Source organism: Sinohyriopsis cumingii, chromosome 7 (assembly GCF_028554795.1).
Source record: "Sinohyriopsis cumingii isolate HCF-2022 chromosome 7, ASM2855479v2, whole genome shotgun sequence".
Taxonomy (NCBI): Eukaryota; Metazoa; Mollusca; class Bivalvia; order Unionida; family Unionidae; genus Sinohyriopsis; species Sinohyriopsis cumingii.
The window spans coordinates 135,759,295-135,829,549 of NC_142967.1; the positions used below are offsets into that span (position 1 = coordinate 135,759,295).

Here is a 70,255-nt window from a genome sequence, read left to right on the forward strand (position 1 = left end):
CAGTAAGACGTTGCAGTTAATTTCTTATCAGCTGCTTCCAGAATAAATATTTCTTCATCTCCTTTATTTAATATGACAGACACAACTCCAGAAAAATTATCGGTTGAATGCCGCCATGGATACGTACTAAATATCTTAAATTTTGCAGCGCTGAACACAGACAGCCTAAACATGCCAGTGACTTCTGCAGCATGTTTGATGGTGTTATTTTGCTGTGACCATGTTGAGAATCCTGATGATACTATGTTGTTAATCTGCCTGTGGGGGATTTTAATTAGAATAATTTTTTTTAACGATATCAGGAATCACACTAATGAGATCTTCTAGTTTTTTTCTAATCTTTTCAATTTCTGATATAGCTGTTTTAATATCAACGAGTTTCACGTCAGCAGTCAACGGGGTACAAAAGAAATCATCTGCGATTTTATTGAGTTTTTGAAAATTTCTTCGAGTATTTAAAAATATATTTACGTGAACGTAATACTCAGCTCGTAGCATGGATAATTTAGTATCTACTGTAGCTACATATATTTTTGTTGCAGCATCTTCATCAGATGTTGGATCTCGTAAAACAGCTATCTTATTTCCGTTCATGCTGAGTTCGCCTGTCATTGTATCACCTGTGTTTTGCAAACGATTAGCAACTCTTCTTACAATTTCATTTCTAATAGTTGCGAATGATATATTTGAGTCTCTGATTTTTCCAGCATAAGTAAATACTGGAATGTTATCCGTAGTAGCACCGAGAACTCTACCAACTATATCGTTCCATTTGATGTTGCTCGTCTTTTAAATACCATATTTATCCTGAGAAATAACAACTTTATCTCTGTCAACTCCAGAGAGGTTCATAATATCAGCGAGGTAATCTTTAGTCGCGTAATTTGACAAATCAATGTCATCTTTTTTTGGCCCTTTACAGAAGAGGGTCTTCCGTATAATTGTTATCGTCTAACACGAAGACCACTTCCTGCTATTAAATTTGCCGTTATACTTCTTTCTTGCTTCACCAGCCAACTCTGATAGTTTTTTATTTGCGGCTTGATTTATTATTTTACTGACATTTGCAGGCACTTTATTAACAGCCAATTTTGCTAGTTTTTGATTTGCATATTGATTTATTGCTTTAGCGACATTTACAGGCATAACTTCACTACTAGATAATTTTACTTGTGGTTGTGGATTTTTCGTACTAATTGAGATAGTGTATCCTTGACTGTCGAGAACGCTTTACCGGCAAGATTACCAATAAAATCGATGCCTTTATCACGAACAGCATCAATAGCCTTCATTCCTAATTGTTTTACAATCGATATTGCTTTTGGGGCCATCCCTTTGAGAAGAAAAAAACACAACAATAACAGTATCACCGAGTCCTTCTCCGTAAATGGCTTTGCAAGTTGGTAATCGTGATTTTACTACCCTAACCATTACAGGTCCACGTTGAGCAGTGTGTATAATCATTTTTTAAATTACATACTGATTAATTAGTTATTTGTTTAGTCGCTGTGATAATCATCAACAATTTCATCGATGAGAGAACTATAAACATTGATAACCATAATACCGCCAGTAAATAATCTTCGACAAATATCAGATATTTCTATAATAATATCAGGCGAATTATTTCCAGCATGTTTTCCTCCTATCAGAACTTCTAATCTATCTACGTCAGAAAGAACACTGTCAGGACAAGTAATAAGACCACTTCTTTGAGTAGAAAAGCCACTTCCAGTAGCGCCGGGAGGATCTTCTGGATCATAAAATTCTTCTTCGTCATCGGGTTTTTCAGCTGGTAGTAGTGATTCAAATTCATCTTTTTTTGTATTTTTACTATACGTTTAAAATCAAGACAAAGCGAGTCATCCTCTTTGACAGGTTTGTTAGTAGATATGGAATATACATCTTTAACCCAATCATCTTTACTTTTCCAATATCAATATATCTAAGTTTTGCATATTTTTCCGTTTGACGGTACCCCCGTGCGGCAACTTTTACTAATTCATCGTATCTTGAATTACTGATATCATTAAAACCTTTAGTTGCAAATTTATTTTTAGTGTCAATTATTTCTGACTCTTTTGTTTAGGAAGTTGTAGTTTTGATTGTGACCGAATAATAGTTCGTGAAGGAGATTTTGGTTTTTATTGTTCTCGCTCTATTTGTTGCTGCGGTGGAGGAAGTTGATAGGAAGGTTCTTGCTGGGGAGGTTGTGGTTCTGATTGTCTTGGTAGCCTTGGCTGTTTTTGTTTCTCATCTTCTAACTGCCGTGAAAAATTATTTATTCTCCTAGCATAATTAATGTAGTTTATATCGTCACTATCTATCCGATCAAATCATTGATCAACAAAATACACCCAATTATACCATGTATTACGACATACACCTTTAACATGACTAGTTTTTAAAAAATGTTTTCTTCGAGCATAACCTAACACAGCAAACGCAAATAATTCAACTATATTTGTATGAGGTTTGATCTCATTAATACCTTTATCAGTCAATTTTACAATAAATTTAACACCTTTTCTTCCCTTTAGTTTTTCTCCCTTTTTTCTATAGATTGTTTTAAATCAGCTGATTCATCAATTTCTTCACCTATAGGAGGAGGCTGAACAGCAGCCATATCAGTTGGAAGTGTATTTAAAATGTTTTTTTTTTTTTGTTTTCTTAGTATCTTTAACAGTTTGTTCTAACGTTGGACTAAGACCTTCAGTAGCTTCTGCAACTCTTTCAGTAACCTTTGGAATAGGTTTAAATAATTTTTCTGTACCTCTGCAAATTCTACTTGTGCTTCCTGACGTTTTTGAGGTTTTTGTCTCAGAGAATCACGAACAGGCAAAAACGTTTTGATTTCTTCTAATCTTTCTCGAGCTAATCTGTATTAAGATTCAGCAATAGGTGCCATTATTGATATAATAATGATCTAATTATAGCAGCAGAGGAGGCGCGACCTCAACTAAGTGTCACGACAGGTAAACAAATGAGTTTGACGTTTTTGACTTTCGTTTTGGTAGGAAACGTTAGTTTTCAAAAATAAACTTTCCAGCAGTGATATCTTCACCCTTGTTCATTTTTTCGGACGCCTTAGTTTTCAAAAATGGACCTTCCAGCAAGTGGTCTGTTCGCCTCCTCTGCTGCTCATAAGGACAAACCTATGCATACCAGTCTATAGCTTTTGTTAAGTGCACACATATTTACTGATAAGGAAATGCTAAAAGAATGGCGAGCTGCAGAAAGTTAAATTGTACAATTAACTGATATTTATTCCCAAAGAAAGCAAGCTACAATGGAGCTGGCATTTTTTTAAACTACATCCTGCTGACAATGTTTTATTAAATTTGAAATAATTGAAATATATACTAATGGCAGTTATCATATTGTACCATACACTAATCATTATTATGCATACAAATACGCAAATACACAAATCAGTTATTTCTCTCTCTCTCTCTCTCTCTCAGAGATTGCTCTCCGCAATCATCCTTTCTATAGCTCTCTCCAAGATTCTCCTCCTCTGCAAGATATAGCAACATTCAAGAACCAACCACAGTAGCATCAACCCTAAAGTAAGGGTCCCGGAGAAAAACAGAAATGACACGCATATGGAGAAGACTATATGCGCCTTGTTTACGTCTTCTTTTGAGTTCCAGGGATTCGATGTGATATCCTTAAAATCCCTGTCGGCCCCTACAGTAAGAACTGCAGTAACGGCGGTCACTAGAAGCAAGAAAATTACAATCGCAGCAAAGGCTGCGCGTTTTCGTCTGTTGAGAGGGTGGAATCGCTCCAACTGCCACGCCAACGTTGTCAGGGTCTGTAAAAGAAGCAACAATAAAATTAGCGGTATCACTTACGTCAAATACCCTTGACCATGATATAATAATTTTTTATGCTTATTTAATTTTTTAATTTGTATTTGTTATTTTTCCCATGGTTATGTTATGTATATGTGTATTTTGGACCTGATCGTGTCCAAAATTGAGTTCTTTGTATACCTGAATAAGGGACACTGATCTTGTCCAAAACTGAGTTCTTTGTATACCTGAATAAGGGACACTGATCGTGTCCAAAATTGAGTTCTTTGTATACCTGAATAAGGGACGCCGATCTTGTCCAAAACTGAGTTCTTTGTATACCTGAATAAGGGACACTGATCGTGTTCAAAACTGAGTTCTTTGTATACCTGAATAAGGGACACTGATCTTGTCCAAAATTGAGTTTTTTGTATACCTGAATAAGGGACACTGATCTTGTCCAAAATTGAGTTTTTGTATACCCGAATAAGGGACACTGATCTTGTCCAAAATTGAGTTCTTTGTATACTTGAAGAAGGGACACTGATCTTGTCCAAAACTGAGTTCTTTGTATACCTGAATAAGGGACACTGATCTTGTTTTGATTCTGGTAAACAAATAATACATAGCTACTATTTTTACTATGACTGTGGATTAAGTATTCAGATTATTATTAATATAAACAGATTTTATCTTAGTCTGAGTCTGGAACATTGTAATTTCCCCATATAATATTATGTTGTACCTGATGTTTACCTCATTCTTTATTATAATTTTAGTACCACGTTTTATCTTGTTAACCATTTACAATACTTTAAAATGGAAAATTCCATTAAGTGACAAATATTTCCTCAAAACGGTAATTGCGACCTATGTCGGGTAAAGGGGTTTATGATGTTGTTTATGGAGGGGGATTGCCGCCATAATTATATGCATGTATTTTCTAATCTTCCTTGATGATCCATTGTAAATGGCTGCTTGCAAGTGCTACTTTTATATTTCTGTCAATGCATATTGTATTCTTCATTGATGCAGATTATACGTGGCAGTTTGCAAGTGCTATTTTCCTTCTGCATTATTGTCAATGGCCGCTTGCAAGTGCTACATTCATAATTCTATTCATTAATGTTTTATTCTTCAGTGATGCAAGCTGTGAATGGCTGCTTGAAAGTGCCTAGATCTACGTTCCTTCTGCGTCCTTGTATCTTGCAATTTGCAAACTACTGAACTGATTCTGTTTTTTGTCGTATGGTAAATGCTATGTCAGTTATTACAAGTTTTAACATTCCATTTATAAACTTGCTATATCACAAGTTTCACAAATTGCACCTTCCAAAATCATGACTATAATGTAGCATCAAGCACGTTGCAAGTTAGAATCAAGGAAGTTAGCATAAAATAATGTCTCATTATGACAACATATGCTGCTGTGTCACGTCAATTTCTTACAAAACGACTACTCCTCCCCTGACCCTAGCAACAACAGGTTATACCATTACGGCATGTTTGGGCGTCTTATTTAAAATATCATTCGAATTAAATTACAGCAGCTGATTTCTCAGAGTATTAACATTCAGAAAAGAGGTGACCTGCAAGTAGCACAAAACAAATTAATTGTATCAAATTGTAATACAATTAGATGTATTTACACAACGTTATATTTCTGTTAATCCTTCCCACCCCATTTTATTTGAACATTTTTTTCTGTTTAATTTACCGCTGCCTTACGGTGGCAGAATAGGGTAGCCGCTTACATGTAGGATTCAAGGCCCTAATTTGTTTATGTATTCTCATTCAAAATGACATCAGTTTAGAGCATATGCAGTTTACAGTGGCAGTTTAATTATATATATATATATATATATATATATATATATATATATATATATATATATATATAACACAAGAAGTAAGGTAAATAGTCAAATTAGACAAATTAGACATAATTCTTATATATGTATGGCATGGATGATTATGCAATAGCCAGCGAGTATTGTCACTAATTGTTTGTGACAAGTATGTCATATCTCCAATTTCATTTTAAATCTCCAATTCCAATACAACAGCAAGAGGCAAATGACTCGAAAGAAGGACATCACATACAAAGCATGTATGCTACAAAAATATGAACTTATTTCATTATATAAGAAAAGAAATTCTAAGAGTATGAAATATATTTTCTACATGTAAACATAAAGAACACTTCCATACAATTATGAAATACTTTATTTCGACTGATATCAAACAGGAAACTACAAACGTTTTTATTATTTAAAACCGTATTCATCCATATATGAAGCGATATTTATAGTACAGATAAGATGACTGATTGTATGGTACCTCACTCATAAAACATCAGACTCCTTTGGTAGCAATTATAACAATATAATATATTGAATATAAATAACATTGCTACCGTTGTATTATTACTGCAACAGTACGGTACTAAAAGTGCTTGCTACATTTGGATATGAAATTAACGTAGTAGTTAAAAAGATTAATATTTTTTTTACATGTATCTTCTACAGATGTGATTGTTTTCTGTTAGAAGAATACAACACACACACACACACACACACACACACACACACACCACATACTTTTCTAAAAAACTTGTAAAGTTTTTAAGGCTAGTCACAGTTCAGGCTGTTGTAGCATCCACTACCCCCACCACCCCATATAAACATCTTCATTTGTCTGTGATTTTATCATTATTTTATCCTGTTTAAAATGTTAGCTAATATTGTCATGACACAAAAAATATCAGCAAAATACAACTATGCAATAAAGCAAAATAAATGAATAAAAACAATATACAGTCCTATGTTTAACTTTTCATAGGAAATATAAGAAGAAAAAAAGTTTCATTTAAACCGGCATTCATAAAAACAATATTGTTAGATGAATTAGTCTGAAACAAAAATTATCATACAGGTAGGCAATTATAAGGAACAAATACCTGGATTCTCTTGTTACATTGTTCTAAGAACATATTTACGAATCCCTTTTGTTTTTTTTACTTTCACATAAATAAAACATGAATGAAGATATACTTCTCACACAATCTGGCTTTTGGATAGGACATACATTCATCATTGCTCATTCTGAGGAATTAAAACTGTAAATTCTGGATTGGCCAAGACACATTACCTTTTGTGTACCACATACATTTGTAAATTATGACTCAAGAACAGTCAGGTTATATTCCCTAGTGTCTGTGTCCAGAATTAATCCCCAAACTCATTCCATTGCTGGATCTGTTTTCAATATATATACTGTACAAAAATGCACACTCTTTGATGAATTTATTTTGTGGGCAATAAAAACAAGATGTTTGCACTTGCTATGAGCAAACGACCGTGAAAAGGATTATATTTTATTTGCTAATTTGTTTTTCCGATACTTTGACCTTCACAAAACTATTATATTTATGAACCTGAGATGAAATTGTAAATTTGGCCTCTTATCCCTACTGAAATTCCATAATTTTAATGTCTTAATCACTAAGCACAGAGAGAGAGAGAGAGATTCATAAATAAGTTAGTTTATTCACGGAATAATAGAAACCACTATCCAATTTCTGACTGCAGTTGTAAAATATCTGAGCAGAAAGTAACAGCTACTTTATAAGCATGCAAGTCATTTTAATGTGAGTTATATGCCCCCAGGAACTATTATTCCTCAGAGAAGACACAAGACTGGGTTTTATAAATTAAAGCCACATAAGTACCAGTTTGTTACTTTGTGAAAAATGGGGCTATTATGAGAAAATGGAGACGCCTGGTGTACCTGCTGGTGATGAGTGGTCAGTGAGCAAACAAATTGTTGTTCCTAAGTCATATAGACAGGAAATGCATAGTCAAGCCCATAAATCTCCTTAAGCTGATCATTTTGGTGTCAGTAAGACTTATCACAAGATTTTGAATCATTTTTATTTGCAGAACATTAAAAATGATGTTTATAAGTACCAAAGATTTAGTCACACCTGTCAAATGGTAGGAAATCCCAATCAGAAGATATATAAGGCACATCTGCAACCTATTCCTGCATTTGACCATTTGAAAAGCCATTTAGTAGAAATATGGTAGACTGTCGGTTCCTTACCTAATACCAAGTCAAGCAGCCAATACTTGTTGACCATAATGTGTGCGTCCTCAAGATTTCCACAGTCTATTCCTTTGACGAATATTAAAGCGAAAACTGTTCTAAAATTTTAGGCAATGTTTTTAACACTTGTTTGCCTCCCCAAATATGTCCATAAAATTTTATGTTTGATTATTTCCAACAACTTATGCATGAATTAGACATCCAACAGTTTAATTTTTCTATCTGTCACCCTGAAAGTAATGGGGCTAGCTCAAGACTGTCCGAAAACACTCTCACCTACCCTGGATACATGTATACCATTATACTGAATCAAACTTTAAAAAGGAATTGATCAGTAAAATCCTGCATTGTATAATTATAGAGTAAGATCAAGAGAGTCCCCCCCACCACCATATTGGTATTTATCACCAAATTAAAGACCCCGTGACTACCCTAAAACAACAAAATACTGTCCCAAAACACCATCAACTACCCAGGATACATGTAGGCAATTAAATAGAATAAGACCAAATAAAAGGAAAGCGATCTGTAAACTTCTACCCTGTATAATTATCGAGTAAGATTAGTAGAGTTAATTCTTTTGTTGATACGTGCATGCTGAAGGATATACCCTTAGACTGTCCCAAAACACGCTCATCTACCCAGGATACATGTATACAATTAAAAACTTAATGAAATATGCAGTTTTGGTGCGCTTTCTCTCTCTCTCGTTCATCATAGATAATTCACTACACTACTTTTATATTGCAAAGAGCACTTAATAAGTCGGAATCATTTGTCACTACATTCACATTTCAAAAATTCTTTTAAAGTTTTTGTTTTTAAACCTTAATGTGATAAAGAGCAGCTGAATAATTAGAACCCAAAGGTGCTATATTGCACTGGCAACATTGGAAACTTCTCCCGTTGCAGTGAAAACAACCGTTGTTGAAGTGTGTCTCTGACTATCTTTCTATTTGAAAGTAATGGGGCTAGCACAAGACTGTCTGAAAACACTCACCTACCCAGGATACATGTATACCATTATAGTGAATCAAACCTTAAAAAAGACAATGATCAGTACAATTCTGCATTGTTTAATTATCGAGTAAGATCAGGAGTTTTATTTTATCTTCCCATATTGGTATTTATCACCAAATGAAAGACCCCATGTCTACCCTAAAAAAAGACTCTCCCAAAACACCCTCAACTACCCAGGATACCTGTAAGAAATTAAACAGAATAAAACCAAATAAAACGACAGTGATCGGTAAAATTCTACCCTGTATAATTATCGAGTAAGATGAGTAGAGTTAATTCTTTTGTTGATACGTGCTGAAGACTGTCCCAAAACACACTCATTGACCCAGGATACATGTATACAATTACAATGACTTAATTAAATATGCAGTTTTGGTGCATTATCTCTCTCTTTCTTTCTTTGATCATAGATAATTCACTAAACTACTTTCATATTGCAAAGAGCAACACAATTAAAGTTAGAATCATGCGTCACTACATCCATATTTCAAAAATTCTTTAAAGCTGAATAATTAGAACCCAAGGGTGCTATATTTATATTTTAAATATTCTTGAACCAAATTATTAATTTTAATTGGTTTGATGATGGTAAGAATTACAATAGATAAAAGTAAAAACTCCTGTAACATCTTTTGTCTCTGATTATTTCCACTTTTAGAGACAAAAGTTTTAAAGGATGCAAACCAGTTTTAAAGCAGGTTTTTTGTGGTTTTTTTTATATACATAAATACATTCAAATGTTGCATTTCTGTACATTAACAATGCAAATTAAGTATTGGAAAATAATTGTACACTACATCTAATCTTTCTAATCGCAAGTAAACATTTTTATCATGATACGATCATGATTTTCCTCGGTTTGATTATTTCGGTTTTTGTGGCAATATATGTTCCAAACTGAAGATCGTGATACGAATAAGAACACCTTTAAGGAATGCTCAATTTTTTAATGTCATTTTACCTATAAACCTTTTTTTTAATGTGCTACTGATGTTGCTCTGAAATATTTTATTTTCGCGGGAGCTTATGTACAAGAGTATCACAGGAAAAGATACACGTCTGTGAGGTGCGTCAAAATGGGTGACGTACAATATAATCCTTACAACCAGGGTTCGTCTGATGAAAGCTCGTTAAGAAACGTACAAGGGAATATATAATTTCTGATCCTTACTAAATTAACTAATGTTTCCAAAGTAATGAGAGATATCACTATGAAGTAAATTTCTTAAACGGTGAAGGTAAATACTTAAGTGCGTGAAAACTGGGGTTGAAAAAGATGGACCACCCTGCTGTACTGTATGCGTTTTTGTTTCTGTAAGGTGCTATAAATCACTTAGACCTTCGAGAAAGCATATGGTTTTATAGACGAATAAAACTTTGTTGCTAACGTACATCTTAAAAAAGGGACTGAAAGAGTTATCGACACAAAATGAATGTCATAAAGCTCCGTGGGGAGCATTCATTATTCATAGTAAAGGAAAACTTTAGAAATTTAGAGCGCCGTCTGTTGTCATAACGCCATGCTAATCTCTAGTATGCCATTATGACAACAGATGGAGACACGAGTTGGACAACAAAGACGATACTAATAAAACTTAGTATTTACATCGTTGCAAGGCCAAATCTGTATGAAAACAGTAGTTGGAATGATGCAATTGTAAAGTTTATAAACATAATATACAAAATTTGTAATAACTGACATAGCGTTTGTGATACGACAAACTACTGAATCAATTCACTAGTTGGCAAATTGCAAGATACAATGACGCAGGAGGAAAGTAGATCAAAAAACTTGCAAGCAACAATTTTTAGCTTGGATCAATGAAAAAAAATCATGACTAGAATTATTAATATAGTACTTGCAAGTAGTCATTTAAAATAATGCAGAAGGAAAGGAGCACTTGCGAACTGCCACGTCCAATTTGCATCAATGAAAATAAATATACATTGGTAGAATTATAAAAGTAGCACTTGCACGCAGCCATTTACAATAATGCATCAAGGAATACTGGGAAATACACGCACATAATTATGGCGGTAATCCCCCTCCATAGTTGTTTACTAGAGAAATTACTCCTTGCATTTAACATATTTAGCTGAATCATTTGTACTGTTGTGTTGAGAATTTGATTTGGGTGGAATTATTTATTCAAATTAGTATTTAGTATTCACAAGAAATACAAGGTGCTCTTCAATAATATTCTTGAACAGAAACATTTTCTTGGAATTGAAGTGAATTTAGACAAGGATATTATGGATCATTTTATTGTGATTCATCAAAAGACTGTTGGTACATTTCCAAGTGGAGGGATACTAAAGGTACATGAACACATTCTGTGTTGGAACTAATTTCGAACACCACTGGAATTTAATCAGAACTTTATTCATAAAGACTGGTGATAGAACTTTTTGAACTGTTTGAGATTTAATTCGCAATACTGTAAGTTCTTTTTAAATGTGCACTTATTATTTTCGGAAAAAAATTATTTTTTAACTTCTTTTAATGTGTTGGTTTTCGCTCTTTTCTATTTCTTCATTTAAGTCCATAGAGTGGTTATATATATATATATATATATATATATATATATATATATATATATATATATATATATATATATATATATATATATATATATATATACACATCGACAACTAACGTCATAAACGATATTCATAATCGTAACAATATCATGTAAATGATGGGATCATCACAAAGAGAGAGAGAGAGAGAGAGAGAGAACTCATTTCTCACCTCTCTCTGGTTCACCCCCAGAGGGGAAGAAGGTGGGGTGGCCTCAGCAAATACTCCATGGCATATCTCACAACGATTGGAACCTCGATGTCGGACCCACTGACCCAAACACGACCGGTGAACCTGGCCCAGATTCCCTTTGCAGTCACAGTGACTGACGCTGAGTCTCTCACCTGAGAAAAAAGGTTGGACATTACAAATAGTAATCATCTAAAGACATTACATTACTTTGTGTAATCTGTCCGTCCGTTTATCGTCCACTTCATTGATTTGGTCTTGGTTCCATTGAAAATTAATCCAACAATCCATTCATCAATTAATCATCATTCAATGAAATTATGAATCATTTCATCAATCAACCAATCCATCCATCCATCCGTTTGTGTAGTTATCCATCTTTTTATGTATGTATGTATGTATGTATGTATGTATGTATGTATGTATGCGTGCATGTGTATGTATGTATGTGTGCATGTGTATGTATGTATGTATGTATGTATGTATGACTGACTGACTGACTGACTTTCTTTATTTCCTCTACAGAAGAGATTTCATTCAGTTAATTTTTCGTTAATACAGAAAAGATAGGAACATAGCTTGACATTAATGGACTTACAGTACGCTATACATATGTATTTATGTATGTATGTATGTTTGCGTGCGTATGTATCTATGTGCATGTTTGCGTGCATGTGTATGTATGTATGTATGTATGTATAGCACCATCTGGGTATTCATAGTTAAGTAATACATTAGAATCTCAAAGAAAGAAACAGAGAGAGACATAGACAGACAGACAGACAGACGGACAGAGAGATGCTATGACTACTAATATTAATATTACAACTACTACCACTGCTAATAGCAATAATGTAACGTATACGTTGAAACTGTTTAATGCTTTAATTGTTCGTTGATTTCTTATGTCTTACCAGAATTCAGCGAGTCATCCTGGCAAATTCTACACACGCTGACGGATGATGACGACGACGATGAATAAAATACTTTGGTCCAAGAATCAGTTGGTGGGTCAGATACTCCTACTATGTCGCTTCTTGAGTTCTCACTTAGAGACTGAGTTGGTGTGTCTGGAAGAAGTTCTTGAGAGACCTGGGTACTCGTAGGGGTACACTGTAAATTAAACTGACAAAGTTATCACCTCATCATGATTCAGTCTTCCAAACAGTTTCTGGAAAATTTAGCAATCGTTTAAAAAAAAATCATTACCTACCAACCTGAAACAAATTCTTTTTGCGCATAACAGTGTCTTATTAACGATTTGATCGTTTAGAAGACGTTGCATAGTCTTATTCAACCAGACGCCTGCTTGAGGTCTCTCCAGACGAATGTATGATGAATGTGTGCACAAACGCACAAAACAAGGATTACCTGAAATTTGCTAAAGTCGATGATCGGTTGACATGTTACTCACCATATTATGAATAAAAATGCTTAAATTGCGTCAGTGATCTATTTTTCACACTATTTTAGGCTTTAGGCTGACAACATAAAATACTAAGGTAAAAAAGACTGACGCATCTGTACAAACATAATATAGGGGCCCCGAGTGGCCGAGAGGTCTAAAGCGCTCTCCGTTACGGATCACTGCCATCTCACCTCTGTCTGCGTGGGTTCAAGTCTCGGATTCGGCTAATGTGGGTATGTGAGAAAGCTCGCCAGTAGCTTCTCGAGGGTCGGTGGTTCTTTCCGGAGCTTTTCTGGGTTCTTCCTCCACAATAATACTGGCAGCCATGTATAGCCTATCGTGTGCTGAAAAATGGCGTTAAACCCTACAACAACAACAACAACAAACATAAAAGAGGCAGGCGCTACTAGCTTTCCTAAAGGTTACCATAAGAGAACTTTGATGTAGAACATCAAAATTAAAGTCATGCAACGAGACATCTCGCGTGTTCTGTGAAATCTACGTCATACGAAGGTCTGGTCAATGTCGATTCCAACTTTTTCAAAGCTCAATACGAGGCTAACCAAATGATTGGTAATGTCTATCATTATTAAAAAAAAGTTAGACCACATCAATGCACATCGTAACCGCCTTACATACAAAAAATCTCCAATTTTGTTAAGTATAGGTTGTTTATGGCGTTTAAGATATTGAGTTGTTGGGATTTTCACGCATTTGTGTGAGTGGAGCAGCAAGGAGGGTGAACATACCCATTTTAGAAGGGTCTGTTCGCGAAAGAAAGCTTCCTACAAAAATGAAAAATACAAGGTCAATAACGTCAACCCGATGCCTCTGACTGACCGAGATTTTATCTTATTGGGTTAGCTCATTTTGTTATTTTGTCTTTCACGCTCGTGTTTTCAAATTTGGACATTCATTGTTGGTCGTCGCCCTCCCTGCTGCTGCAGTGTGTGCGTAATAAAATCATTATTATATCAATGAAGGAATCTCACACAGCTAAACTGATTATCAGTATTATTCTTATGAAGCACGACATCCTGATCAGCGTGATCGAATTGACCTGCCCGCTGAGGCATTTATTGAAGTAGAAAGAGAACTTGTAACAGACGTCATCGCTATTACACCATACTAAACTAATGTCATGGTTGATTTTCTTAATAATGGCATCATGACGTTATTCAGAAGTGCTATATTCGTGATTGATGGAAAAGAGATTGAATAAATTCAAGATAATGTTGACGTTGCCACAACGATATTGGGTCTAGAATGATATTCAGATGATTAAACAAAATCAGCTGGTCCGTCAGTGATGTTTGCCAAGGATAATTTTGACCAACCTGATGGCAGACCGCATCTTTCGATACAAATAACGGGCTATTGCAACTGATTCACAACCAGATGGAATGATGGACTTTCCGATATTATCTGGAGCCAACCCTAATTTCAACTTAAGGCTCAGAACACTTGAATTAATGTTACTGGGTGAATGTAAAAGATTTTCGCGTGTAATTCCAATGTCATATATCTTTGCATTTTGCAGAAATGTCAGAAAGGTGATTTTCGGAGCCAAGCTTACAATTGCACTTGTGAGAAAGGGTAATGACAATGATGCTATCTGGCGCGATGTTGGCGTTGTTGGTAAAGTAATATCAAAACTTACATTGTGGATGTCGGTAATGACTTTGTCGATTAATGAAAAACACCGGTTGCTCTCTTTTATGGACCAAGGTGGTAAATCAACATTCTCATGATTGACAATTATCACAGAGTGTACTAAAAGCGTAGTTAATGGTTTATTCACATGGCAAATAGCATAATAGCAAGGTGTTTCTGCACCAAGACATTTATTGCTTTCCAAAATACTGCACGATTAAACGCTCAAGAACACAGTCTAATAGTATTTGACAGACTTGGAGTTTGTTAAAATTTCCTTAAGGATAAACGGACATCAAGAGATATCTGAAGAAGTGTTGTTAATTTTTGAAAATAATCATGTTGCGCGCGCATATCATCGTTTAATGTCATTTATGGTGCGTGATCAAAATGTTGATTCTATTTTGCAGATATCTCAGTTGGATATTACAACACTGTATCCTATCTATTATTATGCTCTGGAACACTTGGATTTTTTGAGACAATCTGTTGTTGATACACATTTTCGAGCTCGTGTGACAAGAGGAACTATTGCTGAGTAAAGAGCAATAGCTGTTATTCAACGTTGCTTGAAGCTATTGGTGGAAGAATAAGAGTTTTTGATGCCCCAGTAGAAAATATGTAATTGGATAGCGAGCGATCAGTAATTAAATCACTCATGATATTGTAACGTAATATCATCATGCTAATGTTACTCTGACTCCTGGTCAGATTATAAAATTACAATCATTATCAAAAGAGAACCGTGGAATAAAAATATCACTCAAAAAGGAATAGATCGCAGGTGGTCCTAATAAACTATCATTGTCAGAACGTCACCTCAGGCACTTCAATAAAACCAAACAGTCAAAGACTGGCATTAGACTTAATATGTCTGCGGGTACCATTAAAGACGCAGTAAAGACTGGTGGTATATTTCCACTTCTTGCAGCTATATCAGTGGTTATAGCCACTGCAGCTGAAGCTGTTACCAAAGCAGCTGCCTTGGTGTTGTTGGAACTGCTGTTGGGATGGCACTAAAGTAAGCAACAGGTCACGGAATAACAACTTAAGGGTCTAAGACTGCCAGGAACTCCCCATTCGTGGTACAAAAAGGATCTAAGACTTACTGGAACACTTCGTAAGACGCAAAACGTCTCCTTCTTATGTCTAATATTGATTTAGTTGGACCAAAATGAAGTCGTTGTTTTTCAGGACAAACAAGGACGATTAAACACGAGCGCTATCCTGTTAACATATATTATTCTGCGGGTTCCAGAGACGACCGAAGATAACTTAGTGGTGTTTGCTGGAAATGGTAAAATTAAAAAAAAAAACCTAGGAAGAATCAATTTTAACACTCATGTGAGAATATGCCGGACATATCAGATGAATTAGGGATATTATGTATGGCGATCTCATTATGAGTAAAAATACAATTATTAATGTGACAGAACCAAAATCAGATGACAATGTTTACTAACCGCAGGCGATACAGTGACTGGTTCTCTCAATATGTTGTGTTGTTGTTGCTGTTGTTGTAGGTTTTGACGCCACTTTTCAGCACACGATAGGCTATACATGGCGGCCAGTATTAATGGTGGACAAAAAAACCGGGAATACCCCAAAAACAACCACCGACCCACGAGAAACTACTGGCAAGCTTTCTCACATACCCACATTGGTCGAATCCGAGACTCGGTCCCATGCAGACAGAGGGGTTCTCTCAATATGACTAACAATACAATTACTAGTCTTGGAGAACCAGAATCGAACGATGACGCTGCAACGAAGAAATACATCGATGATAGGAACATTACGTTAATGGCAATCAGTGATGGAATGACCACATTTAGATCTGACTGTTCTAATCATGTAACCGTGTTTAACATTTTTCGTAGAAATTCAGATAGAACCATTCAGGAAGTTTTTGGAAATCCATCAGTCATCAACATTAATCTCTCTGACATCAAAAAGATCACTGACAGTGAAGTATATACAGTAACATCTGAATCAGCATCATGGACACCACATAATAAATCCATCAAACATACCGCTAACGTTACCGGCATTTACAGGTTCTCAGTACTCAGTGTTACAACATTTACGATTTCCACAACAGTTCCACGGCTTTATCCAGTTAACGAGTTTACTGGCTGTGTGTTAATGATGCTGGATCAAAACGACGAGAGAACATTTGAGGTGGAACCCGAAGAAAAAAACTCGGCTTGATTTATTGTTGGTGTCTTGAATTAGTCGCTAAACTGCCACCTACTTAAAATATAATAAGCTACCCAATCAACATTCAACATTACATATACAATCAAGTATGTGAGCGGCAAACAAAACTGAAAAATATCGTTGACGAGTATACAGTAAAAATAAAAATGATATCGCAGAATTGTAGTTGTCGTTGAAATAATTGTGTATTCGGCGCTCGCTGTTATCGCTGGAACCGGCGTATTGCTATCCGCAATAACAATGACATCGACAGCAATTGTAACAATTAGTGTTTCAGCTGCAACAAAAATTGCTGATACTCTTAATATCATCGCAAAAATTATCTACGTGCACAAATGCAAAATTACATGCATATACAATAAAAATGCATACGGCGAGGATAGAATTATCCATATTATCTTAGTTGATATCAGCAGGCCTTAGTGATGGAGTAATATCAGATAGCAAGTTCACATAAATGATTAAGACTTACCATAAGGCAATGACAATGTCAGAAGCTACCAATGATTTAGAATCAGGATTTAACAAATAATAAATAATAGGGTCATCGCAAGAATTACTGCAACATATCGTCGCCGTCAAAACCACGATGATATCAACTAGCTCAACCAAACCTGTGTTCAGTGTTAACTTTCCAACTGCAACTCCACAATTACGATTGTATCATAGTTGGCCACATATTAGATCAAATTCATTCGGTGGGTTGCAAGCAAATAATTCACTGGTATGTTCGGATAAAAAGAAACCCGATGGAACATCAGACTGGCAAGTTGTTGATATTCCCACAGGTAATTATCAAATCGAACAAACCAACGATGAATTCCAGTGCAGAATAAAATCTAAAATATCTATCACTGTTAACGAACCAACATTATTAGGCACCAGAACCGTATTAGGATAGCCAGAGATAGCACCTGTTTATCCAGGACCACCAGAACCTCAACGTGTCGATGTCTACAAGGACAAGAAAATATTTCTGAAACTTCCAGAATATGGAAAAAAATATCCTTGGAATCTTGTGAAATCTACTTTCATCGCGTCTGATTGTACAAAGTTTCATGTAATAAAATTCAAGTTTCATTATAAGTATGGTGAAATAAAATTAAATAAAGAATATTTTCCGGTTACATCATCTCAGATTACAAACACGTGTTCGATCAACTGAAAAATTTGTTTTCAAGCGTCACACAATATTGAAAATGTAATTAATAATGCTGATGAAATAAATAACAGTGTTGATGAAGTAGTAGTTAATGTCTCAACAATTAAACAATTATTCTTGGACGCATAAGCAATTACAGAGGAGCAATTATCAAACATTGAAACACCATGAGTTAACGACTACGAGCTAAAAACATCAGTCAATGATGTAATCGATAAATTCTTCCCACAAATATTAGCCACATGGAGAAGAAAAAAAAACACTGGCAGGTATTCTCAAGTACAACAATAATAAATGCGGCAGTGGCAGGCGTATTTCGCCAGGAATTGTCAATATAACATTACCAATTGCAGTTGATCTTTATGTGTTATAATTGATGGCAGCTATCAAGTACATTCTGAAAATTCCAGTCAGGCTCAACAGGGATATATTTTATTTACATTTTCATCTCAAGCTCCAACTGGAATTTTCATTGTATTAGAACCATTAATCCGGTTTATCTGCGATGTCATAATCCACTATTATCAAGGATACATTCCAAGCTTACTGATCAAACTGGACACTTGTTTGATTTAAGAAATGCAGTTTAAATATAAATAAGTATGTGCATTGGTAAAGGATTTTCTGAGTCTACGAACTCAAAATTATTCCTTGATTTAATCAACGGGTATTATATATGTACCAACAGGCGAGAGTTTTTGTAAACACCAAGGAAGTACTCAAAAGTCCGGTAAATACAATATTGACACTATCCACCCTTGACTTTGTCAAGGCAGAAAAAAATTGTTTTAATGGAATTATTGATGAATACAGCGACGAAGAATTTATGCTAATGCTTGACCAGTTAAATGAGTTGCAGCGAGAACATATTGTTACGCTTATGTGCGATAGAGATCAAATTCTGAATTATCCATATTCTTGTATTGAATTTGATCAGCTTAAAATATAATCTGATTCTGATGAAAAGAAATAATATTATTAGAATCAAAATAAATATTATAATCTGAATAAAAATAAAAATATTTTTATCGGAATAAAAATATATATATTATAATCTAAATAAATATTATTATCAGACTAAAAATAAAAATCTTCACTGATTATGAACCACATTTTATAATTTGCTGGGGTAAACAATACTCAAAATATTAATTATAGGACCGCTTTCATAATTTGCTGGGGTAAATGATACTAAAAATGATGAAAATCGCATCGAAAACAAAATATTTTAATAATAATTTCATAAACAAATCTTTTATATTTGTTACAGAATTTTCGTTAATTTGATGGGGTAAATGGAACTCAGAATTATGAAAGCAGACAGATTTCATAATTTGATGGGGAAAATGGTACTCAAAACAATGAAAATCTCAACCCTTGACAAAGTCAAGGAGAAAGTCAATTCGCAAGAAATAAATATTGCATACAAAAATTTTCTCACAAATAACAATTATATATTATAACAACGTTTGATTTTACTGACTCTCGTCCAGATTTTCTAAATTGCTGGGGAAAATGGTATTCATAATAATAAAAATCTCATCCCCTTGATAAAGTCAAGTCAGAAATGAATTATATCCCTCGTTGTATACTTTAATTTTGTTTAGTTGTTACCAGTGACGTTATCACTACATTTAAGTTCACAATTCGTTACCCCAGACAAGGCTGAAACGCTAGCAGTTGCCATAACTTACATTTTCATCAGTGACGTTGTCACCATTCTAACTTTCTCACCCATGCGACATAGAAATCTAGCTGTTTTGCTAACATTACTTCTCTTATCTCAGTCTAGTCATCTCAGATCAGTCGTCTCAGTCAAGATGTTCACGCGCTCAAAACTACTTTAGAAAAAAAAGAAACCCTTGTTGTCTTCTGCTGTGCCCGACATAGTTGTACTAAAATCAAACAACAACAACAGCAACAAATATATAACAAAAACATAATAACTTAAGGTAAATCCATCTTTGAGAACACACCATGCAAAAACATTTCGAGAGAGACAAAGACACAAACGCATACGATGTCGAGCTTTTCAGTATTACGCTAGTACGTTCCACACAGCATGGTCAATTTTATATTATGTACAGGCCTAGCTCAGTACATTTTCAGGTCAGCGTCATTATTGAGGCTAAAGCTACATAACTAGTTTTAAATACTTCGTGTGAAACAAATTATAAACTGTTAGCTACATTTAATGACGCTGACCTGAAAAGTGACTGCTACAGTTAGGATAAAATTCTCAATGCTGTTTGAAATGAACTAGGACAGAAAACACTGATCCATGCACATTGACTATAGACCTATAAACTTCATAGCCTCCCAACTCTCTTAACAGCTATATAAAACATGCTTTATTCTAATTTTGTTAAGCATCTCCATTGTGCCCCGGCTGAATCAAAAATATACTACAATATTTAATGACAAAAATACAATTACCAGCCAGAATGAATCATTTATCCGCCAGCACATTAATACATAAGCAAATTTCACTGTAGCACTTGCCATATTTCCAGGACAGAAATAAATAATCAAAGAACCTGTGAACTTGAAAGTTTAGGACATGGTTATCCGGTAGAGTCCGATTTTGGAGGGTCTATTATACACGGGGGTAATTTTACAATCAATATTAAGGACAACACAAGTATGTCACAAACAGTTTCACCTACTCCAAAGAAAATAATAGTAATACACGATAGTGACACAGATCTCTAATTATCCATGAATAATAAAGCAAGATGTTACTCTTCGTTACAGCTTGTACTACGTATGTTTACAGTAGAGATGAGTAACCAATATCGTTTCATTATTCACACTATAACTTTTCAAATTTGGAACTATTGAAAATAAACAGTTTTTGTAATAAATATTAATTATTTATTGTCATTTTCATATAACATCCATATATTAAATGTGATAATACCTCATGACTCTGCGACGTTTTATGTTGTTATTTTTCTTTGCTCACGCGTATAAACTATGTACTTCGGACATAACGGTCACACCACAGCCCTCATTAACATATTAATATTCATGCGGACAAGCCTCGTGGGGAGACAAATAATATAACCCCTTGACTGGGATTGCCTTATCTCGGTCGAAACCCCAACATAGATTCTGTATTTCACAATCCCGTTTATTGACGTTGTTACATCTTTCACTTTCACACTTGACTTCGTCTCCGTGGATCATTTCACGGTTGACTTCGTCAAGGACGGATATAATCTTTCACAACTGTCTCAGGCGTGTATTCACAATCTTGTTTGTTTCGTATTCGTGAGACTATTCTGATCTATTTTTTTAAATCGCGCGTAAGAAATTTTCAATTTGTGTATCTTTGACTTTCTCCAACGATTGAAACATAGATAACTGAATCAGCTTAATTATTCGATAATCAGCTGATATTATATATCGATGTTCGAATTTTCGTTGTTGTAATGATTCAAAATCATAAATAATTTTGTCAGGATTAAGTTGATCAGAAACATTTATACCGCCATGTTGTAATTTTTGAATTGCAGAACTAATAGCTATAATATTTTCAAAATTTAAATAAAAAGATATTTCTAAATATGAATAATTTATTTCTGAATCAGAATCAGAACTGTGAAATATCGTGTAATCGAACCTAAATGTAAAAAATTGATGGGGTAAATGGTAGTCAATCCAAAATATTACTATGAAATAATAAAAATATAAAATAAACAGTAGCAATGATGAGAGGTTATTATTGCATGGGGTATCCTTCATTTGACAGCATATGCCGTTCCATAAGGGTCTCTCCATACAAGGCCTTTCTTATGTTTTACATTATGTTACATGTCACATCGGAATTCTTTGTTATTTTTCTTGAATGTTGTATGGGGCACCCTTCATGAGGCTTTTCGTCCTGGCGTCATTCTTTCTGAATGCCCTTGCGTGGGCATACCTTTCAATGAGATTGAGAGATGATCATTGCTATTGTTTATTTAAGGACGGCACAACATTAACTTAATTCTACAGACGACACAACACATACAAACTGGCGCCTTCTATACGTTTAACAAAATGCACACCCTCCCAAATAATCAAACACAGGGAGTGCAAAAGATGCCCACGACGTTGTGACATAATGGGAGTGTGCATTTTCGGTTAAAATATCGAGCAGTTAAGGTGGATCCTCAATGATAATACTGGTCCTATACTATATAACCTAACAAATACTTATTCGCTGTTCATATTTTTAGTTTTTTTTTAAAATTATTATCGTTGAAAAATCTAGAATAAGAAAGACACCTGACAAATTAATTTTTTTTACAGATGTTTCTTAAAATTCCAAGGAAAAAACATTATTCATTAGTAAAAAGAATTGGTTAATGTTTACGTTTACCTGAAAAGACACTGACGTTGAATTTAACAGACAGAGTTATGCCCCTTCCTCTAAAGTATTTTTACAAGACAACAACAACACAATTCAAAAGTAATTTTTGGCTGAATATTTTCTTGTCCTATTCAGAAGTGGCAGCGTACTTAAATTTTTTTCATTATTTTTGTTTATATTTTTTTGAATACGCCGATTTGGTAATATTATCTGCGACGTGTTGCAAGAATGTATGCAAATATCAAAATATTTGCAAGCTGCCTTCATTGATTGAAATTTTATTTCTTCGTCAGTCTCCACGTCCACAGATATAATCGCCCTGTGAAATTTAATATATTTACCAGTACCAACACGTGTAGAATTCTGACTTTGTGTAATAACCTATAATTTACACAAATAATTATTTTTATATCTGAGTCAATATGATCGATCACAAGTTCGTCTTCGATTAGTCCATGAAAACTGATTTTTTTTTAGTAGACAGTTCCTGATGATACCTTCACGAGATGCGTCATAATTGTTATTAATGGGATGTTTCATACATTCATTTTGTTCCATTTATATAATAATATGATTTGTCTAAAAAATTATTTTGAAAATCTGGCGAGACAGTCTTCGGCGTTTTTATGACCTTGTCATTACCGGCGTTATTTGTTTAAACATAATATCGTTTAACTCTCTATATCGTTTACCACCACATTGCACACATAACGGCGTTTGTCATCTAACTCCAACAACATATCGTAAACACGGTGTTGGTCCTAAACTCCCTCTTTGCACGCTTTGTAGGTGATTTGCACATAATTCATTTTCGCAGGCATTGTTACAAGGAGTTCTATTGACAAACCATATTAAGAATGAGCGTATCCTGTGACTTCAGTTATTTATGAAATATATCCACTAAATGATAAACCTAGCGTTGATGATCTCAAATCGATGAAACTGTCAAGGCTAAATTGTGAAGCTGAGCGAATTACTGAACACTTCACAAACATGATACGTTGAAATGGTTCTAGATCCGATCATTAGCCATTTACAGTTATTCTTGTTTCAATCATTATATATATATATATATATATATATATATATATATATATATATATATATATATATATATATATATATATATATATATATATACAAAAGATTCGATTTTGACAGAAGAACCCCTGATTTGCCGAGGCGAGCTCTGGTTGATCCGACAATTAAACTCTAATTAAAAGTACTTACGACGCCAAGGAAGAATTTCGAAGCGATGGTGCATCTCATGTGTGGTCAAAATTCCGAATTATACGCGACACGGAAGGTGTTGTCAATGCTACAACGAATGACCAACGAGCGGTGACGATTCTTCATTTCAGCGTAAAATTTATTGTGGGAGTAAACGATAATTGGATTATCCGTGACAAACGTGACCCTGTTAAATTACTTCACACTGGGAATATTGCAAAGTTAAATAAAAATTCCGAAACAGGAATGTTGATTCGTATTGACAAACCATATTAAGAATGAGCGTATCCTGTGACTTCAGTTATTTATGATATATCCGCTAAATGATAAACCTAGCGTGAATGATCTCAAACCGATCAAACTGTCAAGGCTAAATTGTGAAGCTGAGCGAATTACTGAACAATTCACAAACATGATACTTTGAAATGGTTTAACTGATCTAAGACGTAAAAAATAAATGAGAGGGCAGAAACAGTTAAAGATACCGGAGCGTCTATCAAAGACGTCGCTGAACTGGGAAAGAAATTAAAATTTCCAATAATGTTTAAAACAATAACCAGAGATTGATAATAATGTGCATGCGTGGACTTCGGCTATAACAATATTTCCACGAAATCGAACTGTTAAGTTCTATAAAAGTGATATGTTTTATTTTATCAGACAATATTAGTAAAAACGGTCCTGTTTTTCCTGTGGCTGTTTCAAAGTTCCGAAACTATGATCAGTTTGTAAGACCTAATGAATATATTTATCGTAAAGAATTTCTCTACGAAGAAATCAAAATCTGGCGTCGAAATATACCCCTGATGATGCTGAACAATTACTGAGTAATTGTTTTATCGTGCCGTCAGTTGCTGCTCATTTTTCTCAGTAGGAAAATTCGTGGAAACCAACACGGTTGGAATTTCTTCAAGAAATGCAACCCAGTTGTGTGGAATAAGGAATACGATTATCAGGACATTATCTCGGTTGATATGGTTGCATGTTATCCCGGAGGTTTTCTTGGAATGGGAGAGTGTTCTGAATATTTTAAGAGATTTTGACATCCAATACACGAGATGGCCAGAGTTGCGATAAACGGACCCTTACCAGATTTTGACTTCACTGGATTTGATCGTATCGAGTCATTCAAATTTAGACCGAGAAACCTTTATCCGATCGTCGCTGTTTGGTTTGGAAAACATTTTAGCGAACGCTGTTGTGTTCCAGTAATTTTATTATGTTATTTCCTTGATGAAAAATTATTAATTCCGTGGGTTCTGAGTGCAGCAATTATATCATCTGGTCCGCAGAAACAGGTTCGATTACCACAACAAAAGAAATATTCTGACGATGAAAATCCTGATATAAATGATTTTGGGAATAAATTCTCAAAAGATCTTGGCAGAAAAATAATTGATAAATTTACGCAACGAGGATCATATGATCATAAACGACATTGTACAATATTAATTATAGACGATGCTGAACTCCAATTTATCATTGCTGATACATCGGAGAGAAACACATTTATAAGTCTAAGTAATGTCAATGTATCGGATGGAACTAAATTAGGTACAATTGTGAGTTACAATGATGGTGAATCAGCGCAGATTACTCATTTAAGATCTTCAGTGCTCGCGTACGTTTCCATAAATTTATTATCCATGATAAACATTTTTTCTGATGCTGCTATTAGAGTCACCACACATTCATTTTATACCAATAAAAAATACAGGATTGCTAAAACAATCACATATCAGTGCTGATGCATCATCTGGCGAATGGAGAATACAACAAGAATATATACTTATTTATTCTGAATCTGCCGACATTGAAATCAAGGATATTTGTTAAAAAAATAATCAGATATCACAACTGTCATCTGCACCATCGGTATATGGTCCCGTGACTAGACAAAAGACTGTTTATCTCAATGGACAGGGAGGTTCTTGTAAAAATCCACGTGCGATAGAATTATTCATGAACAGTTGCTCAGAAATGGTTTATTTGACACTCACATATTGTCTCGCCAGATAAATGAACGAACGAGGAGTTAAATCTCATACTTACCACAGCTTCTTCCAATGGAAGGGAGATACATGGACTCTTGAACGAATCGGTGAAAAATATGTTCCAAAGATTATTCTCAAGGATGAAATATGTACGGTTTCACTGGAGACATTAAAAATATTTCTTGATTGGTTATTGACAAAAATTACTGCTGTGATAATGTGTAGCGATCATGGTCAACCACCGCCTTTTGTTGGATTGTCTCCGCATGAATGGCTGTAACAATTCGTAGATTACTATGAGATAACTGATGATCATAGAGCGCTTGATCCAGAATTAAGAGAACTTAAGAAATTATTCAGACTACAACCAAATAAAGTTCAGTATGAAATAATTCGTAAGATAATTTCAGAAACTCTCATTAATGATTTTAGGAATATGTGAAGACCAGATGATTTGACAGTTGCAAGTAGAAAGATAGTTTGTGAGACACTTGAACAACAATTATTTCTGTTACATAAAGCAAAGTTTTCTAATCAACTTGTAACATTGTGTTATCGCCAAGCAGATACTCGACGGCAAAATATCGACGCTGAAATTCCAGATTGCGGTAATAAACAAAATCTTGTGTTAAATAATATTGTTTTAGTTCCTGTCAGTGTTGTTGAGAGCGCGTTATCGATGGATAAAACTCCATGGACGCTAAAATATGCAATAACAATTTTTTCTTCACAAGGATTAATTATATCGGATACTAATATCTGGATTATTGATTATCGAATCTAGTGGTCAAACTTAGTTTATCTCGCAGTGTCGCGAGTCAGAAGAATATCTCAGTTGCGGAGGATTATCATAAACTTCTTAGAAAATAATGATCAAAACCAGGAATTAACGGGGAAAAAACGCGACTTTGATCTAGATGCTGAATATATCATGACAGAATAATCATTGTGCGAGCTGAAACACAGTAATGTTGTGGCAATATTCAACTAATAATTCAAGACAATTTACAGTAGACAGACTAAATAGTAGTCTTGGTCACACGCAAAAATGTGATGCTGATCTGTCTTGAATGTAATCGACGTCGAGGCGCTAGTTCACAAACGTGAAGGCAGTGGTAATTGTGTGTCTTCAGGAATTACTTGTAGTTTTTCACGTACAAATCCACGCTGAAGAGCAGTTAAATCTAGTCTGTAGATTGAAGGTTTACCCGTGGATCTTATCACGCTGCACATTTTATATGTCGTCACACTCCACATAGGATCAGTTACTCTTATTTTTACCCCTTTCAAGTTCACCAGGTTCATATAAATATCTTACAGTCACATTAGTTAGTACTGGTTGTTTTGAGGAGTCACGTCGTTGTATTGGTATATGTTTTATTTTTGTGATCGCATTAAAGGATTCATCGAAATTGCACTAGTAATTTCATTATTAAACGCATCTATCACACTTGGTAGTCTTGCAACCCGTTTGAGTGATCTCATGCCTTTTTGAGCTTTGTTCAGGGATATTTCCTGTACATACTGATATCCAAATAACCGCTAGGCAAGTGTTCGATTAAATAGCTCAACGATTGGCTGACCGAGATGAATTGCGTTATGTCCTCGTCTGACTTTGACGTTATGTTTTTTGGTCAGAGATGATACTACACCAAGAAATGAATTGCCAGGATCAACCTGTAGCAACTGCAGCCATCATTGACCTCCACGTTGATAAATTCGTTCAAACACAGATGCAACTTCAGTTACTATTTTAGTTGATAGTGGTTCTACTTCTTTATACCTGCTTGCAACGTCAAGGACACTTAACACGTATTTGTATGTGCGTGATTGACGTCTACATGTTTTAATAGTTTCGTGTGGTAAAATTTTTTTATCTGCTTGATGATCTTCACTGGGAGCGCTGACATTAAAATGTGCGTACCAAATTTGTTTAGGTGGTGGTAGATACATTTGCCATTTTGCAGCAACAGAAAGTGTGACATTTGCTGCATCAGAGAGTTTACTAATAGCTGCTCTACCCCTCCAATATCTTCTTGGGCTATAATAAATCGATTCCATGATATTAATAATAATCGGTGGATTAATTACTGGCCCGTAAAACTAGTTAGCCTTTCATCGCTGATTTTACTAGGAAGCTAGCAATTCTTTCTCTGGGAGATTTATTTTTGATGGAATTTGACGAGTGAATCAACTTGATGTCTGCAATATGTCGTTGTTGTAAATCCGTAGTTTTATACGCGACATCATGAACGTGACATACTTGATTAATATCATTGATTGGATACTCTCCAGGCCTCGGTTGATCTCGCTCGTCAAGTCGGATATCAAGTCGAGTTCCAGAATCACAATAATCATATCCAAGAAGATGTTTTTCTCCTGGATACTTAGCCCATGGAGCTCCTGGCAATTTTCCTAATGAAGTAGCGATATCACCACCTGTTTTCCTTGACTTGTCAAGAGAGATAAATTTGAAAATTTTTTTTATGACATTTCACACGCTTGTAAGCGCACGTTTTTTTTTTGTTTTTGTTTATTGTTAATATTGTTGTTAATCCACTTGTGGGCGTAGATGCTCTGCAACATATATATCATTACTCAGCATAAATTCATATTATTTATTATATTTGTACAACATATATATCATTACTTTCACAGCGACACGAAAGCAAGACGCAGACAAACACCATCCACCAAATTCTCTCGGAACAATTATCATAGGCCATTTGGATCTGGTAAGACTCAATTGTTGCTTAATCTGATAATGAGATGGCTCTAGTGGGATAAGTTATATATAGTGGCATCATCTGTAGATATGTGTGGGATTGGGATTTCTAACGTAGCTTTAACAATTTTTCAGTCATATCGCTACGATGTCTGCATTGTGGCAGTTTAGAGTGATGTCTAGCACTGGCATGTAGCATGATGTCCTACCTAGTCATATTATCCTGACGACAGGCCGACCAGCTAAACCTCTTAATGCTGAGCGCCTAGCTAGGCAGCTGTTAGTACCATTTTTGTAAGTCTTTGATATGACTCGGCCGGGGTTCGAACCCACGACCTCCCGGTTCAGAGGCGGATGCTCCAACCATTTAGCCACCGGAGCGGTCCATCTGTAGATGATCAGCGATGCTATGATGTGCTTAAAGATTTTAATGAAAATGCAAATTTGTTAGACGAGGATGGTTATGATATTATTGATTTTTATCACTGATGTTGATGAAGCCCCATTTGTAGAAGACCTCGATGGATTTATTAATAATCTCGTAGTATACGATAATCTGATGCTGGATATTTTCTCGAGGCAGACACAAAATCACAGACGTGACTTATGTTACTCAGCGATATACACAAATACATAAAATGAGCAGTTAAAAACTTTCACGTGCGCAAGCGCTACCCCATACGGATTTTTCACAATAAATTTGCGTGATCCTCGGTCGCGATATCGCATAGGTCTTGATAAAATTTTAGGTTAAGAGACAGCAGCAGGGAGGGTGACGACCAAGATTGAGCGTCCGGGTGGTTAAATAAACACACAAAATCACGAGCGTCAAAGATAAAGTAACAAAATGAACTGACCCAATTAGAAAAATCTCGGTCGGTTAGAGGCTTTGGTTGGAGGTTATTAACCTTGTATTTTTCATTTTTGTAGGAAGCTTTTTTCGCGAACGGACTCTTCTAAAAATGGTATGTTCACCCTCCTTGCTGATAGTGGTGTAGGGCTGGAGAGGAATAGTTGAAGGATCAGTTTTGTATTAACAACCACTTTTCTGATTTTGTTTCTCTGCTGTACGACACGTGTAAAAATGTTTTCATCTCGATGGTTATGGAGTTTCATTTTGATAGCGGGTGGCTACAGAAAGATGTAAGATGCACCCTTAAACACAGAATTTCTTTTTACTGTTTGCTACTACTCTAATGAGCAAATGCACACGGTTCAGGCTTGCATCTTTGGGTTTTATTTCCATGCTTGAAATTGGTTGATATTACTCTGATTTATACGTTCCCAGAATTAAGGTATAATTATAAACATTAAACGTCATAAATTATAAACACACACACACACACACACACACACACACACTAAATAGGAATTTGAAACTTGCATCAGTTTATCTCTCCGATGTCTACGAATTCCATTACTTTTACCACTAGAAATTAATCTCAAGATTACAAGGACAGAATGTAGTAAAATGCACATACATGATAATTCATTTGTTTGGAGAGGGGTTGGGGTGTGTGTGTGTGTGTCAAAATATGATGTATACCAGCAAATAAATGGCTATTCCTCTCCACTGTATACAAGTTTGTCTTTTCGTTTTGATGACGAAATAAGACACTTTCTATCCAATGAGCTACTTCGATGGTCTCTCTCGCCATGTTTGGAAAATTTGGGTCACATACTTTCGTTGTAATTTGTTACTAAGGGTTCATATGGGTGGGTTATACAATTTAACAATGAATGCTAAAATGGTATTGCAGAGAGATCAATAGGTGACTAAGATTTGCTTACAGCAAGAACAAAAAAATATGTACAGCATTATTCATAATCAATAATATTATGATGAAATGTGGAAAATGAGGATTTGACAAACTTTTGAGTTGTCCTTAAGGTAGAACAAAACAGTTTCGTATGGTTATCGGGGTAATTGCTTCACCAAAGAGACACCCATACTTCATCTCCATGTTTCTCTCCTGCTATTTAGACTATTGTCAAAAATGCACGATTTGAATTTGTATGTGCAAGGGTACGTTCTAGCGCAAACGTTTATACAAGCTGGGTTCCGGGTTAAGTTTTCGTCCACACTATGCATAACGGCTGCCAATTTTCTTCTAGCTCTATTTTTTTGTGTTTACTATAATTTTCGTTGTTAGTTTTGTGTGCAGGAAATAGGTCTGGTGATGGTTCATTTTTCTCTTCATCAAAAAAATATCTGGGACGGAATTATCACCACCTTAAATATGAAATATCTCCGATTAATTTATTATGGGTTCTTAATGGGTTGTTAAGTTGTTTTGTTCGATTTTCACGTGTTGCGAGGAGGGTGGATGGTGTGATTATAATAGATGTATCGGCTTTGTCCTGCCAATATACATTTTAAAAAGTCATTTTGTTCAATATAGGTAATGATTATTTGGTCAATAGACTGGCAAGTTTTCTACAAAACGCCAGCAAGACTGAATCATGGACCAAAACTTTATGTAATTAAGTGTGATGGTTATCTTTATAAACGATGTTTGATAAATCCAGTAATTATCAAACAACCTATGTCTGAACCTACATTAATAGCGAAGTTATCCTCAACTAAATAAACGAACAAGATTTATCAAAATCTATGAAGAAATGTAACAACACCGATATTTAAGGAAGAGTGATAATAGATATTACAATATTTAAAAATATATTGAATATATACGTAACAAGAAGATTTTATTTTGTTTTCAGGTACCTCCACTTTGCACCGAAAGGGGTGAAGTGACAAAATATAGTATGCCCCTAGTCCCAGTATAAAACTAAAACAAGTCGTTTGCCATACCAGGCGCACTCAATAAATGGATTTAAAAAAATAATGTTTAGTTTTTCTTAATGTTTGGATTATAGGGGAAATACGGTATGGAAAGTGTAACAAAAACAAGGTCAGCCACTCGTTGACGGAATAGTCAACTCCTTTGAATGAAATAGCAGTAATTGTCTCCCGTGACAGTTATTTATTTTGTACGCAGTGAAGGATCAATTATGGCAAAAATCGTTACAGTGTACATTCTTTATAATTTTTTTGTGTATAAGATTGATTGCAGATTAAAAATACTTTATTTGTTAAATTTGCACCAAATTAATTCCAGTATTTTACCGCAAAAATAATTGGATATTTACAATGTACATAATTACCGACTACATAATCTCCATCGATTATGTTTGAGTTTTGCTGATATGGGTTTCACGCCATTTTTCAGCACATGATAGGCTGCTATACGGGATGGCCAGTATATGTTTTGTCGAAGAAGAACTCTTGGAACCTGGGAAGAACCACAGACCCACGGGAAGCTACTAACAAGCTTTCTCGCAAACCCACTTTGCCTCTAGCTCTAGACACCGTGATAAGATGTCAGTGATCTGTAAAGACGAGCAGAGGCGTAGCTTGGGGGGGGGGGGGGGCGGGGCAGGGGGGTACATATGTCCCCGGGCGCCAAGGTACAGGGGCGCCAAAATGAGGCTTACAACGTTACATTATAATAAGTAAACAAGGGTAATATTCAAAAATGTGATTAAACGGGGAGGGGGCTGGGGCGCCAATTTTATAGTTCATCCCCGGGCGCAAAATATCATAGCTACGCCTCTGAAGACGAGCGCCTTAGACCATTCAGTCACCTGCCACCCCTACCCCCTTCTTACCAAGACTGTGTTGGCTGTTACATGTAACTACATTACAGAACCAGCCGACCAGCCACAATTGTTACAATGTATCGATTGCTTGTCATTTCAAGTAAAAATGGACGGATTTTATGCAGCATACGGTCACAAATTCAGGTCAATAACAGATAAAAGGCTATTGTTTGCCTTTCTATATTTCTAAATTTCTAAATGAAGAAATGCCCAGAAAACATGGCTCTATGAATATACGTGTCAAACTGGCAAGTATTATGAACAGCTTATTATTTTCGTAATTCTTTCGAGTATCTGTCATCATATGCTTTCTTTTTTCTCTTGATTTATCAAAGTACGCTCTCCTCATGACTGCATACCATTTTTATCAAGTATGAAATTAAAAGAAGTTTATTTACATCTGTATGGTTAAATACATTTGGTTTAGATGTATAGTTTAGGCGAAACAGCAAAGAAAGCCAACAGCTATTAGTGCCAGTCGGTTTGTGTTTTTTTTTCTTCTTTTTTTTTTCGTTTTTTTCCCCCTCATTTTTTAGGAATGTATTCTTTATATTTAGTTATCCTCATCTTTAAGTGGAAATTTTAGACCATTTCTAATGACATGTATTTTGGTGCAAATTCCTTGTAGTGGTCAGTGCTGGGAAATTAAGTATAATATTTACCTATGATGCAGAAAATGCCTTAGAATTACTTTAACTGACTACAACGTAGAAAGAAAGGTAGGCCTAGCGAAAACAATTCCTACAATTAAATCTAAAATAGTTGATCTTCCCTGTGTAAACAAGCTGGAAGTTTAGGTCAACGCTTGAGTCCCCAGCATTTGTTAAATGATATACAGAGTAAGGCTGGAACAAGTAATGTAGAGGTGCTCCGAAATAACTGCCCATCCCCACCTACCCCCATCCTCAAATACTCCATAGACTCTTAAAAATTACTCATTCGGACACTTTATAATCTTAAACTTTTATAAACATATAGGGATCTGACCACTTGTTTCTAACTTCCGTTGACTGCCAAGAAAATTAAGTCTCCTGTGGGTGGGTGGGGTTTCAAACTCTGAAAGTGAACATTTTGTATAATACAACTGTGAAATTTTATGAAAGTCGTTTGTGCACGAATAATTAAATTTGCCTATATTTATGCTATAGGTTCACACTATATTTATTACCTCACTCAAATCCACGGATTCTTGACTTTGTCCATCTTCCGAAGTATCTGATTTTCCACTCTTTTCGTCACTCATAATCAAAAGTATGTTAACATAAGCGGACGTATCATCTGACGTCATTGTGTAGATATGACGTCAAAATGCAAACGATAGAACAAATAGAGTTCAAGAACACTCACATGTTTGGCTATATGATTCTTTCAGACAAAAATTCCTGATTCACCGTTTCATTATAGCTGAAAACCCCAAAAACAAAAAATACATTAACTGCATTTTTGTTAAGTATCCTGTAAAAGATATTGAAAAAGAAATTCCGTTCATACATTTTTTTGGTAGTGATTCCCAGTAATTAGGCAATCAGAGGTACCGAATGTCACTATTCATTTGTATTTATCAACCAGTCAATACTAATTCAGGTATCGTAAACGTTTGAAACTGGTAATTTTATTGAAATGCATTGAACAAGAGTGAAACGATCGCACATGTGTCTGAAAGGTGACAAAGAGATACTAGGTCAGACTTATTACATTCAAACGCAGCCCATACATTGTGGAAATAATACGTGGTTTGTTTTAGAATGATACCGATTTTGGGATCTATATATCTATCTATCCACTGATCTGGAAAACCACCTGTCCATCCATATATCTCTAATCCATACTGGTCATTTAGACAGTGCACATGTAACTACCTACAATGTTAGTAAGGTGAATAAGCCTAATAAAAGCAGCACGTATGATGCAAGGAGTTTGGTCAAGTAGCAAAAAGGAAACAAGGCTCGAATTGTGGGGTTAACATATGAAACTAGGAATACAAGTTTGCTCAAATGGACCACGTTTCACTTAATATCTCGAATATATCTTTTTTGATATTAGGTTGGTTACTGCTTGTTTGATCTGTCCTTAGGTAAAGTCCCAGGGAAGGATGGCATCCCAGCAGAAGTCATCAAGTGCGGCTGTAGCGTGCTGCTCACACACCTGCACGACCTCCTCTGCCAGTGCTGGGATGAGGGTGCAGTACCTCAGGACATGAGAGACGCCAACATCTTAACCCTGTACAAGAACAAGGGTGACAGAAGCGACTCCAACAACTACAGGGACATATCCCTTCTCAGCATCGTGGGTAAAGTTTTCGCACGTGTCATCCTGAACGGACTGCAGATGCTTGCTGTCAGAGTGTATCCAGAGTCGCAGTGCGGGTTCCGCGCAGAGAGGTCCACAATCGACATGATCTTCTCCGTCAGGCAACTGCAGGAAAAATGCAGAGAACAACACAAACCCCTCTTCCTGGCCTTTATGGACCTCGCCAAGGCGTTCGATCTGGTCAGCAGAGACGGACTCTTTACAGTCCTAACGAAAATTGGATGCCCTCCAAATCTGCTAGGCAAGATCCAGTCCTTCCACGATGACATGAAAGGCACAGTGCAGTACGATGGCTCAACATCCGACCCCTTTGACGTCCGCAGTGGAATGAAACAGGGCTGCGTCCTTGCACCCACACTCTTCGGCATCTTCTTCGCAGTCCTGCTCAAACACGTCCTTGGGACGTCCACAGAAGGGATCTACCTGCACACGCGATCAGACGGCAGGCAGTTCAACCTGACACGACTGAAGGCAAAGAGCAAAGTGTGTAAAGTCACCATCAGGGACATGCTCTTCGCAGACGATGCTGCTCTAGCCACCCACACAGAAGCTGAGCTACAGCATCTGACGGACCGCTTTGCTAAAGCATGCGATGAGTTTGGGTTGACCATAAGCCTAAAGAAAACAAACGTGATGGTTCAGGACGCGGACTCTCCAAGCACCATCATCAACAACTACGAACTTGAGGTGGTCAGTCAGTTCATGTACCTCGGCTCTACCATCACCAAAAACCTCTCGCTCGATGCTGAGCTCAACAAGCGGATCGGAAAGGCATCAACAACTCTCTCCAGGTTGTCGCAGAGAGTGTGGAACAACAGCATGCTGACCCTGAACACTAAGATCACAGTGTACCGTGCCTGCGTGCTAAGCACTCTCTTGTGCGCCAGTGAAACCTGGACTCTATACACCTCACAAGAGAAAAGACTAAGCGCCTTTCACATGCGATGCCTCCGACGCATATTCGGGATCATCTGGAACGAACGAGTAACAAACAACGAGGTGCTTGAGCGTGCCAAGATTCTCAGCATGGTCACACTCCTCCGCTAACGTCGCATCAGATGGCTGGGCCATGTACGTGGGATGGATGACAGACGGATCCCCAAAGACATTCTTTATCCGAAAGTCTCCTCTGGAAAAAGGTCGATCGGACGGCCACATCTCCGCTTCAAGGATGTCTGCAAGGGCGACATGAAAGCCCTTGATATCGATGTCAACACCTGGAAAGAGCTCGCTCTAGACAGATCAAGCTGGCGACATTCTCTGATCACTGGTCTGAAAGCCGGCGAGGACAAGCTACGCTTGCTAGCTGAAAAAAAAAAAAACATCGCGGAGGAAGAAGAAGCAGCTCCATCCAACACCAGATGCAACTTTCAAGTGCAGCACGTGCAGCAAGGACGGCCACTCCCGTGTTGGACGACATAGCCACAGCAGACGCTGCACAACCACCAACCAGGACATCTCTCATGGGCGCACTTCCATCGTCTCTGGAGACTAACGGATGCCAACAACAACAACACCTGCTTGTTTGGCAACATGATCTAATCAGCCAAAAATTCAACAGAGATTAAGGAAACAAAAGATGATTATAACATCTTAAATCCTGCTGAAAAGAGTCCCGTTTTTATTATCTTCTCTGGAAAGCCTATATTTGTGTTGTTAATTGTACTGCTTTCTCGTTTGTCTCATGGATGAAATATTACTTCTGTTTGGTTTGTAATGGTAGAACCATTGCTTTATACATAATAAATAGAGATATTTGCTTGAAACGAGTGAATAACGGATATATTTCATCGAGTTGATGAAAATACTAGAGTTTTTCACCCACGAGATGATTTGTATCCGTTATTCACTCGTTTCAAGCAAATATTCTTTTTATTTTATGCTCACATACATTGGCTACCTAAAGTTTGTGACACAGTGAATTAGCAGATTTCTTACGGTAATGTCAGCTGTTTACCGTACATGTTCTGCTGTGCTATGTGTACCTGCGCACAAAATTAGGTCCAATTAGACTGATAAAAATTAACTGATATTTCCAGAATAACAAACTACAAGTTTCAAGGATAACAGACAGGGATTATTAATCTGCTAATAATTAATTATTAATTTGCTTTGCGCAAAATCAAAGAGAGATAAGTATGTTCTGACCCAAAAAAAGTAGTTCCTGTAGTGAAAAAATATTATTTTTTCACTACAGTGAAATATCAATATTATTTTAATTATAAAATCAAGTAATTCACTGCTTAGCATAAAATAAACATTATTTTTAACCTTACGTAGTGTTTACTGTGTTCAAAGCAAATGAAATGCACGTCAGTGACATTTTCCTAAGTCTATTGTATTGAACTGAACTCTCGCGTGATTTCACGCTAATGGTCAGCCGTTATCCACTGTCTGTATGGAGAGATCAAGTACAGCAGGCGAACGGGTATCAGGTTTAATATATCTATTTTCGTCTTTCCCACATGGATATTAACCGCTCCGATGGCCCAGTGGTTAGAGTGTCCGCCTCGGTTGCGGGAGGTCGTAGGTTCGATCCCCGGCCGAGTCATACCAAAGACTTACAAAAATGGTACTAACAGCTGCCTCGCTTGGCGCTCAGCATTGAGAGGTTAGTGTTAGGACTGGTCGGCCTGGTGTCAGGATAATGTGACTGGGTGGGACATCATGCTACATGTCTGCCGCATGATGCCCCAGTGCTAGACATCACTATAAACTGCCACACTGCAGACATCGTAGCGATATGACTGAAAAATTGTTAAAGCTACGTTAAAAATCCAAATCACACACACACACACACACACCCGCATGGATATTTAAGGAGGTACGGGTGATCACATGAAACGTGCAAAAATGCACATGTAAAATAAAATGCTTAATGTAAACAAAATAAAATAAATATTTTTCTTAAAATAATCCATTTTATATGCTCATATGACATCCTTCTCAAGTTATACTTGAATTCTATAGTGCCAGCGCACATATACAGGACGCTTTATATGTTTGACAGAGCAGGGGTTGGGATCTACTCATTAGCCCATTTGTTGATATTTTTGCATGACTCTTATCAGGTAAAATTAAGGTAGTTACGCCTGGCAGACAGAGTTCTCAGACATGTTTTAGTTAGATTTATCCAGTGATCATAATTACTTTGACAAAGTACGCCAGAGACTCTTAAATGATCATATGTACCGGATGTATTGTATGTGGGAGTGGAACATACTATTTTAATCCCAGATTATACGGCATGTGCAAAATTCTATGTTACCTGGGACAATCCCTACTGAGTTTTATCGCTAAATTGTTGCCATAGCAACTCGCGGCAAAAGTAGTTCATAGTGATCACATACACCTTTAAAGTCACATACAAGTACTTTTAATGCTCCATTTGAATATTGTCTATTTACATGGTGCATATTTTACTGGATGTGTGCATTAACCGTTGTGACTTAATTATGTTAGTATCCACACAAATTAATTCAGCTGCAATAACCCTTGTTTATGAATGAAACGAATAGCTACATTTTTATACCAACTCTGACTTCTTTGCTTTGTCTGCGTAATGACTATGCATCGGAAGAGAATGGACTCATTGATTTGCGATATTTATAGATATTCACTTGATTCGAAGGTTTGATATCTATGATCCAATGACTTGTCATTATAGCTTGTTTAAAAATGATCTATGTCGACCCACAGTGTGTATTTCTCTAACTTTCAGATTCCACATAAACCCTAGTAATACGTCCTACCGGAATTCTTTTAACAGGTTGCACGTGCCAATTTTAATGGCATGTCGTAATTAACTGAGAATACTGACGCGTACCTATTATTTTTCATACTGGGAAAGTTTCTCTTGTCCAAATTTTACAAACATGTTTTCATATATAAACTTACTTTGTGATAAGATGGGGAATCATCTGGAACCACAAGAGTTCAGATAATGTTTCCGATCTACAGTAATGATAAACGTATGGTGCTGAAGGCTACACAATAACATGTTACATTGTCCGCCTATCTCAAGCTTAATGGAACTGAGAACCGTCGTAATAGACAGTATCGTCTGCTTGAATGACTATCATATCACTAATAAATCATTCATGCTGGTTTAATTAATTAGAATGCCTCCCCCACACTATTTAGTGTCACACGGGCCGTACTGTAGATCAAAAATAGATGTGCGACACGGGATGATTATATGAGACTGAACGATAAAAATGTCATTATTTGTAGAAAGCATGATAATGTTTCATTTATGGAGTTTGAGGGAGAAAATTTAGATTTGCCTTTTCTCGCTGTCTGGACTTTAGCATAATAACTAGGTCGATATGGCTGTATCATCATTCGAAGTTTAATAATTGCATCATTTAAAAGCTGACAATTTTTTGGAGACTTTTAAATGTACAGAGTTTAATTAAAGATTCTGGTCTATTTTTTCTACAGATTTTCTCGTTATCAGTCAACAAGTGTACACATAAGATCCTTCCATGTTGTTTATTTTACTTAGACATTGACATCGATAGAGTTCTATCAACAGTGGAAATTACACTTAAAATTCTTTATATAAATTTAATTCTCAAAATTTGATTGTCAAAACATTATGCACATCTCTAAAGTCTCCAGAATACCTTATTCAGTTAATTTCTTTAAAACAAGTATGTCTGAAATGGAGTGAAATTGATTTTGGCCCTCAAAGTCACGAGTGAACTATGTATACTCCTTACTTTTGTTAAGCAAGAAACTTTACGTCAAACGAAACATACTCTAAAATAAAATAATATACTTGAATAACCTTTAAGTTTGCATTGGCATTAAGCAATATAATAGAATAGTGGAAGTTAAACCAACAATGCGAGATTCGTTCTTCTAGCCTTAGTCTAAAAAAGGCGGGAAAACTGTACATTTTTTTCGGATTTTGGGGCTTGAGAGTCTTGAGATCATACTAAAAAAATTAATAGTGTAGCCCACCTTGTGGGTGTGGGTTAAATGGCGGATTGTACCTTCTTACAAGGTGTCCGCTTTATTCGGTTCTCGTTATCTGGGAGATGATTGCCCTCGGTGTTATTGCCCAGATCGAGTAAACTTATAGGTTGATTAAATACAGATCTGAGCAGATATATAGACCAGAATGACTTGAGCCCCCGTATATGAAAACAATAATTTAATCAAATACATAAACAAGTTTGATAACACATTGCATTAGGAAGATAAATTTCTTTTTGAAATAAATATTTCACCGAACTTATATATATATATATATATATATATATATATATATATATATCCGATCTGTTAGAATTAGTTCGAGTGAACAATCAAAGTCATTGCCTTGTGCAACTTCATAGCCTGTGCATTCCTGTTCACTCCAACATCACGATAGTTGTTCCTCTTGGTCCTTCCGCTCTTTTGGTTTCTCCTCCAACCTCCCTACTGTCTCGCCTCTTTCCGGCCCTCAGACTTGGTGTGGGTAGGTGGATACGTAAGCTTGTAGATACGTAGATACCTGTATCAGTAGGTACATGGATACGTCAGTGGATACGGCACTGTATATGTCAATGGAACTATTTCCCCTGTTAAAATAAGCAGAGGAGCAACCTAAATTTTATGTCGGTTATTCTACTGGGAATCGATAATTACTCTCCTCTTGTTATGGTCAAATATTGTTCTATCGGAATTCAGACAGATACCAAGGCTCTCTGTTCAGCTGAACATGGCAGACCATAAACAAACCTAGTTTCATAAGATTAATGTACTTCCTAATGGCGATTCGATCCTGATTAACAGCACATGAGACATAACAGTTCCATTCTCGTCTCAATTACACAAATGAATGAATGCAATTCATTAGATGGCTTAACTACGCGATTTTCGGCGAATACACGCATTCAAGTCTTATCATATGTGAAATCATTTAAGATCGTGAATACAAACGGATTCTCGTAACTCATATCAACTTATGTAATACATGACATCTTAGAATACCCAGTTCCTATATAACAAGACTACAACTTCAACAAATTCATCAAACTTATATAAAGAAGATTTTTGTACAAATTCGGATGAACTCAACACAGTTATATGCATATCAAGAATATTGATATACGAATATAAGCAAAGAAATTCATGCAAGTCATAATACTGGTATCAACAAATTATATGAAATTGACGCAAATACCTCATGCTTCAAGCCTTGTTCGCTTATACCGTCAGAATTGTGTCAGTTGACTTTCAAGACATCCGGCCCCTTTGATAAACGTTTTGCGGGAGAATTTCTTCCAAATTCAGTCTCGGAGTCCCTTATGTTTCCACTTTTTCAGAAAAATGCAGAATGATTAGATTTTTTGAGGGGGGGGGGAGGATATTTAAAGCCCAACGAAACACGCCCCTTACTTAGCTTAACCAATCAGGGCGTGGGAAACACGCCCCTTATTTAGCTTAACCAATCAGGGTTAAATACATTTACCGCCTTTTATAACTTAGCGCCAAAAGTGCGGTCAGCCTGACCCCTACTTTCCCAAACAAATGGTCTGTAGAATTTTCAATTCTGACAGCTCCGATATGAAATCGAAGTTAACCGTCCCTTTTTAAGTCGTCTAGCGGGTATGTAAACGAAGGCTTAATTAAGAATCACTTTCTCTCCCGACACCGACATTAGAAATCATTGCAGTATAGCGATTTAGCAAGCGCCCGTCTGTATGCTGCGGCCTGAAAGTTCCAACGTCGTCCAAATGTGTAGCCTTTTATTGTCAGGTGTGACAGTTTCTTTGTTACACAGTCACAGACAAGTAAATGAGGAAAGGAAGTCTGCATCTGCATGGGATTCCTTTCCTCTGGTTGGTCTAAAATGTCTTTATCATTTGGTAACTAGAAATGGACCAACTAAAGATGGGTATCCTTAGAATTCGCCGTTGGGAAGTAAAGTTGGTGATCATGTGTCCTGATATTTATTATATACAGAGTACGATCCAGAACCCATCTTCGCTAGCCAAAGTTCCGATATGTTAGCTCTATCTACACTTTGGCGTATAGATAGGATATTTATATGCGTTTGGTCTGTGACTTTCATTGGATATTGGCGGCAAGCCATCGCATGCAATCAAAATCAAGTTGTTAAAATTTGTGTAATGTTCCTACATGATCGAGACATGGGGATCAAACAACTGGAATGGACTACTAAATAAGCAGTCCTCCACTGCCGGTCGGTCTCATGGCTTCTCTCCGGTACATAGTAATACTTTCGATGGTAAACTTACAAAGTATCCTTTTGAAGTCAATTTCCTCCACTATTTTCGGTCTATGCATAAATGCACCATTGTTACACGCTGTTGGTTAGTCAGCTTTTCATAATAAGGGACGCAACTCATGAAATCCAATAGATGTCACTAGGACAAGCACTAAAATAACTGATCGATCCGCCAAGGTGTAGACAGGGTTAACGAGTCTGAACCGTGGCTAACGAAGATGACCAGAACCCAGGAAAGCATGTAAACATTCTCTAACATCAAACGTTTATGATTGGAATCATTAGATTAATCAAGTTCAAGAAATGAATGGTTCAACGACAATTCACAGCTTTTATTGCAAGTGAAAGTTATGTTTGCAAGATGGCCCTGTTTTGTTTTGACGACCTATGAGGGCAGTACTTATGTTTGTTATTGAAATCAAAACACATTGCTCTTTGTTCAAAATATTGCCTAATATGTTTCACACAAAAATAATAATTCTTAGAGTATTAGCTCTATTCTATCTCAAATTGTTTCGATTTTTCGAATTGATACGAAATCTTATCTTAATTTTGAATTTTTTGTCCTTTATATTTCTCAAAATGTAATGATAGGATACTGTTTTAGAAAAGTCAAATTTTGAGTCTTCATCTTTAGTCTTTGAGTGAAGATATAGTTATCGCGCCTTTTTGATAAGTCGCCTTAATGAACGCTCAGATGGTGTGTGATGTACACGTGAGGTCATTTGGTAAACAAAGTACATAGATGCGCAGGAGCGGCCAATGTAGTATTTATAGGTTACTGCATTTGAATGGGAAAATATGAACGAGTTTTTCGAATGGAATACTGTACGACCTTGTGAGTGCAGTATATCCATCCGACAAAACGAATTCATATTTTCCCATACGAACGCAGTAATCTTTTTATTATACGCTCATTTTCTTATTCTACCTAATGCTTAATTATATTAACAAAATGCACTGCAAGAAACAAAGTAACTGAATGTAAACCATATTCCAAACTAAATACACATGCACAGATTCATCATTACACAGCAACAACATTATTACTGCACACATAACTCAGCCCAGATAAATTTGAATTTGGTTGCGCGCTCTACATAACTTTCGAAACAAAGTTGGCGTGTCTATTTAAAACTGAAGAAGACAGTTTATGCCTTTTTACTTGCATGCTATTTGTAAGGCCCCTTTCTGGCGTCTACTATATAGATAGCCTAAATCCGAAACATTGTATCAAAGAAGTTAACGCGGAATGTGCCAAAGGAGCTGGTATGTGGCAGTCCACGAAACATCTGTTTTACTTCATTCAGAAACAAATTTAATCAACCAAATGGTAAAGCGCCTACTACGCGAGTGTACATGAGTTGTTTACAAATCAAAAGTGCTCGCGTCTGCGTCCATTGTTTGTTTATAATAGAAAGTATTCCTTTATGAGTGCAATATGAATTTGCGCGCGAGTTCATTACCGTAAAATATTGAACGATTCTGACAATCCAAAGTGAACGGAGAAAAAATTTTGAGCATATAATAATTCTGAGGTACTTTTCCGATAATACGAGGAAAGGCCCCCAGCGTGTTCCGATTGCAGTAACCGGTGTATATTCTCATATGCGTAAAAATCTATGCGCGGTTCAGAATCTGTGTAATTTCACGTAATTGCTTGCAAAAGATCTGGTAGTTGTGCTATTCCATAGAAATTACCGATATCATGCTAAAAGATTTGCTAAATTATTTCTCAATAGATCATCGAGGTTGGCTCTTTTATAAGACGATTATGTACATCGATCATTTTACATCAGTTGATCAGAGGCAGGCGCATCCCCGGAAAACGTTTAGGTAACACCAAACATACCGGATTAGAGTCTACAATAGGGAAAATTTCAATTGCATTTGAAATTTTCTATGTGTATACATGTGTGTTTTATAGAAGAAACGCGTTCATACATGTCAACGTTAATGTCGCAACACACCCAAGACAGAACCGCCGACTGGACTCTGTCTTCGACGAACGTGATTAGAGAAACCTCGAGTATAATCACTATACGAATGACCCGGAAAGAAACTAAACAATGTAATTTCAACACATACACACACACCCACACACACACACACACGCACACACGCACGCACGCACGCGCGCGCGCGTGCGTTTGTTAGAAATGCAAATTATATATCGTTATAAATTTTTTAGTTTGAACGGAATAGAGTTCAGAAATACAACTGAAGGCTTGGTACCTACTTTATTCATTTCTACTTTAATCACAGCTCCATTGTCCGAGTCCTAGATTGTACAATGTCATGTATATCTATATTATTTTTAAACTCCTAGTATATGATTTTATCTAATTGTTGTAAGTTTTATTCATAGCTCTAAAATTTACAGGCTATCTTAAGTTAGTGGCCTACTTGCTTTAGGTCTCTTCTAAGTTATTAAAGAACGCAAAATTTAGTAGGATCTATAAATAGACGCTTGCGTACATCTTGACAATTACTAATAATAGAATTATTAGTAAACATGTTTACCAGGTTTGACCTTTTCCCCATTGGACAGATCGGTCCAATGATATCCTAGAAGAATTAAATTAATTCTTATTGGATGTGTTAGGTCACATGAATAAGTATTTTGAAACATTATAATACGTAGTAAGATCTGTCACCTGGGGTATGTTGTGAAAAATCGCAGTAGAAAGTGTATATAAGGATAGAACTGAGCAATCATATTTTGATTACTACATATCATTCATTCTTATTTTTCGTGTTCCTGTTGTAACATATAGTCTGCGGACGTGTTTTATGTTGTACATAAATATTATTTGAGGGGAAAACATTTGTTTGAACTGGTTACTGGAAATAGAAAGTGCTCATTATTTGGACTATAATATTTTCTTGGAAATATTGTGAATTATTCAGAGGAGTTCTGGACAACGCATTTTAATAACGTCACGATTCTTAGCGGACGAGTACATTTCCGTTATTTTTAAAAAATGTATAGGGAAGTTTTCATTCTTTTTGACTTTCATAGAACTTTAGCATGATTATTCTTGATTCACTTCATAATACCATAAGTTCTTCTTAATTTTCATTTAAGTTTTACAAAACTAGTTGGTTTTGCTTCTTTCTGTTACTTGATTTATGACCATAGTCATAAAAATAAATTTGAATACCCCTGTTGTCAACAAGTTTTCTTTCTGATGTGGACAATGTATGGTGGGAAGTGTCTGCGAAGAAGTAATTTTTTATTTTTATCGTTCTTGAAGTAACGGCAGCCATATTTGATGGTGGATTGACATCACTGACATCATTTGTACAAAGTCCTCTTCTTCTGGATGCCTTATTTAATATTTCGTCAGGTTCTGTTTGGCAGTTGTTTTCTTGTTTTTTGTTCTTGTCGTTTAAATAATTTCTTAGCTTTCGCAACAGCGGTCATATTTAATGGCAGGCGGGCAGAAAGTGCATAAAAATAAATTCCATCAGTATTAGGATGCATTGTGCTAAAGTTTGCCAAATTCTGTTGAAGGGTGTTTGTGAAGAAGTCATTTTAAAGTTTATATATTTTTAGTAATGGCGGTCATAATACTTAGCGGATTAGCATCAGTTGTACGAAGATCATTTTTACAGTTTTATTTCAAAGTAAAAATGTAGCCGATAATCCTCCCAACGTCATCGCAGCAACCAAACATCCAGAGTTAATTTTTCATAGCAATTTTTATTCACACCTATCGACGCTCAGGTAGTGCAATACGATACGTTAGATCTGTAGTAAGTGAAGGTAATAAATCCTTGCCGACATTAAGTTCATCAATTACATCTAAGTTCTAAATATAACTTTGCATCTCCTGCTGAATTCTCGTCCATTTAGATTGATAATGAATTGATAATGCATTGGAACTGTCGAACCGAAAATGACACGTAGTGAACACCCCTTTTCAGTTACTTCCATGTCAAATATCTACTCGATGAGATAAAATGAATGTGAGAGGTGGATGCATCATGCATTGTAACAACCTAAATAAAATAAAGATAATCCATTAGAGGGCATACAAGATTGTCATTGTACCATTTAATCTTGTTATCATCGTAAAAAATCAACGAAGATACCAAGAACAAAACAAAAATGTTTAATTTAGGATAACATTGAGGAATATTGAATACACATACCCTGGCAAACCTAGGGTTAAAAAAGGGCGGAGTTCATAATCTCAGATGTTATGAAATTTGGTATCACTTACGACGGCAAGAAAAAGATCGCGAATCCTGGAAATCGCTTCGAACCGAACTTATGGACCAAGAATGGTACCTCTCTCTCTCTCTCTCTGTCTCTCTCTGTCTCTCTCTCTCATAACATATACCTGGTAGAGATTTACGATCACTGATACAGAAGTAACAAAACTCAGATAAAGTAGGATCAACGGTTGTGAAATATTCATTGCAATTGGCTCATTAAATTAAAAGAAGAGCTTATGAATGAAAAGATATTGGTTTATTGTATTAAGCAAATTCACAATTTGTATATAAATAATGCTTGAATAACAAGAAATATAAATACAACTGCTAAAATTAGCAAAGATTGTTCCGTTTATGTCTGTATGACTGCGACTCTTTCGTTCTTTTACGGAGTTGATGCAAGATCATTGTACCCATTATATGAATTATTATTATTATTATTATTATTATTATTATTATTATTATTATTAGTATTATTATTATTATTATTATTATTAGTATTATTATTATTATTATTATTATTATTATTATTATTAATATTATTATTATTATTATTATTATTATTATTATTATTATTAATTGTGTTCGAATATAAAAACAAATATACGAGTCTTGTCTATAACTGCTCAGTAACTATTCTCGGAAAAATTAAACTTCTGGCGACAAATAAACGTTCCTTTTCAGTTTAAAACGGAACTTTTGACAATAAAAATTTATTTCTCAGATAGCCTCTCTTTCATCAAAGACCTCTACTTTGATCACAAACAGCTTATATGTAAACCATAAAAGAACTGTTGCATTTAACCTATGCTTTAAACCAACCTGGTTATTTGTATGCTTTAAACTAAAATGGTTATTTGTATGCTTCAACGTAAGCGGGTTATTTCAACGTAAGCTGGTTATTTTCACATAAGCTGGTTATTTGTATGCTTCAAACCAAAATGGTTATTTGTATGCTTCAACGTAAGCTGGTTATTTGCATGCTTCAAACTAAAATGGTTATTTGTATGCTTCAACGTAAGCGGGTTATTTCAACGTAAGCTGGTTTTTTGTATGCTTCAACGTAAGCTAGTTATTTGTATGCTTCAACGTAAGCTGGTTATTTGTATGCTTCAACGTAAGCTAGTTATTTGTATGCTTCGACGTAAGCTGGTTATTTGCTTCAAACCAAAATGGTTATTCGTAAACTTCAAAGTAAGTTGATTACTTAAAAGCCTCAAAACCAAGTCGGTTTTTGGAATGCTTTAAAACAAACTGGATATTTGTATGCTGTTACAACTATATGGTCGTAAACAACAGAAATGAAGTAAAATAAAAAATATATGTCAAATTAACAAACAATTTATATTTTCAAGTTACAAAGTGAAAATGTAAGAGGAACTTACAATATTGTGAATGAAATCCCAAATAATCCTAAAGTTCCAATCACAACTCTAAAACTACAGAATGATCCGAATGAATTCCAATAGTCTTGAATGTATAGATGTACCCAGAGTATTGAATGTCTTAACGTAAAATGATGATACAATAAATAATAACTTTTAGTGAGATCTCAATAAATCCAAAGCAGGTTTAAAGTCCAAAAAGTCAACGGGCACTTTGTAATTCCAATGAATAACTTGAATAAATAATTCATCTCAAATTATGATCGCTCCGATGGCCTAGTGGTTAGAGCGTCCGCCTCAGAAGCGGGAGGTCGTAGGTTCGAACCCCGGCCGAGTCATACCAAACAAACATGGTACTAACAGCTGCCTCGCTAGGCATTAAGAGGTTAGTGTTGGGACCGGTCGGCCTGGTGTCAGAATAATGTGACTGGGTGGGACATCATGTTACATGTCTGCGGCTTGATGCCCCAGTGATAAACATCACTATAACTACCACACTGCAAACATCATAGCGATATGACTAAAAATCCTAATCTCTTTCTTTCTCTCTCTCTCTCTCTCTCATCTCAAATTATATCTGACCACAGCTATAAGGGATTCCAGAGACTAAGTATAAAACAAGAATGAAGACTTTGGATATCAATTCTTTTATATACATCCTACTTGACCTATGTTACAATAACATTTTCTGAAAAACTAATGGGAAATTCCAAAATATTGCCAACAAGTTCACTTCCAGAACATATGAAACTCCTCAACAAGGTCAGGTCTTGAACTCAAATTTTAGCAGATATCTTACAAATATGACAATGGTCAGGTAGGCAAAAATCCTACCCTCAATCACGGACACGATTCAAATTAACAGTATAAGTTAAATATACACAACGCTGATTCTATATGATCTCTGCTAATATGAATATTATTAAGGGCAATATCAGGAACATGTGTAGAGAGCAAAGTTGTGGATGTGTCATGTAAAAATAATTGTTATGATTCTTCAAAGAAGAATGTATTAATTATATTTCGTTATAGAGTGAAAATATTAACTATTATGTGGCATGGGTGGATATTCTTAGCTTCGGCAAAATTCCACCAAACTACTTAACCTATAGTTTGTGGGACAAAACATGGGATGATGACCTCTTCCAATATGATTTAAGAACCTCTTTTCATAACAATTTATAGTGTCACTCAAAAGTATTAAATATATGCTAATGTAGAATTAGTCTTATTATTCCTTGGGGGTTGGTCGATGCCAATTAAATGTGTGTATACTATTTATATCATTTCTGCATTTATTGGGTAACAAGTTATCTTTTTTAAAAGAGTTGTTATATTTTCAGTCTTGGTTATCCTACAATCAGTTGCTTGAAATGTGCGAAAATTTAAAACATTTTCATTGCGAATTACACCGGCAATTTGAATTAAATTGTGAAAATAGCACAAGTAAACTGAACAAAGTGGGCGCTATTGATTGGGTGGATTGATTATTTGAGGACAAATTCTAAAATATCGGAATAAATTTTATTATTATTATGTACCAGTTTTAAAATTTGTCTCGTGATAGAGAGAGAGAGAGAGAGAGAGAGAGAGAGAGTGTGTGTGTGTGTGTGTGTGTGTACGTGAGAGAGAGAGAGAGAGAGAATAATGGATGGATACCATTAAATGGAAGCATATCTAAAAGATCAGCAAGATTATCAAGGATCCTTGTTCATTTACAATATTCTATCACTTTAAATTCGTGTATTCTTGCTAACTGTGAATCCAGCTTGGCAATGGCAGACGAGAAATATCTGATACGCGAAGTCAGATATGATTTGAAAATTAAGTATATGAATGCCTATATTTAACTAACATCAAACATTTACCCAACCTTACGAGAGTTTTCTCATCCAACTTTTATGAAAAATATAGGCAGTGATTAAATCGTCCCGCCCAATTGTTAGCCCGTCCGTTCGTAATATAATGCATACTTTTTTAATATACTGTTCAAGACACAGACTATAAACTGTGGGATATGAGCGGAAGTGGTTTGTAGATAATTATGCATACTAGTTTAAAAGGTTTTGATCTTATTCAAGGAACGCAGAGAAAAACGGAGGGGGATTGTTTCATCGTTAAAGCCAAGACTACAACATATGGTACGGGGTTTGGATTTCATCCTCGAATCTTTCCCGAATGATGCCGCTTGGTCATAACTTAAAAACTGTTCACTCTATAACTATACATAATTTGGAAGAATAAGAGGAGGCGAAACTAACATATATCCAATACATACGCTGAGTTATTGATGGAAAGCTGCTCAGATCCTCAACCTACAACCATATATACATGTAATCGGAATGTGGAGAAAAATTCGCTTGTGCAGATAACATGGGATCTGGGTTGACCCCTGGGGTGGGAGACTTCTCATAACGTAGAAACAATCAACATCTTTCCTTATAACCTTGTATAAACTAACTGGACATGAAGAGACCAGTACACATTTACAGTATTTGAACATTGGGTCAGGTAATGCAACTATCGGTATAGCTTGGAAGAGCGCAGATTTGTAATAGCATACCATCGGTCTAATTCTAGTTTAAAGTTATTCAGAGTGCTGAATTTGGTTTATCTTTAGTAAATATGGTTATACATGAATGCAATATATGTTCGTGATGAAATCAAGCATTGGTTTAATCACTCATTCTCTTATTATACTTCTTAATTTAGATTGCTTCCGATTGACTGAAAGATCGTTCCAGCTTTCAGAAACAGCATATACGAATATAATAATGTTTCTGCTTGTTTCTTTATTCTTAAATATATTATTTTTTGCCTTATATGACATTATTAGTTGCTAATTTGTCATATATTTGTACTTACTTTGGATAATTTATAGAATAAACTTTATTTTTTTCTTCAGAGGTCATAAAGAGTTATAGAAAACACATTTCGAAAAGGAAAATTTCTAGTCCGTTCTAAGGAACATGACTGGAAACAGAGCATACTATAATGGACAAATGTGAAACGATTAAGTATTGGTCAAAGCGATGGCTTTCTTTGTGACAATTGTCCTTGTGAAGGAGGCCTTTCTATGTCTTGCAGTTGCAAATCCAAGCAATATTGGTCCAAACATTGACTTATTTAACGCCATCACTAATCTGTATGGTATCTCAAATGATGCCATAGACATGCTGGAAGCAGTGCCTAAAAACAAAGGACCAAACGTTGAAACATCGCCGGAAAAATATTCATTTAGATTCTTAACTTCGAATTTTAACCCATATTTGATGCCCAATGTTGGTCCAGATACTATCGACTCTTCAGGCTATGACATAACAGGATTTTCAAAAAGAGCAAACTCTAAACAGAAGCCTCAGCCTTCATGGAGGAAACGGCTATTCATCAGTGAAGGAGAGTCGAGAATGAGAATACCAAACAATAAATTACGAAAATTTCCTTACTCCAACGTGGTTCGTTTGTCCTCTGGTTGCACGGGTACATTACTGTCTTCTTCACACGTGCTGACGGCGGCCCATTGTGTTCACGATGGCATGAACTTCATAGAAAATGTTGGAATGATGAAGGTAGAAACTCCAGATAAAATAGGATACCGTATCCACTACATTGTTAAGATAAGCTTACCTCTGATCTGGTTGAAACGCCACGAATACATGGATGCCGAACGTTCCGCGTGGGACTTCGCAGTTCTTCAATTAAACCAGCCAGTTCATGGTAGAGAAAAATTCATGCCATTGTATATACCAGATGCACTGTCACTCAACAATGACCTTCATTTCTTTGGCTTTCTCTTCGATAGTCCAACGGTCTTGTGGAAAAGTTCGTGTGGTTCGGAACAAAAACTGCTGTTACTGGGCGGAAATCTCATGCTCATCAATTGTGAATCTTCTCCCGGAAACTCCGGTGCAGCGGTCTTCACGGAAAACTCGCGAGAAGGAGAGAAAATCGTCGGGCTGATCTCCAATATCATGTCAAGGGAGGTTCTGGAGACCGTGTCGTCAGAAGAGGTGGAAAAATATACCACTATTACACTAATGACCTTACCCAAGATCCTCGACATTTGTTCTGTTATCTATTTGGATGGGGGAGATTTGGGGAGCTGTGAAACCTTCGTGGGAAACAACATGCAGCAACTCTCTTCTCGATCAATACACATCGCTCATTATATTGGCTAAGAAAACGAGACTGAAACAGAATAACATCACAGTAGACCATCTCTTTCAAAGGATATCAAGACTGCATTTCTTCAAATAACCAATATCCTAATTGAAATGATGCCGTTTTCTTTGTATTTCCCAACTACCGGTAATGTTAATTATACGTCTAAATTTCACAAAGTGTGTTCACACTAATACATTTAATTTGGGAATAATTACATTTGTTTACAAAATCTTTACAACAAGGTGTTTAGATTGATTAAAATTGCATCAAATTGCATCATGTAGTGGAGAAACCTAGAAGCTATTATATATTCGTGCGCCTTGTGTGTTTATTTTAAAAATGCTTTAGTAAAAGATTGTTGAACTATAATTCCTTTTTTTATTTTTTTATTTTTTGAGAGTCGTAATTATATTTCTAACTATTTGCAATTATAAGAATTGCTCTTCATATTTTAGAGGATTCATGAAGTGACGAATTTGAAAATCGATTACACACTGTACATGAACAGACTTTATCGTGCTAGCACCTTTCATACAGAGTGTAATCCATTTGCAAGCGTCAGCAGAGTGTGATCCATTTTCAGGCGCCATGCAGAGTGTACCCCATTTTCAAGCGTCATGAAGAGTGTCATCCATTTTCAAGCGCCATGACTTTATGAATCCTGTAAAACGTCAAGGTCATTTTGTAAATGGAAGCTCTTCTTGTTGTTCATGAACATTATTTATAAACCAAAGTACAATTCTTCAAGTAATTATTCTATAAAATAGGAATATAACTCTGATGAGAACGTAGTAGAGTATATACCATACACTATAGAAACCAGATCTTGTATTAGTTTCACAATAAACAAGGGAAAATATCTAACAATTCACGTAATGCAGCTGCTCGTTCCTTGCGGATCTACTGCAAATTTACCATGGATCTAGCAAACAAATATAGTTTATAGAAGAATAAAAATGAATATCTCGGTAAGTGTCTATCATACATCATACTCAGATTGCAGGATGCTTCTTGTTCATTTTTTATATATAGAAAAACATGATTAAGAAAAGAACATACTAAAATGAAGTAACAATATAACAGAGACTCCAGCATCAATGATATGTTTACTCCTTCGCGCAATGGTGACCATTTGTGTAATGGCGGAGTTTTGTACAGTGAAATTATCACAACGGGTTCACAATTGATGCCACATACAAGGATGTGCCCTGTACACAGAAAAATCAGTTGAAATAAGTTTCATTATATTCCTTGGGTAAGTGAACTATACCAGTACCAACCAACATCAAAAGAAATTATGCCTTTTAAAAAGAATATATTTTCGGACTTTGAAGACGAAAATTACGAAACCTATTCTCATTACCCCTTTACACAATACTATCGGCATCAGCAAGTTCATGAACAGGGTAGAATGTATCAACTATGTAAAGCACAACAATATGGAAAATCGTGCAATTTAGGGAAAATTCATACTGCTGCATGAGTACATCTTTTACTCAACTCAATTATATTTTGATACAAATATTGCAAATGTTATTGCTTGTCATGTATATTTTGTAAATGCATCTGAAGGCCAGTGAACGACGATGTTTGGTCTTGTTGCCATTTTGAAATCTGGTTATAATAGATCTTGTTACTATTATAAAGATGTACAGAATATTGGATTTCAAACTTTGCTGCTGCTAATGTTCCCACCCCTCTTGTCACAAATGGGATCATTTAGTGTCTGTATTACATGGAGACACTTAGTGAAATGCGAATTAGAAAGAGATCGCCAATGTGAATCTACGCCTCAAGCTGTTTTTAAAAAATCTGAATTGTATTGAATACCTAAAACCCTCAGGAGGTTTAGGTTTCCCATTCGCTATGACAGACTGGCGAAATGAATTAATTTTTGTCACAGGTTCTTATACTTCTGATCCATCGGTTTTGCCTTCATTGTTTGGATATTTTGGACAGTTTTTAATAATATTCTAATCATTAATCTGCTTTGCAAGGCAGCAATCTTTATAGAAATTAAGATTTGTATTTTGGACTCAGTGATCTACAATGTGTGTTTGGATGCATGAATTTGGTAATTTGGACTCTGTGATCTACAATGTATGTTTGGATGCATGAATTTGGTAATTTGGACTCACTGATCTACAATGTATGTTTGGATGCATGAATTTGGTAATTTGGACTCACTGATCTACAATGTATGTTTGGATGTATGAATTTGGTAATTTGGAAGATTGCGACGTGTAGTGGTAAGAATATGTGTAAAGACCGGAAGAACATTAAATTTCAAGGCCAGTGAACGACCGGTGTGTCAGTCAAATTTAGGCTTACATTTGCTGGCTTTAATGATTTTCGAGGTGATGAAGACGATTTTTACATACACAAAACTCAATACATATTGATGGAAATATCTCAAGGGTTGAGTCATTGAAACCAGACATGTTTGACGTGATGTCTGAAAAATCAATACTTTTCGACTTTACCCACCAGATACATCTTTGATTTACTCTGTTGAAGTATGCTTATGTTATCGGAGTTAGGTGGCTGAGCAGGTGTCACATTATTTCTTGTCACCATGCGATATTAATTTCATAGTCTTCAAACAACAGGACCCCATCCACTTACGAACCAGCTCTTTACGCAAGTCTAAAGTTGTTATTGTAAGAAGTAGAAGATAAAAATGAACACTCGAAGAATCTTTTCGACAAATACATGCAAATGTGGCAAATGGCGTGTAAATGGTGTGTGTATTACCTTGCTTTATTGCTTTTTTCCGGCATTCAGTTAGGATATATCTTGAAAATCTAAAATGCTCTACTTAACACTTTTCAAGGCAATAATTGTCGACCTCGTGGTAATTCGCGCACCAATATATGTATAGATCTCTATAATCATGATATATGACATCATCCACGGACAGAAAACTGTTATTTCTTTCTGCTGGATATTTATGAAAAAAGGAAAAATTCTGTAAATTTAATTGCCAATAGTTCTCAATTACTTTTCATTTCCTCCAAACTAATTTAAATAATTATGCTCAGATAAACGATATTATTCTGTTCCCATTATTTATCCCATTTATTACTCCTGATAACTTAAAGTGTTTTGCATACATATGACCAACAAAAGTATCTTCATTTGTTTCATGTTTTATACTAAAAATTATATGTTATAAAAAGTAATGTTTTTTACAGTGTATATTTATCCCCGTATACATCATTACAACATAATTAAATATGGACAATTACATTTTGATGAAATAGAAACTTAATGTACTTTGTACCGCGGAACCGGCACTTCCAACCGCTTTCAAATCGTCTGCCACTCCGCGAATGTCCCACAATTTTCGCAACATTCTGGGGTCAAACAAATGTCCAGTAACACTAGTAGAGACAGGCATAGGTACCTAACTACCTCGACTACCAGGCATAAAAATGTCCAGTATAACCAGCAGAGACAGACATATGTACCTAGACTAGCGCAAAACTCTCTGACAGTCCGATTACGTTGAACAGTTTTTGTCTCTGCTCGTTGTCTGCGATTCAAATTTTATTAGTTTCTCTTGAGTCGGAATAAATATATATATATATATATATATATATATATATATATATATATATATATATATATATATATATATAGTCTGATTTTTGGAACCTCCCAATCAGTTTTGATCTGCCCATAGGGTATATGTATATGTGTGTTCGCTCTTTGTGTCATTTGTTAAGATGTAGACGGACGAGAAGTCATCGACCATTTTTTTCAAATATGCTCTTCAAACCAGACTACCTTATATATAGGAGCTCTTTGTGGACCATCACTACAATCACAGGCACGGATATTTGGAAGAGAATAATTAATAGGAATGGCATGGGTGCCTGAAGAAAGCAGCTGTGTTAACTAGTTTTGATACATGGCCACATAGTTTTTCTTGGAAAAAAGCTTCTGTCCAAACAGTGCACAATTATTGCGTTTTATGTTCGTGTAGTCGTTTTGGTTAATTACTTCGGGTGTTGGGTATTAGGTGACTGAGTATTTGTTACTCAAATGGCGCGTTGGTTAGCAAGTATAAGTGTTGGTTAGCAAATGAGTGAGTGAGAGTCAGTCTTTATATGCGTTTTTCAGTAGTTGTTTGTGTTGTCCAGTGTTACGGTCTATGCTCTTAAAATAAGTAACATAAAAGAGTGAAAGCCAACAACAAATTTAACAAATAATTTAGTTCCCTAGAATACAAAGCGAAAATGAGAAAAAAGAACTTACGGTATTGCGAATTAAATACCAAAATAATACAAGAATTACAGACACATGTCCTAGTAATTTAAAGTCCTGAATAAAATTCAGTTAAAGTCCATAACAAAATCTCCAAACTGAAGTCGATTACGTGTCTGTTATAGCTATTAGAGTGTTGATGTGTCATCAGTCTTTTGTTGAATCACAGTAATATAATTCCAGGTTTGAATATACCATAAATTCCAGTGAATATATCTATCCAAAAAATTTATCAGAGCACTTTTGTATTTCCACACAAATAAAATCACTTGAATTTAATAATTTGAACCGGGGGCACCGAGTGGCCGAGTGGTCTAAAGCGCTCTCCTTTACGGATCATTGCCATCTCACCGCTGCCTACGTGGGTTCGAGTCTCGGATTCAGCCAATGTCGGTATGTGAGAAAGCTTGGCAATAGCTTCTCGTGGGTCGGTGGTTCTTTCCGGGGTTTTCCCGGGTTCTTCCTCCACCATTAATACTGGCCGCCATGTATAGCCTATCGTGTGCTGAAAAATGGCGTTAAACACTACAACAACAACAACAATTTGAACCAACAAAAAAAATTCCAGCCCAAAACTCCTGGCCATAACATATATTACAACTTAAAAGTGCTAGATGTTAAAGCACGAATGACCAAGTCCTTACAATTACAAGATTATATAGTTCTCTACTTGACCTCAGGTCACAATTAGCATTTTCTTAAAAGAACCCATTACCTAATGAAAAATAACCTTATAGAATGGTCCTGATGTTTACAAAATCAAAACCATAATCTGTAAAATTCACTTAAGAAAGTCCAAAACCCTGACCCAAATAAACATATTTACTTCTTCTATTAATAATAATTCTGATATTAACCTCATAAACATAGAGAAGAATGAAGTTATGTATTAGTTGTTCTCACTGAATAATTAAAAAGTCAACTTGGGTCAAGCAGAAATGAACTCTGTTTTGGACAAGGTCAAGTCCAACATACAATGTTACTTTACAATAGCATGTAATGAAATAAAATTTAACAAGCAAACAATTTAAAATTTAACAAGCAAACAATTTAATTAAATATACATAACACCAGTAAATGTGTATGTCAAACCAATGGAGGTTTTCACTATTCATTTTCCGCCTTCGCCATATAATCCCATTTCTGTACCTAATATTAACCATTGATAACAAAAGTGAGAAATATAATATTAGTTTTAATGTAACGTGTTTTCTTGTCGAAATACAGCCCAATTGTGTAAAAAGTATAAATTAATGATGATTCCCATTATCGCCATACGGTCTCGTTAAAAAGGCAGCCTAAACTGAACTCCAGCAGTCGTCATACAGACCCATTTATCACAATATCATCTTCCACTACTACTTCCTTTTCCTACATTTTTAAGTCACTTTCATTTACCTAAAATGCGTCATATGTATTTTTTGCAGGTGTCCGGCGTGCTGCAAGTGTAGCTGCAGATCATTTTGCAGAACGTCGTTTTGCCTTTCGATTTAAGTTGTATCAAAATTTTCGGGACCTTTGAAATACCCCCGTATATTAGTCTTGTTCTCGGGAAGGCACGTTTATATAAGTTTGCCTAACGTGCATGAGATCTATTGTGTATTATAGACAAATCCATTTCTTATAATTAGAAATGCAAATAACGAATTTAGCTTTGTAGCACTTTTATTTTTATAGTCAAAGCTTTACCTTTAAAGGTACTTCCGTGAAATGCAGTGGCATATCCCCTTGGTTTATATTACATATTTCCCCGCCATATTGAGTTTTGTATAGTTGGCCTTTGGCCCATTCCCAATGAATCCAAGGCCTGGTTCTTTAACATATCTCTCACATATTGCTACCATATAGGTAACCCGTGTCTCAAGGACTATCCAACGATTTAGGAGGAGACATTATGGAGCGATCGATGGACAAATTGACAGAATGTAGCTCAATATCTTCCAATTAAAATGTGGGGTTAAGTTGACAAAATTACTATAAATCTCTTACTTTAAAAAGTCCCGGCTCTGCTATTAAATCATATTTTTCAAAATCACCGTATTAAAGATACAGAAGCAAAGTTTATTTGCAGTTCCTAGCTTTACACGTTTGTTGCCTATTTTAACATTTCTTACGGCAGTGTTGAAAATGTTTTTTATATATTGTCGAGCCTGGTCAAGTTGATAAATACAGTTGGCAGGGTAGATCAACACTACTTAAAGTGTCATTTCTGTCTGCCGCGTCTAAGAATGCAAATACCAAGGAAAATATAATTACGGTGAAAGTTCTCTTGGCTAGTCCCTCTAGAACCTAGCCTCCTCTGCGTACTGGCCCAATATATTTGTCACAATAGGGCTCTAACACTGACAACACTAATTAATCACAATACGACCACTACACGGATGTTCAAGCACTGATTGGTCACAATAAGGTCAAGGTCATAACAAGTATCTTATGATGCTGATGGTGAAAGTAAGGTCATAACGTGGAAGTTATAATATTCTTTGGTCATAATAAGGTCACAACAAAGATGTTCTAACACTACTTGATCACACAAAGGACACAGCAAGGAAGTTATAACACCGATTCGTCATAATTAGGTCGCATCATGTATATTCTCACAGCGACTGGTCACAATATGGTTACAACAAGGATGTTCTAACACCAATTGGTCACAATATGGTTACAACAAGGATGTTCTAACACCAATTGGCCACAATATGGTTACAACAAGGATGTTCTAACACCAATTGGCCACAATATGGTTACAACAAGGATGTTCTAACACCAATTGGCCACAATATGGTTACAACAAGGATGTTCTAACACCAATTGGTCACAATAAAGTTACAACAAAGATGCTCCAACACTGACTGTTCAAAATAATATCTCTGATTAATCACAGTAGGGTCACTACAAGGCTGCTCGAACGCAAATTGCCCTCAAGACTGTCAGTGATTGGTCATAAGAAGGTCACAACAAATCTCCTATAATACTAAATCATTCCAAGGCGAAATCATAACCAATCCATCGACGACGTACTTTGACATCTCATACTAAGAGAGAAGGTTTGGCAAGTTCATCCTAGCGACAATGAAAAGGACATGATGGATCCATATCGAATACCATCCTAATCCTCCAACCCACCAAGATCGTCAGAGCAAAGTTCATCCAAATAAAAATGGTTCAGTAGTCCCCGAGGATCTTTCTTACATTCAAACCACTTGCGAAGGAACTTCCAGAAATTTTTAAACTACGGTATATACTTACAAGGTGAAATTTAAAAAGTTAAAGTGCCAATTCCCTGTAGAGAGAGAGACAGAGAGACAGAGAGAGATGAAATGTCAGTGTCAGATCAAAACGATGAATGCCTGTTTCATCGACACAAATAGTTAAATAGCATATACACATAAAACAATCCTCGATAATTCACTTGCAAACACTTGCACATACTTCACAGTAGCAAAAGTATTAAGCTCAATAATTTTCAAGAATTTCCTTTTTCTAGAAAATGCGGAGTGAGCTAGCCACATGAAGATAACATTAAATGGAAAGATAAGTATAGGGGTAGGGATAGGCATTTTGGAATATTTGTTTTAAGGTCGGTGATGGCAATTAATCCTTACACACAAACACGCTAGTTTATAATATTCAACATCTCAGTTAAAGGTTGTGTTCATTTTCAAGTTTATTGCAGAATATCACATGCCAGTTTCGTTCACTTTTTTACCAACATACTGTTTTCATTTTGCTGCCGTCGATTTAATACCCTGACTAAGCTGTTGCCTACTGTCGTCTCGATAAGCATTGGCAGAATATGTGTTGCGAAATCAAAGTTAGTTTTGTTCTGACTGTTTTCGTATTTCCTGCACTAGATTTGACACATTCTATAGAAATGTGATGTTGGTGAGAAGACCCTTTACTATTCTGTAAAACAAGGTCAGACTCCATCGTAAGCTACAGGTTTCCCGAACTGTAAATGTGGTTACACAATACATTGTTCTGCGACTGATCTAGGGAGAATAGAAAGGAAAAAGAGTGTGAGGCATGTTTGCTACACTGTCAGAACAATGACAGAATTTTTAGAGTAAACTAAGATTTTCGTACTTTAATTAGAGTGTGATATTTCCTGTTCTCGTCTGCAAACAGAGCACAACATACGATTGTATTGTTCCTCAACAGAATGATCTCGATCTCAGTTGAGTAAAACAGAGCTAAGGGGGATATAATTTTCTTATAAATGTACTAGAGTGGTTGTACCTGTTAAGAACTGAATTTGCGAACAAAGAAATTGAGTGCTCTTTAAACTGATCAGGGTGGTACGAGAGAGAGAGAGAGAGAGAGAGAGAGAGAGCACAAATATAAGAAAGCCAATAGCTAGTCTCACAATGACACCTTGGGTAAGTTCATACCTCACCTGCGAGGAAGCTAACTTCGAGTAAAATTTGAAACACCTGCATATACATACAAGGATAAATTCAAGGATTTTAAGAAGTGAAGTTTCCTCGAAACAATGTTTACAAGAGCTTTACAAATGATTTATTGATTTGTTCGCTTGAAAGCAGGCCACTTAAGAATATGTTACAGGCATACATTTCCAACCTGCATACAACGCAAGGCAGAACTTAGTGATTCTACATAGGATAGATAGAACAATGTACGGATAGAGAAAAAAATCGATATTTTACTGACTAGAAATTTCGATATACGTACAAGTTAGTGATGCTGACATATGCAAACTAATCTATTTAATATTTGGATCGGCAGTTAGAGACGAACATTGTAAGTAACAAACTCAAGAATCTTGTACAAATATAAACAAAGCGATAATGATAACGGCAATTACGAGCACTGATAAAATATACGTGAATGAGTTCGTGGTTTATTCAGTCGAACAGTCAGTGAATCAAAACAAGGCTTATGGTTCTCTTGAAGATTAGTTTAATTCAAAACAACGTTTGTGAAAACATCCTATGATACATTACACATTTAGTATTTGGATTAGATGCCTGGCTTTAATCTGCGATCTACGGCAGCGCCCAACTTATGGATTCCGATGATCACACTGTATCGTTTAAGGTTTGGTTGAGTTTTATATCGAAGTTGGGAGTTCAATATTTTTTGTTTCAAAAGGCAAACTAAAGTATATTAAATTGCGCGACACTGTATTTGTCAAGAAAAGAATATTATTGTATGCGGCAGAAAAGGGATGGTTAGTATGGCCCACACATCACTGCCTTATATATGTGTTGGAATACTTGAAAAAATGAACGAATAAATTAACGAACAAAGGACAAACTATTGGATTCTTAAAAATAAGGAAAGGGTATAAATTATTTTTAACAAAATTCCAATGCGCGACACTGTCATTGTGACACCTGAGCGAGCGAAATTCAATCCGGTTTAACTGGATCACGTTTCCTGTTAGGCCTCGTCCAGAAATGCCTAGCGGTTCTGGAACAGTTCAGTGCAAATTTTGCAAGACGATGTTTTGTACGCGTGGAGAATAAATCCATCTTTAGTTCCAATACAGTTATTTTCGCACGCTAAATAATTTCTCATGTTGACACAATTTTTGTTTCTACATAAAATACAATTGTCTGCGAAGTAAATTATTCTCTTGGAGGAAAAATTGTCGAATTATCTAAGGAATTTCCAAAATAATTTCATTCACGAAGAACATCTTTGAATGCCTGCCTGAATCTAATTTCATTTACCTCAAAAACAATTTAATTAGCACCCACAATTAATTTAATTTGAGAAAACAATTTGTTTTGCCAGATTAACATCGGTTTAAAATTGTACAAATGTCAAGCTCCACACGCTCAAAGAAACAGGAGATCAATATTTGTAATAGATCATTAATATGTCACTCAACTGTAATCCCGAATTATATTTAATTGCGTTTGTGATACCGTTTTAAATTAGTTATCGCGAATTATATTTAATTACGTTTGTGATACCGTTTTTAATTATTTATCGCGAATTATACCGTTTTTTTTAAATTACTTATCGCGAATTATATTTAATTACGTTTGTGATACCGTTTTAATTACTTATCGCGAATTGTTTGGTCTTCACACATAAGTTTAGAAATAAGATCTGACAGCTTCTTAATAAATAATTAACGAGTGCGTGTAATTAGTCTTTTTAATTAACTTTTAAGGATTTCCGAAAAAAAGAATAAAATAAAAATTAAAAATAAAGATGAAACTAGTCGTGTTTAATGTGTTAGAGTCGGATCAGATAAGCATTTGTCTTTGTGGTCTTAGACAGACAATTGCAGCGGAGGAACCCGTACACAATATTAAAAGTAACTTCATTATTCCCTTAACTCTAGATGACTTTTTGTTAATCCTGATTTATTATTTATAAAATTGCAGATGGGTAACGTTTTAGTGATCCACTGACTTGCGGACGCTCTAACCACTTGGGCTACCGGAGCGGTCCCTCAAAGATTATGATGGTTAGATAAATATTCGTTGTCAGCCTCGTCCAATTAAAAATGCACGTACTGGGTATGACAAGCTTCATTTGGAAAATAGCCATTTACAGTTGATACACTAAATTTGTTTCAACAATAATTTGACCAATTACCAAGATGACAAGGATCGATGTGTGCAATAAAAGTTTGCGTCAACTGAAAAACATCAAATTTTCTATATTGTTTTTGATACTATTCCTTTTGTTGAGTAAATGCCTAGTTTTAATGAACTAATGCAAAAATCTGTTGTTGTTTCGATAACAAATGACTGCCATATTCGGTTAGGTGAAAAACACATTTGAACTAAAGCCAGAATCAAACGGAGAGTAGGTTTCAGTTGGTATAATGGGTAGGGGTTGTAGGCTAGATATACCAATACATACATGATCTATTCGGTTTGCATGCATCTTTGGACAAAAAGACATACGAACAAACATATAAATAAAAGAGACACGCAGACAGGCATGTAGTGATATCAGAATGAATTGGGGACGGGGTTTGGTCTCCTGTTTTACGTCACAATACTAGTAGGTTATTTAGTGCCGAGGTAATTATAGTCAAGTACTTTGCCCAAGTGCATACCACAATAGCTGACCCTGGCTGGTCCGACAGTAGGATTCAAACCCGACTCTTTCGGTTGCGAATCGGTCAAGTTAGGAGCTGAGCCACCGCAGCTGCTGAAGCTTTAGTACGTCGAATGATAAGATGGTGAAGAGTGAAGAGATGTCAGTTGTGTTAACACCTTTAATTAACATACTACTCCAACCAATATTCAATTTCTGAGACCTGTAGTATTTTTAGAAACATTATTGATCAATTTGCCAACTAATTTTGATGTTTACAACGTTTGTTGATAATAATTTCCTTCACAAGATACGCTGATAATAATTTCTATCAATCTTGCTCGCAGTTGGGATATAAAAATAATTGTTGGTGCTAAAGTGAGACTTTCGCTAATGATTTTGACCTATTCTCTTTCTGTCTATTTGTCTCTCATAACCATGAAAACAGGAAACGAAGAACAAAGCTGATATTGGTTTGCAACTCACTTTCTGCCAATGTCTATCAAAGCGACAATAGGTAGCAGGTTGGCGAGTGTATTAAAACTAGGCAGTAAAACAAAAAACAATACATTGGTAATAATATGAACCAAACTGACATTAGATATTTTACAACACACTTTGAATTGAATAGGATAATATAAATTAGTGTGTTGGTTTCCGTTCAGCCTTTTTCACGAGTTCGTAATGAGTTCCCCTTTCGCCCTTAATGTTAAACGTATGAACTACTAACATGTTAAATTTCTTTGGTCTGCACTTGGGCCCATTGTCAATGAATTGTCTGTATGAAAATATTTTTGTATAATATATAACTGTAAATGCACATGGGTTTCGTTGCTGCTTACAGCTGTACATGGGGGTGTAAAGTTTCAGTCTTGGCTAATTCAAAATGCAATGTTCAGTTCATCCACTGCTGCATGGGCAAAGCGTCGGCAAAGTGGAACCCGTTTTACCTAGAGTTCTCTGGCGGTTGAAAGCGTACTTATACCCCAAATTGTTCTCTAAGCCATCATAATACAGACATGTCTTGTCAGGAAGCTATCGACTTTACGGAAGCAATCTTCAGCTGTAGAGGTATGTGAAAATGAAAACGTCTCTTTCAATATACGTTATATGCAACGGAACTGATGCAACAGAACTGATGCATACATAGGATGTTTGGAAATTTATTCAAAATTTTCCTTAAAGTCAGACCTATGTTACAATAACACCATGATACCCAACAAACTATAGTCTGCTAAGCTCAGCCAGTATGGTTATGTGAGAAAACTGTCAGTAGCTTCGCTTGGGTCTGTGGCTCTTATCGGTGTTTCTCATGGTTCTTCCTCCACCAATTATGCTGGCTGCCATATATAGCTTATATTGCGCTTAGAAATAGCATTAAACTGCAAAACAACAATAACAATAACTAAACGTAAGACATTTGAATAGGTTAATTCAATTATATTGTATGCATTAAATGATGAGGAACGTTTAAGTTTTGTTATGTACGAACATGGATATTTTAATAACAATATCGTACATTTATTCGAAATAAGGTATTAGTTTGCTCAGTGTGAGGGGACGAAATGTTCCAGCTCAACGAGTCTCCGGGATAAGGATTATTTGGTAGGCTGGGAGGAGCGGAAGATGCACAGTCATTCCTATGCCTTTTGACGGAAGCTGAAGAATCGGAATCTGGTGATAATCACTTATATGTCACTATATATATATATATATATATATATATATATATATATATATATATATATATATATATATATATATATATTGAACATGCAAATCAACGTTAGTATATTCGCGACAATCATACATTCAACATAATTGTTGATTAACAATACATTGTTCGTACTTTGTAAAGTTCCATATATCAATCGTATTTGTTGTAAAGTTCCATACATTAATCATATCATTGATAAATCCATGTATCAGTCATGCAGGTCTAATACCTTGATCATGTCTGTTGATACCACATATCTGTTGTATATATTGACAAGTTTCATATCTGCCATATCTGCTGACATACAAAGTCATTTGTGATTAGGTGTCGAAATCCCTTTTATATCCGTTATTGAACTTTGTGTGCATGAGTAAGATCCAGATTCGTTAATCATTCATTTGCATTGTAAATAAACATCTCATTCACGTAATCGTGTAAATTGGTTTGCTACATCTAATTCCACCAGGTTTCATCCTGTTAAACGCTCTTATCCTGTCAACTGGTAGTTTTGCTTGATGGAGTGGTAGGTCAGGTTTAGGAGGATAGGAGCAATGCGGAGATTTTGAGCGGGTGAAGGTCAGTCCAAACGTCATGTTGGTTAGTAACTGTAGGTGTTGATCAGTCCAAATGGCATGTTGGTTAGCATATATGGGTGTTGGTCAGTAGATGAGTGGATGCTGGTCAATCACATCGTGGTGGTGAGTGTACATGTTGGTCAGCAGATAATAGGATGTTGGACAGCCAAAATACTGGTTAGGTGTGGGTATTGGTTAGTAGAAGACTGGATGATGGCGAGTCAAAAAGTAATTTGGTTAGCAAGCTGAAATTGATGATCAGTAGATGAGTGGATGCTGGTCATTCAAATGGCCCATTGGTTAGTAAATTTCTGTATTGGTCAGTCAAACATAGTTGGTTGCTATGAGTGATTGCTGGTCAGGCAAATGACATTGATAGGCTGGTGCTTGTACTGGTCAGCTAAATGGCATTTTGGCTAGTAAATGTATGTATTTGTCCATCAGAAAGCACATTGGTTTGTAGCTGAGTGGGTGATGGTCAGTAGAACAGTTATTGGTTATTAGGTGTAGTTGTTTGTTAGCACATGAGTAGGTGATTGTCAGTTACAATTGTGTGTTGGCTATTAAGTGTATATTGGTCAGTAGTTGGATCTTGCAAATTTCAATAAACAGTTATAAGAAAATAAAGAAAATAACTGGCATATCATGAAACAGATAACTTAGTTCTGTGAAGGTTTTTAGGTTGGTCAGTAACTTAAAGTATAATTCCTAACTAAATTATCTCAAAGCTTCTGAATACTTTCCCACCACTTCTGAAAACTTGTTACTGGGTATTTCTTATTCACAAGCCTCTACATCTGACTTTCAAGAAATACTTTAAAAAGTCCAGGCTGGAAACTGCAGCAGTGTAAAACCAAAATTTACAATTGTTTGAAAGGCTTTGGGGATGCATTATTGTTCTCCATTAACCTCATAGGGTTATCTTTGTGCCAGATCAAACTATTTAGTAATTAGAAATTCCAATTCCAAGAAGAAAAGAGAAAAAGCTTCTTTAATTTATGTCATAAATAATTGATCTCTCATATTATCCTCAAAATTATTCATCAAACTGTAACTCATGAAGAATAGCCTGTCTAGCCTATTTTCCAAAAATGTAACAGCATAACAAAAATGATGAAAGTGAGAACATTATATTGCCCTGTACAACAGTATAATGCACATTTGGTACTGGTTCTTATCACATAGAATTCATAAATGTACAATCATATTGTAACAAACCATGCATCTAAAAGCAGCTAGTTTGAAAGTTTGCATCAAGACCCAGCAGATTTCCACCACCTTTGACCCCTGCCCCCAAACATAGATATGACCACAAACATAAAATATAAATTTGGCTGGAGGAAGCTATTTTCCCTGTATTTCCTATGACCTCAAAATAAGTCACTGTCACTAAATGGTTCTATAAAATGTGCAAATTATTACCATATATCATTATCCTCTAAAATGTGCAATACCACAGGTCATTTTCCTCTAAAATGTGCAATACCACAGATCATTTTCCTATAAAAATGTGCAAATACCATAAATCATTATCCTCTAACCAAACTATGTACCATTTTTGCATTCATGAAACTCTAATTTCACACTTCTATGGGTTTTCTTCCTTCACTTCAGTATCATTTATCAGTATGCAATTCAAGGCTGTATATTGGTATCTCACACCACATGCCCTGAATCAGGAGTCTAACATAAAAACAGACTTATTCCTATCTCTAATTACATATACTTTATATATTAAGAAATTTGATAGGCCAATTTAGGAAACTAATCCATGCTTTCAAAAATACCTTGAATGCTTCCCATGAATTGCATCCAGTGAATAACTTCCTGTGAATACCTTCTCAACACCTCATAATCATTTATTTACTAAAATCTATAGAATACATAAATGAATAGGTAAATGCAAATAGCATTTACTAAAATCTATAGAATACATAAATGAATAGGTCAATACAAATAGCATTTACTAAAATCTATAGAATACATAAATGAATAGGTAAATGCAAATAGCATTTACTAAAATCTATGGAATACATAAATGAATAGGTAAATGCAAATAGCATTTACTAAAATCTATAGAATACATAAATGAATAGGTAAATGCAAATAGCATTTACTAAAATCTATAGAATACATAAATGAATAGGTAAATGCAAATAGCATTTACTAAAATCTATAGAATACATAAATGAATAGGTAAATGCAAATAGCATTTACTAAAATCTATGGAATACATAAATGAATAGGTCAATACAAATAGCATTTACTAAAATCTATAGAATACATAAATGAATAGGTCAATACAAATAGCATTTACTAAAATCTATAGAATACATAAATGAATAGGTCAATACAAATAGCATTTACTAAAATCTATAGAATACATAAATGAATAGGTCAATACAAATAGCATTTACTAAAATCTATAGAATACATAAATGAATAGGTAAATGCAAATAGCATTTACTAAAATCTATGGAATACATAAATGAATAGGTCAATACAAATAGCATTTACTAAAATCTATAGAATACATAAATGAATAGGTCAATACAAATAGCATTTACTAAAATCTATAGAATACATAAATGAATAGGTCAATACAAATAGCATTTACTAAAATCTATAGAATACATAAATGAATAGGTAAATGCAAATAGCATTTACTAAAATCTATAGAATACATAAATGAATAGGTAAATGCAAATAGCATTTACTAAAATCTATAGAATACATAAATGAATAGGTAAATGCAAATAGCATTTACTAAAATCTATGGAATACATAAATGAATAGGTCAATACAAATAGCATTTACTAAAATCTATGGAATACATAAATGAATAGGTCAATACAAATAGCATTTACTAAAATCTATAGAATACATAAATGAATAGGTCAATACAAATAGCATTTACTAAAATCTATGGAATACATAAATGAATAGGTCAATACAAATAACATTTACTAAAATCTATAGAATACATAAATGAATAGGTCAATACAAATAGCATTTACTAAAATCTATAGAATACATAAATGAATAGGTCAATACAAATAGCATACACATAGGTTTCTTATGTTTAAATCACAGAAGCAAAATAAGGCAAGAAAGCTTTTCGAGGCTGAAGGCACATACTAAATACATTAAGATAATTATTAAACATTGCAGCAGTTCATCTATGTTCTTATCTTAATAACCATCTTTCATTTTATCTCACCGTCTCTCATATTAACCATTCTATTATAAGTATGTTTTAACAGCACAGCAGATCAGTGTCAAATTTTGAAGCATGGTTGTAGTTTATTGTGAGGTGTCAAACAAGAAATGGAGAGAAGACACATTTTGACGTAAACATGTGAGCTCTCACTCCTCTCGCAAAGAAATAAGTACTCTTGTTGTTGATTGTGGGATTTATGACAGTTGGTATGAGGTACAATTAAAAAAAAACAGACTGGAAGAGTATTACTTTCCCGAAATATATTAACGTATTCAATCCCTTTGTCTTTCACTTGTGTGAAAGACAAATCTCCGCATTGCTCGAGGTGTTGTATGACTCTCTCTCTCCATCCCACGGTGGGCGCCAGATGTGAGCTCTCACTCCTCTCGCAAAGAAATAAGTACTCTTGTTGTCGATTGTTGGATTTATGACAGTTGGTATGAAGTACAATAAAAAAAACTAAAACAATACAAAACACATACTTAGAATACAAAACGAACATAATACATAATATAACAAATACAATACACATTATATAACCTACCCACCGGCATTTATAATTTTATCACAAAAATAAAAACAATCCCTTACCAGACTCGAAGAGTATTACTTTCCTGAAATATATTAATGTATTCAATCCCTTTGTCTTTCACTTGCGTGAAAGACAAATCTCTGCACTGCTCGAGGTGTTGTATGACTCTCTCTCTCTCTAGCCTTGAGTAGTAATTCCCTAGCCTTTTATTAGTATCGCGGAGAGGTGGTTTTCATACACGTGACGCACGGGAATCATGCACTGCGATCGATCACTCACTCGTTCGCTCACTCACAACAACCACGCACATTAGCACACAATGCAAGTCCCGGGTCACACATATAAGGTGCCCATCTGCTGATGATGCCAATGAACACAACAAATGATGCAATGATTAAGTTTTAGCTACATCTGATATTCTTGAGCAATATTACGATTTTCAAGTTGGCCACCATAGTGGCCATACTGGATGTAAAATCAGCTATAAATCTTATGATGAGAACCCCATATTTATCTATCTATACTAATGGAGAAGCAGTAACTAGATTTTCCAGATGTATGCAATGGTAGCCATATTAGATGTCAAACTGGCATTGTTCATATTTAGGATCAACTATACACCATAAGAAGTCTTGTGGAGAAAGTCCCATGTCAATACAACTTTCCACTTAGGAGCAGCAATAACTAGATTTTTTAAAATGGCTGCCATGATCGCCATACTAGATATCAGATTGACACCATTTTTATTTATGTTGAACTAAAAATCATAACAAGTGTTCTGGTAAACATCAATTTGATATGCTTGCAAATTCAGAAGTAAAGATAAGATTTTCAAGATGGCTTTCATGATGGTCATTCTGTCTGATCAATTAGGCATCATAAACAGTCTTTCAGTGAAAATCCCATGTGGATATGATGGTTCATTCAGAAGTAGCAGTGATAAGAGTTTCAAGATGGTTGCCATGGTGGCCATACTGGATATCCGAACTGCACCTTTTTCCTATAGGACCATCTAGACTTTGGGATGAATATATTTTTAAAGTTTCATGGTAATCCTTCCAGTATATTATGAGAAGTAGAATAACAGGCTTGTGCCAACAGATGATGGAAAGTGGATGATGGGTGGATAACAGACAAAGGTCATCATATAAGTAATTCTGGTCTATGACCAGCAAAGTTAAAAACAAGAAAGCTATTTACCATTCATCTGGTTTTTTTTTCTTCCTTTTGATGATGAAGGATTATTACATATCAAAATGGCTTCAGATCTATGCACAAATTGTGTCATGCACAAAGTTTTCTGGCCAACATTGAGAATGATTACACACTAATACAGAATCTGATGCACTTGCTGAGAACATGAACATTACCATCTCCTTTGGCATTTTGTATATTCTTTGTCTGCAATCATGAGCAAGGGAAGCAAAGAGAACCATCACAAAAACATGTTGGATCATTACAATGTTGTGCTGAGTGCACAATTG

At 35.4% G+C, this 70,255-nt stretch overlaps 2 protein-coding genes across 2 annotated transcripts; one reads left to right on the forward strand and one right to left on the reverse strand.

Annotated features, from left to right (window-relative positions):
- Window positions 1-3,260: 3,260 nt before the first annotated feature.
- Window positions 3,261-33,371, reverse strand: LOC149796197 (E3 ubiquitin-protein ligase MARCHF8-like). Its single transcript, XM_089964206.1, has 4 exons — window positions 33,275-33,371; window positions 12,609-12,807; window positions 11,677-11,849; window positions 3,261-3,817 (listed from the first exon to the last, which is right to left on the reverse strand). The coding sequence occupies exons 1-4, from the start codon at window positions 33,347-33,349 to the stop codon at window positions 3,461-3,463; spliced, it is 804 nt and encodes a 267-aa protein (XP_089820332.1). The 5' UTR covers window positions 33,350-33,371; the 3' UTR covers window positions 3,261-3,460.
- Window positions 33,372-50,300: 16,929 nt separating this feature from the next.
- On the forward strand, window positions 50,301-51,801 carry LOC149796198 (serine protease 23-like). Its single transcript, XM_089963939.1, has one exon. It carries the CDS (start codon window positions 50,301-50,303, stop codon window positions 51,444-51,446), a length of 1,146 nt encoding a protein of 381 aa, XP_089820065.1. The 3' UTR covers window positions 51,447-51,801.
- The last annotated feature ends 18,454 nt before the right edge of the window (window positions 51,802-70,255 follow it).

What these genes read in the sequence shown, in the direction of transcription:
- LOC149796197 (XM_089964206.1), bottom strand. Translation starts at nt 33,349, where the DNA reads ATGAGTGACGAAAAGAGTGGAAAATCAGATACTTCGGAAGATGGACAA. An exon ending in GGATGACTCGCTGAATTCTG is followed by an intron (nt 11,850 to 12,608) that starts GTAAGACATAAG and finishes CTTTTTTCTCAG; the next exon opens with GTGAGAGACTCAGCGTCAGT. An exon ending in TGGGGGTGAACCAGAGAGAG is followed by an intron (nt 3,818 to 11,676) that starts GTGAGAAATGAG and finishes CTTCTTTTACAG; the next exon opens with ACCCTGACAACGTTGGCGTG.
- LOC149796198 (XM_089963939.1), top strand. Translation starts at nt 50,301, where the DNA reads ATGGCTTTCTTTGTGACAATTGTCCTTGTGAAGGAGGCCTTTCTATGT.